The sequence below is a fragment of the Nelumbo lutea genome, chromosome 7 (genome assembly GCF_056320005.1).
Source record: "Nelumbo lutea isolate HS-2025 chromosome 7, American lotus-T2T, whole genome shotgun sequence".
NCBI classification, from domain to species: Eukaryota; Viridiplantae; Streptophyta; class Magnoliopsida; order Proteales; family Nelumbonaceae; genus Nelumbo; species Nelumbo lutea.
The window spans coordinates 25,158,723-25,220,748 of NC_142690.1; the positions used below are offsets into that span (position 1 = coordinate 25,158,723).

General features: G+C 37.5%; 1 protein-coding gene across 3 annotated transcripts; it reads right to left on the reverse strand.

The window, feature by feature from the left end:
• Positions 1 to 1,898: 1,898 nt before the first annotated feature.
• On the reverse strand, positions 1,899 to 37,459 carry LOC148845750 (PQ-loop repeat family protein / transmembrane family protein). 3 transcript variants are annotated; one of them, XM_088953049.1, is made up of 14 exons: positions 36,982 to 37,459; positions 35,321 to 35,583; positions 28,367 to 28,409; positions 26,839 to 26,865; positions 26,647 to 26,739; positions 20,062 to 20,231; positions 19,054 to 19,240; positions 18,860 to 18,985; positions 7,542 to 7,661; positions 7,291 to 7,311; positions 6,862 to 6,920; positions 6,684 to 6,774; positions 6,055 to 6,172; positions 1,899 to 2,307 (listed from the first exon to the last, which is right to left on the reverse strand). In XM_088953049.1, the coding sequence occupies exons 2-13, from the start codon at positions 35,554 to 35,556 to the stop codon at positions 6,089 to 6,091; spliced, it is 1,257 nt and encodes a 418-aa protein (XP_088809175.1). In that variant the 5' UTR covers positions 35,557 to 35,583; positions 36,982 to 37,459; the 3' UTR covers positions 1,899 to 2,307; positions 6,055 to 6,088. The 3 variants fall into 3 exon arrangements, with proteins under 3 accessions (XP_088809175.1, XP_088809177.1, XP_088809176.1); XM_088953051.1 differs by having other exon boundaries at positions 35,321 to 35,540; positions 36,982 to 37,178; XM_088953050.1 differs by lacking the exon at positions 26,647 to 26,739 and having other exon boundaries at positions 36,982 to 37,149.
• Positions 37,460 to 62,026: the final 24,567 nt, after the last annotated feature.

Here is a 62,026-nt window from a genome sequence, read left to right on the forward strand (position 1 = left end):
TACAAGACATTATCTACTACTCTTCCACCTTAGTTCGGACAACATCACCTTCCCTGTTAAAAGGATTCAACTTGACTAAGACCTTCCTATCAGAAGAATTACCACCTTATTTCTAACCAAAAAGTCTAATACCTCCTTCTACTCCAATCAAATCACATAAGACTCTTCGATAATCTTCAACTTGGATCAATAGTAACTGCCACCATTCACATCACAGTTGCATCCCGTCGTCATTGAAGGAACTCCGTGCAAGAATAATAAAATTCTGGCCTTCAAGGAACGAGCTCCAATCCCTCTACAAAAGCAATAAAAATCTGGCCAACATGACCAACGATAGCCATGACTGACGCTCTCATGGTTTTCAAGAATTATTATTATTATTTTTTGGGTAAAAATGGTTTTCAAGAATTAATGTAAGATACTTCGTGAATTGTGAGCAAACCTATTTACATTTCTTTTCAGTAGGACTTATGATGTTGTTGTCTTCTTGTTGGTTTGATCTCATTCCTCTTGGTCAATGATCAGGTTAAAGGCATAGAAGAATTATAGAACTGACAAGTGACAACTATGCCTGAAAACCCACAATCTGTAGCAGAATCGCCACAGAAGACAGAGATAACCGATCTCCTGATCTCCCTAAAGTTTGTTGTATAACCTCGACTTATCAGAAACCTGTTAAAGATTGTTATTCCTCCTCTGGCCGGCGACAGCTAGCCACTGATTCCATTAGTAATCCTGCTGACGTGTCAAGCTACTGCAAAAGAATCAGAGTTAGTTATAGCTTTTTGTTATGATGGACGATCAATCATTTGTAATGATTTGAGCGAATATCATTGTATGGTTCACCAGGATCTTATAAATATTCCCTAGAATTCCTCCAAGGTTAAATCCCTTGTTTTCTTCATCCCTTTGAGCGACAACAGAAGCACTATAACTCGGGACAGCTCTGGCCTAAATCCCCGGCAATGGGGCGAAGTCGCTAACAAAGATCTAGCCATTTTGATCGAGAATGAACCCCCAAATTCTTACTCTTACTCAGGAGCCTGGGAGTCTGGAGTATTAGGAAGAAAAAACATTCAAGAAAAAGAACAGGAGAAAGAAGACACCAAGATATTAACCAAAAACTAAAGAAAGCGTAGAATAAATTTTCCATGGACATCGGCTTTCGCGACTTTCGTCCCTGCAAGAAATTGAGGGTCCGGAGTCTCCCATCTCCCTGTTTGGAATTGAAGGCCGGCACTTTTGTGAAGAGAGCTTCATAACATCTGTTGAGAACTTCATAAATAACATTTTGAGTAAATTTCATTTTCCTATGACCTTTCAAGTTCAATTTCTTGTTTCCTTGCTTGATGTTTATTATAAAGGGTATTCACCGACAAGAGAGGAAATTATCCTATTAATTTTTGGAATAATTCCCACCTTTTCTTTTCTTTTCTTTTCTCTATAATGATAATGGATGATGTTCAAATTCTAGCTTGAACAGCTCTTGCGTATGGGGTTCCAAAGAAGTAGAGCAGAAGAGATAAATCATCCCATGAAAGCGAGGAAAACTGAAAGGATTTCTACCGTTTTCTTAACACACAAGAGGTCGCATGAAATTGGATTTTAACAGATTCCCAACGGAGGGGAGATTTGTGTCTGATAACATCAGACAACAGGGAAGGTATTAGTCCATTTTGAAAAGAGAAGGGAGGTCTTAGTATTTACCATAAAACTCAGGGAAGATCAAGTTTTAACCTAAAAACAATGAGTAGGATATATGCAATTTGATCCGTCAACAACAAGATCTCTTACATTTCAAGTGATGATACCCTATCAGCCCAAAAATTCTGAAATGAAGCAAGTGTTTATGTCAGTCTGACATCTCAAGATTTTAATGTAAGTACCATACTATTGCATTTTAACAAGAAAAAAATTCAAAAATAATAACATTCCATACTTCCCTTTCAATAAATAAAGTCATGTCACTATTGAATGGTAATCAACAAAGACTCAGTATTATCTAAACTCGTTATAGAACTCAATTTTAATTGGAACCTAGATATTATAATTAAACAAATAAAATAGACTTTGAGACTCCCTACTCCTAGAACCGAAAGAAATTGTAATGGTATTTTACTTATCATAATCACATTCCAAAAATGACTCGACACAATGAAGGGACCAAAAATTTTTTCTAGAGAAAAGGATGATTGAGACAACATCGGATGGGTGTAAGAGATGACAGAAATACGCTGTCGTCCACCACTGTCAAAATAATACATCATCCAACTTCATGCCAATCAACTCTTGTCCCATTTTGAATTCCTGAAACATAAAGCAAGAGAGAGAATGTAATTGAGCAATTAACTGATCTAGTTAGCCTACTAACTGAAATGAAGCAAAAAGGGAACTTGGGTACATTAAAGATGGAAGATAAGAATAGAGATGAACCAAGATTTACATTAGTTAGGCCACATATAGAAGTGCCATTGATTAAAGTAATAGACTAAGAAATGGATAAATGCAAATATTGAAGCAACAAAAGGAACTTATGGAGACTTTTTAAGTTTTTGGGTGTTAGGATAATACTATTTTTAAGGTTTTTAAATTTATTTTCTAGTAGTAGGTCTCTTCAGTAAAACCTATGCACTACTAAACCGATAACCCATTTTGGTCTTTTTATTTATACCTAGAGGTTTGAGATATCTATAGGCTTTGTCGTTGAAATAAAGCAAGAACTTGGGTTTTAACCAGGAGGGTGAAAGAGATAGCAGATGTGAAAAGATATAGGCAAAATGACCGAGGAGGAGATGGCTTAAATGAATATAGATCTGGCAAAGATGTTGGCAGAGAAGGCAATGGTAAAAGTAAAGCATCTCAAGATACAGCTGGACCTTTGTGAAGTAGCAGAGAAGGCGATTCAACACTTGTTAAAAGGTTTAACTTTACACATATCCAAGCCCATGTTGAGACAATGGAAAAAAACATGCAACAACAGTTCTAAATGTGGAACATGACCACTTTTCCCATGTTCATTTTTCAAGTTCATGTAGAGCCAACTTGAAAATAGGTATCACATACCCAGGTAAGTGATACCCATCTCCCAGGTGCATAAATAACTTTCCCATCTGAGAATCAAACTAACACAGGTAAGTTCATTCACCTGGGTAAGTGTTTCCCAAGTAACACTTGCCAGGTAAATAGCTTTCCAAAAAACGAACAGGGCCTTAAAAAGTCAATGGGAGAAAATATGGGTCCAAAATGTATGACTTCAACTACATTTTCTTCCACAATATTTAGTGGAATATAGTAAGGCTATATTCTAGTCATGGCTTACTCTTGAGGTGATTGAGGATCAAAAGCCCATCAAACCGTCATCTCATTAGAGGGTTATATGTACGAATTCAAGTGAAAATTGAAATACTTTTTCAATTATTCACTAGAATGTTCATTACTACAAATGGGAAGAGAGTTTCGGGCATCAATGGACAAAATGTAAAAGAGTGGAGACATCTTAGAAGAGGCAAGGGTGACCACAGTTGAAAGAGAGAGAGACATGCCTAGGGAATGGCTCAAGGTGAAATATAAATTTGATAAGAAACACTAACTGAAAATTTACAAGAAATAAGGGATGGGTGTAGAGTACCTCTCATTCGCATGAGCAAGACAAGATTTGACGAGGACTCAAAGGATGAAGGAATCAATGGGAAAGAAAAATGTTAGGAGAATCGATCACCAGCAGGTGTTAGGGCTTCTGAGAAGCACTGCGGGCAGATGATGACTGGTCAACTGAGTCCTCAAATTGGTGAGTTGATCAGTTTCATAGCAAGCGTTCTCATTCAAAAACTGGCACAATTAAAAATACAATCTACAAGCACCCAAATGTGTTTTTACATTAAAACATTGATAGAGTGAATTTTTTGAGTCACGTGTATGACCAAATTGAGTGGATTCAAGATATTTGGATCCCAGGACCAGGTTGCGTAAGAGAGGCCAACCAAGAAAGTCAATCTTTGAACCAAATATAGGTACACAAATTCAAGCTACAAACGATGGCTTTGAGAATTGGCATTATAAAGTAACTGAAGTAAGGATGCTACAAGAAAGAATTGAAGAGAAAGATGGATAAAAAGATGAAGGGAAGTCATCTAAAGCCATACAAGTATGTTAACGAGTGCATTAAACAGGGTGTTGAGAAGCAATGTCCGGTGAAAAACAATGGATAGAACCAAGGCTGCCTTTACAATGAGAATCTCACAATTCAGTCTTTTAACAGCTTTGAAGGACAAGCCTGGGACCAAATGATGTTCTAAAGCCAGTTGAAAACTTTCCCCATATTGAAAAAGCATGGCATATTTGCTCTACACCCAACCTCTTGCTTTTTTTTTTTTTATCTACATGGTTTATGCCTGTGTTTTGAAATTCTATATTTTTAATAGAAATGGAATTTCTCATTTGGAATGGTCAAGGGTTAATAAACCTCACACCATTCATTTTTTAAGGAAACTATGCAAAATACACAAGACAAATCTGTTATTCTTGTATGAGACAAGACTAGGGGATCAAAAACAAGAACAAATTTGTAGACACTTCAATGCAATTGCTTCAATAAGGCAGCCTAGTAGATTGTTTTGCTATTGAGTTATTGACTTTGTAATTACAAAAGCAAGATCTAGATTTGATTGACGAATAGAGAAGCAGAAAAGAAATAGAAAAAGAGTTAACTCAAGAGTGGTTCAACCTTTGGCCTACATTCACAAGAGAGGGGGGAGTAGAAATCTACTAAATCAGTAAAATGGAGTACAAGTTTGAGCAACCTCACACAAACCCAAGAGCCCAGTATACCCCCAAGCTTGATCTGACCCAGCATTCTTAACAAATGCCGGTCAAATCATAAAGCGGGCCATATACAGGAATTTAAGGCACAATTCAACAAATCTCCACGTTGGCTTGAATTCCATCAAGCCACACAAGAATAGTAGACTCTCTCCTATCTCAAGACCCCTCCCATCTGAAGCAGGTAGAAGTACTATGATGAAAACAGTTATTCAAGTCCCCCTACCTATGTTATTAGTACAACTCTAATCCCAAGGACAACTACAAACAAAATGGAGAAGTTGGAGAAGGAATTCTGTTGGGCAGAGCAAGAAGAAAGTAATGCACACAATTGCATGGGAAAGGCAATGTAAGACAAAAAAGGTGGACTTGGTTTTAGGAAAATGCATGAAATGAATAAAGCCATATTTAGTAAGCAAATTTGCAGATTGTTGACAAACCAACTAGCTTTATGGTCTTGAGTGATCAAGAGAATTTTTTTATCAAGGAGAAGTATTTTATTCATAGATCCATATTCAATTGTAGAAAGAGACTACAAGATTCAAAATGGTGGAAGCAGGTTATTGATATTTTTAGTGAAATGAAGAAAGAAGTTTTCTGGCAGGTGAAAACAGTGAACTCCCTTCACATCCTAGAACCATGGATTCCATCTCTGAGAAATGATATCCAGTGCTACAGGCAGGGATCTTTCAGAAAATTCACCAAAAAAAACTGTCAATGAACAAATAGCCTCCCAAGTATGCCAGAGGTGTTGATGCCTCTGAGGCACACATGTCAAACGCCTTTTACATGAGGCGAGTGCCAGAGGCATTAAAAGCTCCTCTCTGCCTCTTTACTCCATTTCCTTAAAACAATCAGTCATGGATGCTGCTATAGTGCTGAAGTCTTTTGTTCTACATCATGATAGTAACTCTTTTGTTCTACATCAATCATTTTGTACATGTCTGTGTGAGAGAGGTAGGAGTAGAGGTAAAGAGACTTACCATCACCGGACAATTATTGCAAACCACTTGGCAGTCAATAAGTAATACTGGTGTCATTATGCTTGTCTTTTGGACCCTTGGGTTTCCAATAATGGAAATGGATAAACTGAATAATTATCTAGAAAGATGTTAACGCTCCAACCACTAATGCAATGAAATATTCTTCACATATGATTACATTCAACAGAAGTTATACAAATTACACAATGAATTTCAGCCAGTAAAATATGATACATTTCAAAAAGAGACTTACCATCACCGGACAATTATTGCAAACCACTTGGCAGTCAATAAGTAAAACTGGTGTCATTATGCTTGTCTATTGGACCCTTGGGTTTCCAATAACGGAAATGGAGAAACTGAATAATTATCTAGAAAGATGTTAAGGCTCCAACCACTAATGCAATGAAATATTCTTCACATATGATTACATTCAACAGAAGTTATACAAATTACACAATAAATTTCAATCAGTAAAATATGATACATTTCAAAAAGATCAAGAAATGACTAAAAGATGAAACTACTCTACCATTTGAGCTTTCACCAAGAAAATAAACACTACAAGCATTTAAACACTACATGAATTTTAATGCTGCATGAAATTGCATCAGAAAGATCCCAAACAGCAATGCTATAGTAACCCATGTTAATACTCGAAATCAAATAATTATTATAAATATACCATCATCAAACTAATAAAGCTAGCACAAGATTTCAACTTCATGCACCAAGAAAATAAAACTACAAGCACTTAACAGATGCATGGAATACCCATGCCAAAATAACTCATATCAATACTCCAGAGATGTAATGACTATTAAATTGAAATTCCATCAAATATCTTATCAAACTGATAGAATAGAACACAAAAGAGGATACAAAACAATCTAGAAGTATACATCCTCCTGCATCAACTAGCCATGGTAAATTTGGTCTGATTTTAGACAAATTCAGACTGCTAACAAGGATACTGAAAAAGAGGAGAAAAAACCATTATGATGCAATTTAATCTTATATCAAAATATAAGAATTATTTAAATTTAAAAGTAACAATCACCTTGCCACGTAAGTTGCATTTCCAACTAATGCAAAAACAAACATTAATGGATTAAGTCCCTACAGTTGATGTGAAAGAAGAGCTTAGTATGTACCCAAAAAAAATCAAAGATTTAACTTTCTAGAACTTGGAGGGGTCCACTCCACTAAATCTGCTGAACAATCTTGAGGTATATTTTGGATAACAACCGCAAGATACCCTTTTCAAGGTAGAAGGAACAATGAAAGTATGTGTTATGAATTAACAAGGATAGATTTTCCATATGCAAACGTCAGTATTAATTTTTGGGGCTAAGATAAAGTATACTAACATTAGGGGGAAAAACTTTAAGCACAAAGACAGGAACTATAAACCTATCCTTTATCTGGAAAATTCATTTCCTCTATAATGCAAATAAAGAACTCCAAGACAAATATAGAATAGACCTACCCCAACATGTCCTCTTCTAATCTGCAAAATTAATTCAAAGCATAAAGTTAGATTCAATAATAGATAACTGATGGATGACAACCAATATGCAAAAGACTAAGCCAAATTAAAATTTGCACAAAGTATGAAACCAAACAAGCAAGTCAAAACAGAAAACATTTGAAAGTCACTGCATTTTGCATTAAATAACAAATAAACATTAGAAGATTGAAACTTTTTTTATAAATCTACTAGCTGTCATAAAACTTCACATTTAACCAAATCTGGGGAAGCCGTCCACCCATGTATATAGCTGCCATTGCCCAACCGAGGAAGGTCCCAATGCTGCTGCTCCCTTCACCATGATTTTCCAATAATGGTCCACTACTTTTCTGAAAAAATTCAATTCAGAAAATGGCAAGACAATAAGTACTCTTACCTTCATGCATTTCTAGACACAAACTAAGAAAATAGCCTAGATAAAGAGGAAAAGTACAGAAATTTCAGAAAAATACGAAGTCCTGAAGTAGATTGCAATCAGTGACAACCAAACACAATTATTAACATAAGATTATTAATCAACTACCACACACACACAACACACTAAAACAAGGATATCTTCCTGAGTATTAATCTTTGTTTTTTTTTTCTTTTTATTTATTTGTTGCATATAAATTGAAAAAATAACTAAAGTAACCAATCACTTTTCAGACTTTCCCATTATCTCCCCTAATCAACTTACCATTATTTTTTTCCTCTGTCTAATTAACTCCTCCAATCATCTCTCCTTATTAATCATTAATCATACCATTAACTCTCTATTCTCCAACAACTCATCCACTAATTCTCTCTCAATTAGTCCATTAAATTGAATAAAATGCATTAGTTCTATCTATTCTATATATAGATTCAATTTAAAAATAATAAAAATTAGTAAATCAAATAAAAACTAAAACAAATTTAACTAACAATTATTAATAAAATTAAATTATTAATAACAATAAATAATTCATTGATTAAAAAATAAAATCCATAGAAGTTTGTATCTATATAACCCACAATAAAATGTTATAGCAAAGAGAAGAATAAACACCTTATAGAGATCATGAGGAGCTTGCTTCTTTAGATGTATATGCTACAGAAGTTTTGGAGGGAAGTTGTTCTACAAGCTACCTTCTTGATTAACCACATACCATCTCAGGGGCTTCAGTTCAAGTCGCCTTTCAAATTAGTTTATGGCCATGAGCCTCCCTTTAATATTCCCTTGTGTGTTTGGATGCACTTTGCTCATATTCTTGGAGCTTGATAAAGCCCATTACCCAATGTTGGTCCTAGATATCTGGGATCTTCAGAGGGCTAAACTAGATTCAATCCTAACCTTTGGCTTTTTTGGCACAAAGTGGCCACTCACAGACTGGAACCTGCATTCTCATATTTTCCAGCTCATGATCTTGTACCATTACTCACCCTGGCATTACATTTACAATAAGTATGATTAGTTATAAAAATGGACCTAGAACCCTCACTTGCAGGCATCTTATCATATATTGAATTACTTGAAAGCTTCCTCATGAATTGTTGTCTGAGATCATAGAAATTTGTTGTTTGAAAATGCTAGTTGAGCAGCCTTACCTTCACATAGGTGAACAACCATAGAATATTGTACTTTTCTAGGAAGTAATCTGGTCACCAGTAAAAGTAATAAGCATAACAGCTTGGAAAGGTCGAAATGCATAAGCAGAACATTGGGTTTTTTCACATACAACGTGTAAACTAATATGGGTCAAAACATTTTTACTAGAATGGGGAATAACTCCCTATGAGATTGCATTGTGATAAACAAGTGACTATCCACATTGCAACTAATCTAGTATTTCAAGAAAGGACCGAACATATTGAAGTTGACAGCCACATATAAGGTTTGTAATAAGATGCTTAGAAGGATATTCTTACTCTTTATGTTAAATTTGAGAATCAGTTAGCTGATCTGTTTATTAAGTCTTTGATTCATCCTCAGGTAGACTTCATTTTTAGTAAGCGGGATTATATGATATGTACCCATCTGCTTCGAGGGGGAGTGTTATGTCATCATCGTCATTCACCCCTTATCGGTGGCTTCACAATATGCCTTTTTAAAGGGGTTTCGGGAACCACTCTTTTTTAATAAAAAATATGCCAAAAAACCAAATTTTGAAAAAAAAAACTAAAAAAATATAAAAAAACGCGTTAATTTAAGTACTAGGGCGTATCGATATTTTGAACCTTGCTTACCCTAACTATATGGGGTTGGCTACATGAATCCTGTTTTGCCAATCCATTCTATTTAATTCTGAGGGGGAGTATACTATTTTATTATCTAGAGGGCAGTTTAGTCAGTTAATATATAGTGTTTACTTAAGAAGGGCAAACTAGTCTTGATATTTATTTTAAAGTGTACTATGTACTCAAGAGTACCATCTTTATCTTTACATATAAAAAGTGGGATGTGTGCAAGTGAGTGATATTTCGACTCTAACATCATCTCTTTTCCTTCTCTCTTCCACTCATTCTTGCTTCAATCTATAGAACAAGTGGTTTTAGATCATAGAGGTTGCTTGGTCCAACAATGGAATCTTTATCTCCCAAAATAAATATCTTACAATCTTCTCAAAGATTCAAAAAGCAAAGTGTCAATCCAGCTCATAATTGCCAAGGCGACGCCTAGGCAACAAGGCGCTCTTGGAGGCTAGCCTCGCCTAATCACCAAGCACCTTCCTATAGTGTGTTAGAAAAAACTTTTATTATCTTAATTCTTTGAGATTATAATTTAAAATAGATTTTAAACTAAAATATTCATTTTGTGTGTTTATGTACTAATTTCTTTTTATTATTTTCTTATTTGTTAGGGTTTAATCAACACAAACATTGCTAAATGCTGTATTGAACCCTGAAAGACTTCAAAACCTGAACCAATAAGTAAGGAAGAACTTAAACTGTTGTCTAATCAACACATTTACTTCTTTTTCTTTACAAAGTTTGTGTTTGTACTGTAAAGAGACTGGGCCGAATGGGTCCTAGTATCTTCTCTTGTAATACTTTTTTTTTCTATTTTCCTGTTAGCTAATGGGCCTATTATTTCTTTTTGTTTGATCTCTTTATGTTACTGCCTAGCTGGCCGCCCACTTAAGGGCATACTTGTAATTATATTAACATTAATTTTTAGTAAAAAGGATTAGAGAAGGGAGGGAAGGATTATTCGAACCATTATTCTTCTTCCTCCTCTTTTCTCCATCTTCTTCTCTTGTACTGCTGCTCTTACTTTTCTTCCTAATTTTTTTTAAGTTTACACTTATTTTGAGGACTGGTTTACATCTTGGTATCAGAGCAGGTTTCTTTCTTCCTTCTTTTCTTCTTCCTCTTTTCCCATACACCCTTTGATTAAGAGAGTGTATGGAGAGATAGGTTCTCTATAGCTTCGAGGATCTCTGGCTTAGTTGGTAGAGGGTTTGGAGAGTTTAGATGTGGTTGGATATTGCCAAGAAGTGGTGTTGTTCTATTGCTGCCCAAAACCCTAGCCGACTAGAGATTTACAAAGGTACAAGTAAAAGTGAAGCTTTGGGTGTGGCACTCTGTGCTTGGGAGGTGTCTTTTGACTCCTAAAGGAGGGTGGTTCAGGTTTGGAAGAGATTGGGAAACTCTGGTAGGAGCGACTGCATCTTCTCTCTTCCCCCCAACAGTTGGACGGAGTAAAACCCTAGTTTTCAAGCATCTGGGTTCTGGTTTGACTTCAAGTAAGTTTATATAGACCAAATTTATGGTTTTTTTATTTTCGTTTGATTAATGGAGCCATACAGAAGTGAGTTCAAGCAAGTGCCGGTTTCCGGCCTTAGATTGGTAGATTCCGTTTTGACTGGTGTGACCACAATCAAGCTAGATGGGACAAATTATCTTGCTTGGGCACAATCCATAAGAATTTATGTCTATAGTAGAGGAAAACTCGGGTATCTCATAGGTAATAAAGTAAAACCCGAAGAGACAGACGCTGAATTTGAGAAATGGATGCAGGAGAACTATACAGTCATTGGGTGGTTGGTCAACTCTATGCAAGCTCATATAAGTCAGCATTATCTCTGGATGTCTTCAACCAAGGAGATATGGGACAGTGTTACTGAGACCTATTCACAGAAGTTGAATATAGCCAGAGTCTACAAGTTGAAAAGTGACATGAAAAACCTAAGACAGGGGGAGAAGAGTGTAGCAATCTACTATTCCATACCCAAAATCCCTATGGCAAGAAATTGGTGTTATGGAGACAGTTGTATGGGAGAGTAAGAATGATGCTGAAATGTATAGGAAGTCGGTGGAAAGAAATAGGGTGTTTGAATTTCTTATTGAACTCAACCATGAGTTTGACATCATTAGGTAAAATATCCTGGCCAAAGATGAGGTTACTCTTTCCCAGGCATATGCTATGATAAGCAGTGAGGAGAGTAAGCGACAGGTTCAGTTACAGAGTCTACCTACAGAACACTCTGCACATGCTAGAATAAAGCCAAAGGGTCCTACTGAGAAAAAGGATAAGATATGTGAATATTACAAGAAACCAAGGCATACAAAGGACACTTGTTGGAAGCTTCATCCTGACAGGTTTAAGAATAACAACAGTTCTAAGAAGGGCAGTCAGGCAGGAAAGCTTAAGACAGCTAATGTTGCTATAGTACCTGAAGGAGGAAATAAGGAGAATGAAAAAAATCAACCATTGAACAGTTGGCAGCAATGAAGGCGGATTTTGAAAATTATGGGAGGCTGTTAAATCACTTGGAAACTATTGTTTCTTCATCTCACTCTTCTAGCAACACATCATTATCATCAGCATTTGCTCACTCAGGTATTCGTGCTTCTACAAATCATGCTTCAGTTTCAGGTAATCATAAAATCCCTTGGATTATTGATTCCAGTGCATCAAACCACATGACCAACCTGTCTAATCTCTTCTACTCATACCACCTTCTCTCTGATAAAGAGAAAATATCCCTTGCTGATGGGTCTCTTGCTCCCATTTCTGGTAAAGGGGATATAAAGACCTCTGGCACCCTTTATTTATCCTTTGTCCTTCATGTCCCTAAACTTAATACAAACCTTTTATCTATTAACAACTTAACTAAATCCATGAATTGTAGCATAACCTTTTTTCCCACTCATTGTGTTTTTCAAGACCTACAATCTCAGAGGATGATTGGGAGTGGCCATGAGGCGAACGAAATATACTTGCTAGACACACCGGATAGAGCTTTTGGACCACCTCATGGAGTTACCTTAGAGTCAATCTTGTCAGAGTCCATTGACAAAGTCTTGTTATGTCACTTTTGGTTTGGTCATTTGTCTTTTTCTGCTTTGAGTCATTTGTTTCCAGATATGTTTAAGAGAGTGTTTTTATCGAGTCTTCATTGTGAGTCGTGTGAACTGGCAAAGCATTGTAGACATTCTTATTCAGTAAGCAATAAAATATCTCTTTCTCCTTTTCATATTGTTCACTCTGATGTGTGGGGTCATATCATTTGCCAACTATGGGGGGTTACAGGTACTTTATCCTTTTTATTTATGACTACTCTCATAACATTTGGATTTATCTCATGAAATCCAGGGATGACTTACCAGCTATTGTGCAAAAATTTCATGAACTCATCCTCACCCAGTTTAACACTCGGATCAAAATATTCCGTTTTGATAATGCTAAGGAGTATTTTGAGAAAACCCTCCCTGCCTATCTTGAAACTTTGGGATTATTCATCAAAGTTCTTGTTCCTACACTCCACAACAGAACAGAGTGGCAGAAGTGGCGGAAAGGAAGAACCGGCATATGGTTGAAGTTGCTAGATCCCTCCTGTTTGCATCCCATGTTCCTATAAAATTTTGGGGAGATGTTGTCCTTACTGCTACCTTTTTGATCAACTGTATGCCCTCCCGGGTTCTTAACTTCAAAACCCCCTTTAGCCTTCTCTTCTCGGATTTGTTTTCTCTTCCTCTCCGTGTTTTTGGGTGCACTTGCTATGTGCATGTTCACAGCCATCAAAGGCACAAATTTGAACCTAAGGCTCATAAATGTGTTTTTTTGGGATATGCCTCAACACAGAAGGGATATTGCTATTTTGATCCAGTTAGTGGCACCCGCTTTGTATATCGAGATGTCATATTTGCTATCTCCTTTCTTTAGTATTTCTCCTAAGGGGGAGAAATCTGAAAAACCCTTTGCTATGTCTCCATTTGTTCCTCTTCCCATTCCTCTTGAGTCCTCTCATGATGTGTCCACTTCTCCCACTGGATCAACCTCCAATATTCCTGTTCCTCCTCCACCTCATTCTCCTGTAATTCCTCCTCATCCTTCCTCTGACCATCTACATCTTTCCCAGACCTTGACCTTCCTATTGCTCTCCGCAAGGGTAAGCAGAAGTGTACAGCCCATTGTATCTCCAAACACCTATCTTACAGCCTTGTATCTCCTTCCTACTACTCTTTTCTTGCTTCTGTTTCTTCCCATGTGATACCCAAGTCTGTACCGGAAGCCTTATCTAAACCTGAATGGAGGGATGCTATGATGACTGAACTGGATGCTTTGCATAAGAACCATACCTAGGATATTATTGACTTGCCTGAAGGGAAGGAACCATTGGGTTGTAAATGGGTGTTTACCATTAAATATCACTCTGATGGATCTATTGAGAGGTTTAAGGCTAGGCTGGTTGCTAAAGGCTACACTCAGATGTATGGTATTGACTATCTTGAGACATTTGCTCCTGTAGCTAAGATGACCTTAGTCCGGGTTTTGTTATCTCTAGCTGCTACTTTTGATTGGCCCCTACACCAGTTTGATGTTAAAAATTCTTTCTTGAATGGAGACCTACATGAAGAGGTCTATATGTCTTTGCCTCCAGGGGTGTATGGGAAGGAAATGCAAGGCAAGGTGTGTAAACTGCAGAAATCTATTTATGGTCTCAAACAGTCTCATCGGGCTTGGTTTGAGAGGTTCAGGGCTGCTCTTGTCTCCTTTGGTTACACAAACTCAATCTGATCATACCCTGTTCTTGAAGAGAAATGGCTCTCTGGTGACCTTTATGATAGTTTATGTTGATGATATTGTGGTCACAGGTAATGACACTCAAGAGGTCAATAACCTCAAGATTTCTTAACGCTGAATTCGAGATCAAGGATTTGGGAGATCTTCGATATTTTTTGGGCATTGAAGTTGCTAGATCTAAGGATGGTATCTTCATTTCTTAGCGTAAATATGTCCTTGATCTCCTTGCTGAGACTGGTAAACTTGGAGCTAAACGAATCTCCACTCCTATTGATCCCAATCATAAGCTTTCAGCTATAGATGGTGACCTTTTATCTGATAAGGGGGTGCTTCAGAGACTGCTTGGGAAGTTATTATATCTTTGCATGACTCGACCGGACATTTCCCATGCAGTAAGTGTTATTAGTCAATTTATGCATTCTCCTAGAGATACTCATTTAGTTGTTGCAGAAAGGGTTTTGTGTTACTTGAAAGGTACTCCAGGGAAAGGTATTCTGTTTGCCAAACATGGACATATGAAGCTGGAAGCTTTCACTGATGCTGATTGGGCAGGATGTATTGATGATAGGAGACACCTCGGGTTATTGTGCTCTGGTCACTGGGAACATTGTGTCATAAAGGAGTAAGAAACAGTCTGTAGTTGCTAGATCCTCAACTGAAGTAGAATACAGGGCAATGGCACATGGTGTGTCAGAATTACTGTGGCTACGATCCCTTTTAGAAGAATTGGGGGTTAACTATGAGAAGCCAATGATGCTCTACTGTGACAACCAAGCAACTATCAATATTGCACATAATCCTGTTCAACATGATAAAACTAAGCACATTGAGGTTGATAGGCATTTTATAAGGGAAAGAGTTTCCTCAGGAGAAGTTTGTTTGCCATTCATCACATTAGAAGAACAATTGGCTGACATCTTGACCAAGGGAGTTCCGAGAGGGAAAATGACACACTATATAAGCAAGCTGGGCATGATTGACATCTATGCTCAACTTGAGGGGGAGTATAAAGAGACTGGGCTGAATGGGTCCTAGTATCTTCTCTTGTAATATTTTTTTTTTCTATTTTCCTTAGCTAATGGGCCTATTATTTCTTTTTGTTTGATCTCTTTATGTTACTGCCTAGCTGGCCGCCCACTTAAGGGCATACTTGTAATTATTTTAACATTAATTTTTAATAAAAAGGATTAGAGAAGGGAGGGAAGGATTATTCGAACCTTTCTTCTTCTTCCTCCTCTTTTCTCCATCTTCTTCTCTTGTACTGCTGTTCTTACTTTTCTTCCTCCTTTTTCTTCCTAATTTTTTTAAGTTTACACTTATTTTGAGGACTGGTTTACATCTTATACTATATATGAATTTTCTTCTTCCACCCTTTCTTTTCTTATTTTCCTATAACAGAAATAGGGGTTCAGCCCTTATATTTTTTGAAATTTCTTTTCTTTCTTCTTTGTTTTTCTCATGAATATGTTGATTTTCTATACTTTAACATGGAGTTTATACTTTTATCATGAAAATTATGGATAATAAGGAAATATGGTTATGGAACCCAGGGAACCCTAGGATACATATTTTTACTTGAAGAAATCCATTGCCTAGGTGACAAGGCGCCGCCCCCCCCCTGCCACCTAGCCTTGCCTTGGCACCTTGAAATCTTTGATCCAGCTGCTATCCTATTGATCCTAATCCTAACACTTACAAAAGAGACTTGTTAGAATACAAGGGCCAATAGCAAAGACAGAATAGTTTGGAGGTTGTTGTACTTCTGCCTTACTTTTCTAGATATTTCATGTTTTATATGGACATTGCCAACCAGTACATGCATTAGCTACAAGTGCCACATGATGAAGCAATCAAAAGGATTCTTGCCTATTTAAATGTCACTCTAGGAAAGAAAATCTCTATACAGATCATGGTCATCTGGAGGCTTTTATCTATGCAGATTGGGTTGATACAGTAGATAATAGGCATTCCACATAAAGCTATTGTGCCTTTGTAGGTGATAATCTAGTATAATTGGATGAGGGCAAGAAGCTTAGGGAAACAAATCTCAAACCCACCAAGAAGCATGAAGACAAGGCTGAGAAGCACAAAGAGATGATTGCATGCAATGTCGGGGCTCAACATCTCCCCAAGCTTGAAGAGAAAAATCTCAAGAAGGCTTTGTAACAAGCCCGACAAGAAGGCCAACTGAGTCTATCCTTGCTCCTAAGACCACTGAGGACAGGCTTCAGAGTCCGAAGACTCGAGTGTCATGAGAACAGGTTTCAGAGTCTTCAACATGGTGAGGAGATCAAGAAGCAGTAGAGTCACACTAGAAAGCTGAGATCCAAAAGTATGATAAGATTGGTTATCAAACTTCTAGTTTTTTTAGTATTATAAAATCTATTATCAAAACAAAAATAAACATTGAATAAGATGCAATCGGCTGTGGCAAGATCTAGTGTCAAAGCCAAGGTTTTAAAAGGCTAAAGGTGGAGGCGAGACAGTTGGGTGCTAAAGAGGTGAGGCGTAAGCCTCAAGGCAGTTTGAAGCGTAAGCCTCAAACTAAAAACTTAAAAATTATGAAAAAATATATAATTGAAATTTTATATAAGTATTTGTGACTTAATGTATAGTTCAACAATGCTGATTGTTCGTATCTTTTCAAGATTACTTGTATGAAGTCTAAGATAACTAGTAAGTAGTAACTAACTACTAACTAGTAATTATATATAAAATTTGAACATGTAATGATGTAAATCAGTTTATGGAAACCATTATTTTTTCCTTCTAAATTTCAGAAGAGAATTAGGTTGAATAGGTTAGGGAAAATGAGCTAAAGTAGTTAAAAAATGAATATTGTAAGTCTAATATAAACGACTAAATCATTTAAAAAAATAACCTAATGAAATCAAGCTGAACATGCCAAAATTTGTATTAAAAATAACCCAAGGATAAATCAACAAAAAAAAGGAAGGAAACATTCAAATGAGAATAACAAATCTATAGTCCAATTAATAAATAACAATATCATGTTCATTGTATGCAACATGTATCATCACAGAACTTATCATGTTCATTGAAATAACAAATTAATAAATAAGTAAACAAAAAATTAATATTGATCCAGATTCAATATATTTCTGGAATGCATTTCAGTTCAGGAAATATTGAAATGCATTTTAATTGAATCTGGATTCGTACAGGAGAAGAAGAAAGGGGAGGCAGTGATGGAGGACCTGTACGCACAACGCAGTATGCACGATTCAAGAAGAAGAAGGAGGAGGACCTGTACCAGTACCACTATACGCACGATTCGATTTGTCTTCCTCCCTCCAACATTCTTGAATCTTGATTCTTGAGTTCGGTTTGTGAGAACACTGAGAAGTCTTCTTGAAATCTTGAGTTAGGTTGAACTGAAAAGAGGGAATAGCAATTTTGGTTGATGGAAACCTACATTTTTTGGAGTTTTCACCTTTTCTTTTATTTTTTTCCAAAATTACCCCTGATGCAATCAATTTTTCCCCACCCAAAACCCTTTTAACTTAAGGCTACCTCCTCATGTAAATTGAGGCGAAAGGCCAAAGGCCTAAACCTCACTAAAACTAAGGCTTATGCCCCTTGATTTGAGACTCAGGCTACCAAAGCCGGCAAAATTTGGGCACCTCGCCTTGAGGCATGCGCCTCTCACCTTGCCTCAGCTGCCTTTTAAAACCAAGGTCAAAGATTTGGGAGTACATGTAAAAGAGCCTATACAGCTAAATTGTGATACTGATAACCAAGCAGCAATTAGCATTGCAAACAATATTTCAGCATATTACAAAATAAAACATATTGAGGTCAATCAACACTTTACCAGGAAAAGGTCAACTCTAGTGAAGAGTGTATAGCTTTTTTGACATCAGATGGAAAAAGGAATTCCTAAGCCAAATTTTAATGGTTTACGTGTCAATTTAGGGATGATAAACATCCATGCTTAGTTTGAGGGGGAGTGCAGAGTTATTTTTATCATTGTATCTATCACTCATTTACTTTTTTTCCGAGGACATCTTAATCGTTATGATATATTAATATAGTGAGTGACTGAGTGGGCTAACTTCCCAACAATTTTCTCTCCAAATTGAACTTCCTTTTCTCCACTTCTGTTTTCTCTTCCTCTTCTTCTTCCTCCCTTTTCTACGCTCAAGTGATTTGTTGATCAATTAATTAAATAAAAGTTGAGAAGGTATTATAAAATAAACATTCCTCATGACATAAATTGTAGGATATTTATTAAACTGATCATTCAAAAAAAGTGCAATGTATTACTGGATGGAAAGGATCTACTAATGCAACAGAAGAGGCTATTGAATTATAGCCATACAAAAAGCACAAGGGGTTTATTGAATTACAGACATCCAAAAAGTATCCCATCAACTAAACAATTATATGTGATAATACTATCAACCAAATGAATCACAAATGACAGTAAACTCATCCATATCTGACTAGAATTTTTGTATGGATAATAGAAATTTGCTAATTATAAATACAGGAAATAAATTACTGCTTTTCTACCTGTAAAAGCCTCCTTCCAATTCGAATAACATGTCCTCCTGGCTGGTTTTCTAAATACATACTAAATCTGCTATTTGCAGAAAGTTGGAGACGAAAGGTGCTGAGAAAGAACGTTAAAGCAGATACCTGTAACCAAAGGAAGTTAAAAGAAAGAACAAAACAGGATGAATGATTGCACAGCTTATGGAACTCACCACACATAGCATATTTTTAGTGTTCATAGGTGGTGTTGATTGCATAGAATCCACCCTTGAAAGCAAGGGCTCTTCAATGGAATGGCAATCATGATCAGAAATAGAATTTGTTCCTTCATAACCACATGGACATGCTAAATGCGATCCTGCAGTTGGTGTATGGCTCCTTGACAGAGACCTTGCTGACCTGACCCAATCAAAAGTCCAGGCTTAAGATATTGGTATTCAAAATGATGAGTGCTACTATTTGGTTAATAGAATAACATGCATATCCAGGGATCAAAACTAATTCATAGACCAACCATAAGTTTGTAGAGGTTGAAAAACAAACTTATCTGCTGATGGAAAACCCTAAATTATAGAATTTAACATAAATAAATCACAGCACTCTTTCCCTACCACCTAAAAGTATATCAAAGAGCCAGAGTAAACCATATGGTTGACTTCCAATAGGGAATTTTCTAACACCATTTACTGACTACCTTGCAGGCATTAAATTAATATTCAATTTATAGAGGATAACTACCACGTCCTATTTGAACCACAGACATAATTCCAGAAGCAAACCAAGATGATACTTCAAGAAGAGTGTAGTCAATGGCTTGAACTTTTCTTGATTGAATACAATGCATGAGAGATCAACGAATCACACATGCATTTTGTTTTCTGAACAGGCATTAAACTAATGGAGTCATAATACTGTGCTAGTGTTGACCATAAAACATTACAACTGTAGGCATAGTGTAGTGGCTGATGCAAAATGTGATCTAGGACAAATTGATGGAACTTAAAAAAAAAAAAAAAAAAAGAGAATTATGAACAAGGCATCAATTGACAGAGAGAAAACATGCCAAACATGCTTTAATAGAAAATATGGACCTAATAGCCTGGGTGACATAGCAAAATTCCTACATGCAACCAGAAATAATTTGGCTGAGGATTAGAGGATGGTAGAAAAAATTTACACAATTTTGTCTGCTTAAAACACCAAGGACAAGAGTCAGTTACATGTAATACAACTCTCTCCCGCAAGAACCATCACGAGAATGACTCGGAACAGAAACAGGAATTGGTGAACTTGGCAAAACTCCTCTATCACCAAGTGCGCTTTGTTTCTTGCCAAAATTGTTAGTATAATGTTCCTTATCAACTGCATCAATTTCAGGGAGTATGGGGCTCTGCATTCACAGACCAAGTAAACAAATCATGTTATGGATACATGAAAGGGAAATTGAGAAAAGATAATTGTTAGATAGATAGATCAAAATGAGCCAAAACAGAACAAAAACAAGAAAGAATGAAAACAAAATAGCTACACTAAGTGAAAGAAACATGAAGAAAACTAGTGTAAAAGAACAAAAGGCATAGAAAGAAATGTAACAATGGGCGCTAACGCACTCCAATATGAAATGGACCAACTAACACTCCTGAAGAATTGTTCTACCTAAGAACAGGTCCTGATGTGGCATGATGATGGTACTTGTGATTTGAGCTGAATTTGACAGAAAAAGGCATTTTTGTCATTTCACAATTTGCCTATGGTCTCCAACCATAGAGTTGGACTTTTCTAGTTAATTAGTTATACTTGTTTTGTCTTTAAAATTTCAGAATCATTGAATAAATAATATAGGAGTTATTAAGTTTTCCATGAATTAAAATCAGACAGTGGCAATTCTTTAATTTTCTTTTCTTGAGTTCCACTTGGATATTATAGATCTATAGTAATAAATATGAATGGTCATTTTTTTTATCAGTGAATTGTAAGATTTATTAATTCAAAGCCAAAGAAGGTAAATTTTAGGGAGAGGCACGAGATGCTACCTCCCCTTTAAGGAGGGGAGATGGAGGAAACCATCAACCTTTTAGTTACTAAACAAATATGGTCATTTTACACATGAATGAATACAAATATGGTCATTTTACACGAATGAATGGAGCTTATTTGATTGCCTACAGATTTGCAACATGTAGCAGGTGACTCCTATGCTCTAAAGTAATTCTAGGAACCAAGTTCAATGTTTCCAAATTCTTAATCTCACCCCTCTCTATCTATCTTCTCTTTATTTTTACAAGAAACATTCACAGCCCTCAACAATTATAAGATCATCAAAAGCCATTCATTCCCAAAAGAGTGGAATTAATCCAGGTGATTTTTTCTTGAAGCATGAAACTTTCCTTGTTCAACCATTTTCATAATTTTGTACTCAGCCATCTCCTTTTTATCTCATATTTGGACATCCCCATCAATCAAAACAACTGTCCTTTTTTCTTCTTTTTTTGATAACTAGATCTTAACAACCTTTCACCATACCAAATTTCATTTAAAAAAACAACCTAATTCCATAGTTTCCAACAATTTGGCATCTTTTCTCACAAGGAGAAACATATGTTCTTTTATGGAAAACCTTTCAGGATGCTGTCATTTTATCAAACTAAATCAACCCATCCCATCCATCATTCTATCTCTACAGAATTTGATTAAATATTTCCACTCCTATGCTTAATTTTTTAATTCTCTATTGTTTCATCATACCACAGAGAACCTATAGATTTCAACAATAAAATTGAGAACATTTTCTAAACCCCTTTTAACCCTTTATTAGTCCTAAAATCACTACGAAACTCTCCCTATCACATAGTTACCTCCTACATTCATCATTGAGTCATTCCAATCCTACATCAATGGGTACCAAAGCTAAAGACATAGGCTGTTAACATGGCTACTCATAATGACATTTATAGAGGTAGACTGGCTGACACAAAGAGATTCATTAATCAACACTTTTTGCAACTTTGCAAGAGCATTGCAATCATTGAAGCACAAGACAAAATTACTTGAAGAGTGAAGAGAGGCTGATATACAACAATAAGAACATTACAGAGAAGACCAATATAAGGAGACCCAAATAGCCCCTTGTTTAGCAAGACAATCAGCCAAGGCATTAGCCAATCTCCCCAACCACTGAAATCTGACTGTAATGTCCCTTAATAGATATTTGACCTTTTTTAAAATATCCTTAAACTCCCAAGTGACAGTACCCAGGTCAGCCAACCATCCTACTACCACCTTCGAATCTCCTTCAATTATTAAGTTCTGCACTCCAAGTTGATAAGCAATCTGTATCCCTTGTGCCGCAGCTAGGAGTTCAGCCCTCACAGAGTGTCCTATTCCCACCAGTTCTGAAAAAAAGGCAATGATATTGCTGTTCTCATTTCTAAGTATACCACCAATCCCAGACAGACCTGGGTTACCCTGACTACTTCCGCCAAAGTTCAGCTTAACAAAACCTTCCATCGGTGGAGTCCAAGTTACTTGAACTCTAGGCTTCCTAGATGAGGTGAGGGCAACTGCAGACCAATTCCTCATTAAATCATCAAAGGAGTAATTATCAAAGAGCATTCATCAAGGGCTGAGGTGTTTGCTGCCATGGAGGGACTGTAAAAGGCAAGGGACATGAATATAAGAAAGCTGATTATAGAAGGTGATTCAAATCTGGTAGTGGAGTGACTGCAGAAGGAAGAAACAGGTTTTTGGATTTTTAACAATGAAAAGAAAAAGGTTAAAATGCTTGACACAAAATATGGAGGTGAAGTTTAATGGGATAAAAAGAACGGCGAATGGATTTGCTGATGTATTAGCAAAGCAAGGGGTGGGAAGGAGTAATCTGTTCTGGGCTCAATTGTAATAGCTAAATTATACTATGGAGAGCTAAGAAAGTTTCTCTCTCCTGTATTATTTCCATATTAATCCTATTGAAATCCTGTTATTGATAAAAAACTGCAAATCATGCACAGGTAACACCCATACAAGCCGAATGAGCTCAAAATGCCCTTCAAATAGCTGATGTTAACTAGGCTGGAATCCTAGATAGCAGATACACAGCAATCTACCACCAGTTGATGTATATTTTTAGGCTACTCTCATCTCCTGGAAATGTAAGAAGCAAAAGGTAGTAAAAAAAATCATTGCTAGAAAGACATTGTTCTGTTCTTCTACATGTGAAAATATGTGGTCTAGCGGACTTCTATACGACTTTGACATCACCTCATCCTCTCCCATCCATCTTCTTTCCGATAATATTAGTTCCATGCATGTAGATTCAAATCCAGTGTTTCATGAGTACACTAAACATATTGAGGTGGACTGTTATTTTATTTGTGATATAGTTTTAACAAAGATCATCACTCTCCTTCATGTGTGGCTTCAAATCATCGGCTATATATTTTTACAAAAGCCATGACATGGACATCCCATTAGTTTCATATTAACTGATATTGTCCCTACAGAAGTTTCAGGAAAGGTATACAAAATAAGAGTCTCATACAATATTACCGTACATCCAGATGCATTGTCACTAACTTTTGTATGTGCTGTACCAGAAGGGTAATATTGTAATTTTCTCCATCTCTTAATATAAAGGATATCTTCTCTCTTGGGATAGTTGACAAGAGTGACTACAATTTCCAATCATGAGCGTCTGACTACAATTTCCAGCCTCTTTTTTTATCAGAAACACAGAAAAGGTTTCATTGATTGAACAAATTATCAAGAAACTTAGTAATGATGATGCAGAAGCAAGGAAAGAATTTGTGGAGAAACAAACCAATTTTCCAATTCCTAAAACTATTTCAGTATTTTTAGGTTATAGGCAAGGGTCAAAATTTTGATACGATATAACTCATATTGGGTGTATTGTACCGTATTGTGTCAGGAGCAGTCCAGTGTTTCGGACTTTGACCATTTTCAGGGGGGTAAGCCGTAGGCATGATTAAAACCAACCCCTGATGCAATTTTGAAAAAAAAAAAAAACTAAAAAGAAAAGTTGATAGGTGCGAAACACACGATACGCCTGTTTGTGCGTATCGGGAGTATCAATACTGTAAACCTTGGTTATAGGATTTTGATATTTGTTTCAATTTTTATTTTCTATCTGTGGGTATCTTAAGAATAGGATTCTTTTTTTTAGATTTTTTTTGCTATTTCAAAATTACTATTGATAGTAACTCTCTGACCTATCTATAGTAATTACAAGGGCAGCCCAATGCATGAGGATCCTGCCAATGTGGGGTCTGGGGAGGGACAAAACTATTTATAGCAATTCTCATAATTAATATTTTTAATAAACTCACAATTTACTATGTTTAGTAATTTCTGGTGTGTCTTTAAAGTCAGTGGTAGTGGGATCAGTAATACGTTATTAGAGTTGTTTAGGAGTTAAGTGTCTTTTCACACTAAATATCCATTTGCATCCCACTAGTTCCTTATCCTAAGGTAGCTTCACAAGTTCCCAGGTCTGATTTTTAATAAGGGCTTGCATCTCATGCCGCATAGCCTTCTTCCAATTAGGATGTAACATAGCCTTGTTAGGGGTTAAAACATAAGATAAAGCAATAAGAAAAGGACAATAGGAAGCAAATAGAGCACTATACGAAACACAATCTAACAAATGGTAAGCAGTACTAGAGGTTGACTGGGTATGATGTCTCTTAAGTCTTACCCTTGTTTAAGGTAATGGGTATGTGAAGTATTTGAATCAACAGATGGGATAGAAACAAGATCAATTGAAGGAATAGAGATAGGATTAGTTTGAGTTTTACCTAAAAAACCCAAATTAGAGTCATCCAATGGTTGTGAAGGTGATATCTTCAAGGAAACCTTCTGGCATTCAGGATATACTCGCAAGTTCTTCTGTTGCACCTTAGGTGTAGTTGAACCAAAAAGAGGAGCCACTAGAAGAGCAATCACAAATAGTTGGTAGAGGATATGAAAAGAACCCACTCTCTTCACCTGTGTTCTCTCCCTGAAGAGAAGGATTAAGAATGAAAGCAGTGGCTTCAAAGGATGAGATCTCTCTAGTAACATACTTCTTACCAAATTGGGGATCCAGCACTTGTAGCCCTTCTGGGCACTTGATTATAAAAAAAAAAAAAAAAAAACAATAAATATATTTAGTATCAGATTTAGGCCGAGACAACTCAAATCATGAAGAAAGTAACACCCAAAGACTCTCAAGGGTAGATGGGTAGAGAACTAACCAAGGTAGTCCAAGTTAAAAGAAGATTGAAAACTAATAACTCTGGATAGCATCCTATTTATTAAATGCATGTTTGCATCTACTCCATGCTCTGTAAAATAAGTCTAGCCCCCCTCCCCTCTTGCTCCAGCACCATTTCCAATAGCAGGATCAACACTGTTACCTCTTACAAACCTTCCAAATTTTCCTCCCCCCGTATGACCAGTTCTCGCCCTCTCCCTTCATGATCTCATGGAGGTCAGGTGATGTGAGATACTGCATCAGCCCTTGCTTCATTGTTTGTCAATGAATATTTTTAACCACTAACCAATTGGTTTTGATACTGCTTCAACCCCCTTGATGTTCTGTTGGAACTGCAATCCCCAAGTGTGTCTCCCTCATTTTCTATGCATCGTATCACTTGCCAGTTTCCTCACTCATTGAAACATCATTCAATATATTTAATAGAGAAATTGCACTTTAGGAAATTATTAGCAATTAAAGAAGTTTTAGTTTTCTACTAATCACAGACTTTTAGAGAGTAATGAAAAGGGGAAAAGAACAGCATACAAAGTCCTTTTTGTATTAATAAAGACTCTTTTTCCATATTTTTTTTAATTCGCTTTCTTTTCTTAGAAACCTTGGACCTTATATGCTTTAATTGGTAAAACCCTTATACAAAATATAAGTGACATACATTAATAATGAGATTCAGCCATGGCAATAATATTACAATAAAGGAAAGTTCCCATGGTAATAACATTGCAACTTCACCAATATCATCATTGAAGGGGATTCAAAAGTGATGTGGGTACAAAATGAAGGAAAGTGTCCATGACAGTATAGACACCTTATGAGAGAAATCAATGAGCTAAAATGAGACAGACCTGTTGCTGTTCATTGAGTTTACAGAGCTGCCAATAGGTTGGCATATGAGTTGGCAAGACAAAGGATAGAAAGAGAGAATCTATTATGGGGGTATGGGATTTCTACTTGATCTACTGTTTTTCTGATTAGAACAGCTCTGGGTTAGGCCATCTCAACCTCTGAGACGGCTGTTTCCTCGTAATTTAATTTTATCTCTTATTAAAAGTTTTCTGTTATTCGTCAAAAAAATAATATTACAATGAAGTGTTTACCCTTTGACTTTTGTCGCCTAGATCAGCACCCTTTTTGTACAAGCATGGTGACCATCTAAGATAGCCTCAAGAAAGCAAGGTATGAAGAACTTTCATCATCTTCTACAATATTATAGTATTATACACCACTTAGAGAATCTATACCTCAACAAAGCCATAAGCCTACAAATTCACAGAAACTAAAAGATGGTACCTTATCCAGAAATGAAAAATTCCTTAATTTTATCAAAGCCATTTAAGAACCCCTTAGCACTTCTATGCTATTCATTTACCACATAGAAAAGGAAAAGAAATTTCATTCTTCTTGTTTCAGTTTCTATAGATGGAGGTCATCATTCTTATTTCAGAAGCATTAGTTATTTGTGAGTGCAGCAATAGACAAAAAACGTGAACAAAATAGATAATACAACCAGGAAAAAGACAACTTATAAGAATCTGACCTTATGACCATGTCTATGGGATTTTAGAAGATGATAAATGCGGCTATAATAGATAGTTTGCAAAGCAAGAATCAGGGTCGTTAATGTGTACAACTGCAGACCACAACAGTAACAATCAACTGCTGGATTTAATGGTTGACATTGCGAATGTGTGGCAATTTGTGATTAATAACTGGCAACAAAAATTCTTACCATTGCCATATAGTATTGTGTTGGAAGCTGCAAATTCAAACAGAAGAAGTTAGCACATGACATTTTATGTCATATAACTGTAAATTATTATAATATAATAGGAAAACAAAACCAGTTTGCACTTCCATATATAATAATCCATGTCAGATTCTAGTCCCAGATCACTATGCACTATATTAAAGAAACGGTGAACTAAAGCACAACTAGAGCCAGAGGCACAAGGCTAGGCATGCACCTGAATGGAGGCACCACTTTTGAAAAGAAAATTGGAAAATTTTAATATACGAAATTATTCAAATTTAAGTTCTAAAAAACTAGAATATCAAAATGCCAATTTGCTCAATTGGTTAGAGAATCATGACATTAATACAAATAATGTAGTCTTGCACATTCAAACCCCACAAACTAAACTGTTTGACTTTAAGTATCATATGTACAACCTACAATATAGCAAATTACTTATTCAAAATCAAATTCAAGACTAGTTTATAGAAACCCGTGTTTAGGAAACCAGACCAGACCGGACGGTCCAACTGGTTGAACTATAACCCATTACTCTTGCCTATTCCCAGTTTGGTTATGCCCTAGAAACCAAAAGAGGCAGGAGCTCTCCAAACCAGCTAACCGACAGATTTAAACATAAAAACTGGTGAACCAGTCCGGATTTCCTAAAACCTGCCTGGGTCTCAAATGTATGGAAATTTCAAAATGCAAATGGCAAAACTTGAAGCTATGACCTTTTTTCCATGCATATTGTCTTGTTACCATTAATCCACTTCATCATTTGTGTTCATTTATGAATCTTTAATGCACAATTGCTTAAATACACGAGTTAGGAGGTTTAAACCGTAGTAAATTGCTTAAAAAATTAAAGAACTAGCCATCTATCCACCATGTTCAAATATGACATTATTTGTATAATATATTATATTATATATATATATATATATGCCAGGTCATCACAGTTCAACCCTCAGTTTGACCACAACTGAACTTCTGACCTCTCCCCTTTCCAGTTCTATGCCCAGTCTGGTTCTCTGAATTGATAAAAACACAACAATGAGCTAGGTAAGAAACTCCACAAAATGATCCTCCTATTTGAACCTAGGTACACCTCAAGCCCACCTTTTCAAGCACTAGCATTATGCCATGGTCCCTAAGCATATATGGATTCCAAAACCAAGGAGGCTGCAAATTTTCCAATAGGAAATGCAACATTTCATGGAATCAAAAGCAGATTATCAATGATGCATTCAGAAAACAACCAAATTTTGTGGCAACATAAACAACAAAGAAAAATTATACTAATCCAGTATGTAGCAAGAACAAAAGTTATTACTTATTCAGCTAGTCACATGAAACATGATTGCATAGCTCACCTCCAATTAAATACCGATTTTTAACTTGTTTGCAACTTTCATGACTCATCAGAACATGTTGCTCTCTCTCTCTCTCTCTCTGACAATTAAGTGCCTAGTCCTGAACCTAAGCATTGTTTCAAACAAGAAAAAGAGAAAAATAAACTCACGGTAGCGGGCTCCAGCAAACAGCCAAAAAGGTTGAAAAGATCTCTGCAACATAGGGTATACAAAATGTCAGGAGACGTAATAATATTTTTTAACAGCACAACAACTTTTATACCATAACCTAATTCACACAACAGACAAAAGCAACCTTAGATACAACAAAATATGAACTTTTTAGTCACTAGAATAAAGGCGAAACTCTTAAACAAAAAATACTCTATTTTAGGGCATGTAAATTCATTTCAACTCTGTAGTTTTGACAATTACATTTTGAGTAGGGTATATAAAAGCTTTCATCAAAAAAGGACCCCACTATGCATATACAAGTAAAATTAATTCAAAAAAAAAACAATGCACAATTTCGAATCAGTCAATCTTGTCTCCTTTCATTTTTAATGTTTATTTTTTTTACTTGTCTACTTCCAATGTCATGCAGAAGCCTATTGTCTTACCAAAACAAAACACTAGGATTTACATTAATAATTTAGATGTTAATGTGGTGCAGTCTGCTTAGTAAAGAAGATATCAAAATTCAAAGTGTGATGGTCTCTTATTTCTTTCCAATTACTTCAGACCACCTTGTTTACATCCAACAAAGAGAATTATGGGTACACAAAGCATGGCCGTTGCAGTCAATGGCTAAAGGGAAACTAACCAGAAAAGTGAACTCACAAAATGGAACAGGCAAAATTGGAGAAGGTACTTTGTTTAGATGTAATAAGAAACAGAGCTTTGTTGGCATAAGAAAATGCTCACTTCCACTGGAATGGCAAAACATTTGTGGTGGAGATAGGTTATCAGATTGAGGCAAGGAAATTGCTCCTAAGACACTGTCTAGTCAAACAGTTCAAAGGAGAAAAGAAGAATGTGAAAAGGGTGGAAGAGTTAACATTAAAAAATTGTGACCAATAGGGACTGTAAAGGTGAAAAAACTAATCCAAGGTCTATTCCAATTCATCCTGACATTGAGAGAGGCATCTAAAAGCCTCTATCAAGCACCTTGGTTGATGTGAAGTGGAAGCACAGGATGAGTAGTCCAATGAAAGAATGAATCAGCAAAGAATGGGAGGGTTGTCTGGATACAAAAGTCATCATACGTTGTTTTTATTTTTTTTCTCTTTTCTTTCTCCTTCCCTCTTCTGGCCATATTTGTCCCAACCTCAAATAAATCCTTAGCAATTACCCTAAGTCTGCATTTGATTTGTGGGAAGAAAAGGGGGAGAAAAGGAATATTCTTCCCTTCCATCTTTTGGCTTTTGAGATGTCATGACTCATGAGATGGGATGTGCAAAGTTGGGATTACAATCCTCAATCTTTTGGGAAGTGGGGTCACACTGTTCTGGTGTGCTTGTGAAAAAATTAAAAAAGAAGGGGAGTTGGACTGCAATCCCCCTCAGAAATCTGAATTGCAGCCCCCTCCTAGTCTACTAGTAGCCCCCTCCCCCCCCCCCAAACTGCATCCTGCCCATGGATCTGGCATCAATCCACGGTTAGGATTCAGTCCACCCCTAGAGAGGAGCACTAAGTTTCTAGGAGTGGACTGAACGGTAAAAACCCCTAAAAATAAAGGCTTTTGAGACATCATGAGATGGGATGTGAAAAGCTGGGATTACAATCCTCGTCTTTCGGGAAGTGGGGTCACATGTTCTTGTGTCAGAAAGTGAAAAAAGAAGGGAAGTTGTCAAGTACTCATCTAACATAAAAATAAAAAAGATATTCTTTGTAATATTATTTAAACCAATCCAAAATAAAAATCACTTTTCCATCCAGGTGACAGGTCAGAAGTTCAATCATTCAAGTCAAATGGGTCAACATAGGAAATCATAATTATAATTAAGTAATAAAAACATAATAAAATAAATAAAAATACATAAAACTACAAAAAATTTATAGAAAAAAATTGGTTGTCTCCAATATGTTACATTCTTTATATTAAACAAAATTAAGTGTAATAAATAAGAATTATTTTTATTAATGATGAAAATGGCTAAAATACAAAAAAAAAAAACAAAACAAAAACAAGATAATTAATATCTGACTCGTGACCAGCTGACCGTGTCAAATGGTTCAATAGTAAAAGAGTCTAGGTCAAATGGGTCAACTCATGATGTCATAATTTAAGTAATAAAAATATACAAATAGATAGCATACAAAAGAACTACAGAAAATTAAAAATTATGTAGAAAAAAGTTGGACATATCTTTAACATTAATATTAATCACATTAAACAGAAGTGTGACAAATAAGAATAATTTTTAATTAATGATTTAAATGGCTAAAAACACAGAAAAAAATAGAGAAAGGAGAATTAATATCTGACCCGTGACATGATGATCAGGTCAAACAGTTCAATAGTTCAATCACACAGGTCAAATGGGCCAACCTATGATGTCATAATTAAGTTATAAGATATAATAAATAGATAAAAATACCAAAAAATAGAAAATACAGAATTTTTGCAGACAAATTGGGCATATCTCAAATATTATGTATTAATCATATAAAAAATAAGTGATAAACAATAATTATTGCTTAATAATAATGGAAATAACACAAAATACAAAAAAATGAAAAAAGAGAATAAATATGTAACTAGTGACTTGCTGCCAGGTCAAATGGTTCAGCAGTTCAACAGGTCGGGTCCCTGGGTTGTTGATCAAGTCAACAGTTTTTTATAGCAGCTCAGTGGTAAAATTAACCCAAAAATTCAGGCCAAGTAACAGGTCACTCAATCCTACCATAGCTTGGAAACACGGTTTCTTTGTTATCGGGGCTGGCATTCCCAATGTTTTCTCTTTAAACAATGAAATATGAAGTTTTTGCACTCAATTTAACTTTCTCATCCCATCCTTTCCCATCCCACCAAAATCTTCCTGTTAGAGAATAAAACCTATTCAAGGACTTCACCTAACAGCTTAAGCTTTTAGGTTGAATGGTTCTCTGAGATGGACATTGATGTCTACCTAATGCTTTTTTATTACACAAGTAGCTTTATTCTACTCTTTCTTTTCCCCTTTTTTGTTTTTTCTTCTTTCTTACCATGTAGCTGTATTTGACCCACCCCAGATGAATCTTAGCAATTATTCTAAATAAATGTCTAAGAACCACCCAAGAGAAAACCAAGTAGAATCTGCAGAAGTAGCAAGTATGAAAGCCAAGAGAGTAGAGAATGGATTTTATTGTCTTTTCTTTTACTCTTTCAGTGTAGATTGCTCTTTTCTATGCATTTATCATTTCCAACATTTTCCATCCTTCATCTCGTTCATTGATAGAATTTTTTTTTTCATTCATTCAAGTTGGTGTCAGTTTTACTTTCTTCTTCTACTTTGTTTTTAGTTTTTTATCTTTTCAACTTTGCCTTTTCCTAATGTAGCCCATCATTAGGGATGGATCAAGGTGTCTAAACAAGTTACCATTGTCTCTAAGGCGGCATTTGTTTGCAACATAAATACAAAATTACACCATGGAGTTTACCAATGATCTGGTTTTTTTGTGTAAAAAGCAAACCGGCTTTTACACCCATTAACACTCCAACATGTTTGGATGATCAATGTAAAATACATGTTGCACTTTTGCTAACGTTTGGAGAATACCCATCAACGGAAAAACAGAGGATCCTTATTCGTCATTCAACCTTCTAATACGCTTCGGAACTACAGAAAATCTTTCAATCTCCATTTCTTGTTGCCCATGCAGAACCATGACAAAGAGTAAGAGGAGGAGGATTTCGAATTCGAGGAAGTGGTGTTGGTGCTTTGCTGTTGTTCTCTTTCCCAAGTAAACTCAGAAACCCTGAATGGCTAGATCAATCTGGTCTCTCTGTGGGAAAATTTTGAAGCAGGGACCTGTAGGTCCTTGACAATGAAGTAGTGCTCTTCCGTGTGGAAGACTCATCAACTCCGTCAGGAACATAACCACAACAGAGATTTTAGGGTTTGGATGATGCCATCATTCAAAAGCTCATCAACGGTGAGAGAGTCCCTCTCTAACTGACCATTGAAATCAAAGGCAAAGTCGTCTTCATTGCTATTGTTGGATTTGGGTTGGGGCTTCTCTTCCCAATCAAATGGGATGATAGTAGTAGTAGTAGTAGAAGAAGAAGAAGAAGAAGAAGACCCATCTCTGTTGTATGTGTCATTGGTCCTAGTCACAAAATGATCATTGATTTCACTGTAGATGGTAGCAACCCTGGTAGAACTCATTGGAGTGCTGAAGTAGAACTCACGGAAATGTTTGGGGCTGGAAGGAGTGCTACTGCAGGGAGAATAGCAGGCGCTGTCAAAGTTGAAATCCATATTCAGCAGTGCCAGTGCCCACATCACCACCTCCATGTTGAGTTTCAGTTTTGCTTGTGAGGGTTTTATCAGAGAGTTTTAGTTTTGTTTGTGAGGGTTTTATCAGAGGAGAAGAGTGGAGAAAGAGAGAGAGACGTTATAATGAGCGGGAGTACTTTTACATCAAATTTTCTATGTATTCTTTACATCGATTATCAATTTAAAAGTCATTCAAGATGGAGTTTTACACCGATTTTCGTTAATCTTTTACACTCCATCCAAACAGTTGCAAAACTGGACCAGAGTGTAATATTATACCAGTCTGGCATTTACACCGCAAACAAATGCAGCCTAATTAACAAGCTTAGGATGCATCCAAAATGAATCATTTTTCAATCTGTATATCCTTTTGCCCCTATCAACAGGTAGCAGATCCTTTACTTTCTTTTTGAGGGATGGATGCCAAATCTTTAAGCATACACCTAAAGCATCAGATTTTGACTGAGTCAAATAACATCCATATCTAAATTGGCATTGCAATGAGGATACATATGGAGGGTCGATGAATTTTAGCAAATTGATATTAGTTCATCACTATGTTCCCACAAAGTGATTGATTCTGCAGACCTGGGGCTTCTTCTAAATAAACGTATGGGTCTAGAATCAATAATGATTTTATTTTGAAGATATTATAGAATCAATAATGATCGGCTTTCCTGAATTGTACCAAGGGTTTCTGGTTGAATTTTTTGACAAGATAGTAGAAGAAACAGATCTAGTAATGTCAATTATAGAAGTAAGGTTTTCAAGAGTGTTAGAATATTTTGTTAAACTGAACTTTGATGGAAATAGCCAAGGTAACCCGGGCCCTTCTGGAATAGGAGGAGTTTTGAGAGATGGAGAAGGTAAATTTATAGCACTCTTTTCTGGCCCTATGGGTATGGGCGTCTCCCTCAATGTGGAACTGCTTTCAGATAATTAGTGAGCTAAACTTGAAAAATGTGGTGATTGAAGGGGATTCGAAAGTGGTGGTAGAATGGCTAAAGAATCCAGAGTCTATGATTTGGTGCTACAGGAGTAAAATGAAAAGATTTACATGGATAACCAGGAATATGAATTTGAGGATACAATGGGTGAGATCAGCAAGGATGATTACATCTGTTAACAAAATTTAAGTTATTTATCGGTGCACAAGTGTAATCTGCTTATTGTATGAGGTAGCAGCTCATGCCTCTCTAAGGGATGCTTGTAAAGGTGTTATATTAAGTCTGTTAATAAAATTTAAGTTATTTATCGAAAAATGAATGTTAGAAGAAGAAAAAGGATGATTAAAAGAAGAATGTTGGAAGAAAAAGGGACAAACCAGAATTCAAGGGAGATAATGATCCACAAGTTTGATTGCTTAGCTGAATTGGAGTATTTTGATTGGCATGATAGTTCCAATAAACAAAGGATTAGATTTGCAAGTTTGAAGCTCACAGGTCATGCCAAAGTATGGTGAAGAACTCTTAAACAATTGACTTGAGAATAGAGGTGAAGATCCTATTACTACATAGGCAGAGGTGGAGGCATTTGCAAGAAATTCATCAAGACTTCGAAGATGATCTATATGAGGAGTTGACTACTCTCAAGCAAGGTATGTGATCTTTGGTTCAATGTATGTGAAAAGTTGATGAATTGTCTTTTAGATTTTATAGACGAATAACCAACTTATGGATACAGAGTCTTTAGAATACACAACCCATGGAAGCCCATAATGAAGGGACTGAAAAGGGATAGTTACAAGAATACATTTTCTTTAAAAATGAAAGCTAAAGATGAATATGAGGAGTAAGTGTATAACAAAACATTTCATAACACAAAAACACTAAATAGGCATTCAAGGTTGGATAAACTCAAATCATCAAAAATAACATTGGAAGAGTTTGGACTGAAATTCATTACACTATAATTTTATAAAATAAAGCATGCCTCTTTTGAAGATAACACAGAAGGGATAAAACTAATGTTTGATGCATGAAGGTGAATGTATATATATTATATAAACCAAAAATCAGTGTCTGAAGAATTTTTTTTCTCATAGTAAAAATGGCTTTCCAGGAAACTCAATGGTATAAGAGACTTGAACAACTAAAGAACAAAATCCCAGACAAGCATGAAAATGTTCAACCATAACTTTCTTTAACAATTTCTACTGAATGATTATTTAGTGGGCATTTCTTCATGTCTCAGTCTCTTAAGAAGCATAGAAGCAACCTAGCTCAATTGAAGCAAAAAAAAAAAAAAAAAAAAAAAAAGAAAAACAAAAACTTATATTTTCTACTTCTGCTATATATTTTCTACTGCTGTAGATAGATAGATAGAGAGAAATTAGCAAAGGAAAACAAGACTCAGACTTTCAACCTTTTTCTAATTCTGAATAATAATAATAATAATAATAATAATAATAATAATAATAATAATAATAATAATAATAATAATAACAATAATAATAATAATAATAATAATAATAACAATAATAATAATAATAATGATAATAATAATAATAATAATAATAATGATAATAATAATAATAATAATAATAATAAACTTCTTCTGTAGGAGTATAATAGACACACAATATCCTTTAGCAAATATGCAAGATAAATGGACTAATGGAGACTATGCTTTTGCTGAGATTACCCGATTATCCATGTTATCAGGAAAGCAATGGAAAGGCCCTCTGTAGACTTTTTCTTGTAGTTTGTGATGATTTGAGGTACCTCAGCAACACCCCAACTGATGACACTAATCAAGCCTAGGGTTAAAGAGGCTCCATCCTTCGCACTGCAAAGACAATACTTCATGTAGGTCCTAGCCCATTCTGAGCAATGTAAATTCCTAGGACACACAGGATAAGAGCCTTTGAAAAGCCCCATGACAAAAGAAGAAATGTCGCTATCAAACTGACAGAGAACAGAAAATAATTAATCAGTTTTGGTTAATACATAAGGCTAATTACAATGGAGGAAAAAGCAATTCAGTCTAAAGATTAAAAAAAAAAACTTCTTAAACTTAAGCTTCAGAGAAAATTAGTACCAAAACAAGAAAAAATAGGTGTGCTTATCAATATGAATGTTTTTTATATTTAAAAACAAAAATAACTGCAATATGCACGAAAACAATATGATTTTGCAGATATGGCAGTTGCTTTTTGTTTAAGAAGAAAAAGTAATACATATTTACGGTAACCCCCTAGAAAAACAAACAAATGTGAACTGATTAAGAAATGGCTTATGCGTTTGTAAACTCATGGTGTCCTGGGATAAATAAAAAGGAAGCTACCAAAAGTAATTAGCTAACCATAGGGAGGAAGTCTGGAAACTTTGATGAAACAATAGGTTTCTATAACAACAAACAGGCAACTTGTAAAGAAAAATAAATCACTGAAAAAAGATTACGATAGGGAGTCTAAAATTCGAAGCATCGGTGTAAAGCCTACAAAATTACAAACGCATGAATACACAAAAACCTGACTAAAAGTATCAAAGAAGAATAATGCAAACTAATAACTCATAGCCAGTAGGTATGCGTTTGAAATTCTTTGATTGATTAAGGTAAATATTAAGCCAAACAAGATGAACAGATTGTTGAATATAAGACCAAAATTAAGTTGCAAAAAAACAGAAAGAAAATCCGAAGAAGCATCCATACACAAACCAATACATCATCCTTTGAAGACTACAAATTCGACCAAAACTAAGAAACCCAAAATCTCAAGATTTCAAAATAAATTCTGCCCATCTGAGCTTAAGAACCAAGCTGAAATCTTGAAGAAACAATTGAGTGCAATCAATAACTGTGACAAACATAAAAGTTTTTTATGGACCTCAGCCAAGCAAAATTTTAAATAGAAGAAAAAACTAAAACCATGACTGCTAAAACACAATTGCGTCTTTTAACCATGTACAAAAAGCTTACTACTGAGGGAACAAGCAAAATCCATAACCCATTGCTTGAAAAGGCCTGAGAATGCCATTAACAAATTATACGTAACTACAATTGAAGGAAAAAAAAAAACCAATATTGCATAAGACACCATGAAACAAAAGAAGAAACGATATGAAAAACCTCGACCTAACTCTGCAAACAAAGGCTCGGCGACATAATATTAGATAAAGTCATAAAACAAGAACGAAAACCCACGAGCCATATTCTATATACAACATATAAAATGCTGTGGTGTCAACTACTACTCATTACTTTCAAGAATAGAAATCAAGATTCATTAGTCTCAGAATTCCACCAGATGAAACTCCTAAGAGTTCTAACGAGTTCCAGCAAAGAACAGATTAAAGACTTACTGTTTAGATAAAAAGCCAATCTCTCAAAGCCCATAGAAAGCACAGTATACTGCGGAGAAGAACTCCAGTGCCTTTTACAAGACTCACGCCTTCTCGCAAAATGCCACGAGAAAGCAGAGAGAGTGAGTATGATGATAAACTTGTGAGATTCAGAGACACATCGACCACAGAAAGGCTCGCCGCCCTGTGCCGTAATGTTGTTTTATTTCTATTTCTTAATTTGATGGAAATGGAGGACTTTCTTTCTCCGACGCTCTTGGCATGGCATAAGAAGGAGGTGCTTGTCATTGCCACGTAGCAAGAACGAGAAGAAGAGGCAGTGCAAGAGGAACGGGATCTGCTGCTCGCACATGGGCGCCTTACAGGCACGAGACGGGATCTGCTCCTCACACTCGGGCGCTTCACATGCACATCCACCGTGCATTAGGATCATCCATGAATAATAACTTAAAAGTAGGAAAGATGTTCCTGGTAAGATGAGATTGTGAGGCACAAATCCAATCTTTACAGGTACATCCACCGTGCATTCGAAACATCTCAAATGAATAATAACTTATAAATATGGGAGATGTTCCTAATGCATGATAGAATGTGAGCGTGAAATCGATTCGGTATCAGTGCATGTGTGGCAAATAAACAATATCAAAGCAAATGCTGACACGTCAATTGTTCAATTCCGGATCTCCTGCCCATGGAAACTATACCCACAACACACTATCCCCGGGAATTTAGAACATTTCCCTTTGCATGATTCTCTCTGTGTGACTGCAATAAACTTGGGTAGAGTTTGTACGGGCAGGAGATCCGGACTTCAATTGTTCCATACATTTATCACTCACTTGTATCGAGTTCATATCTCCACCCCACAAGGGGCCGCCCTACAGCACATCCCCGCCAATCCGGATCTCCTGCCTACGTCTACCCACAACCCAGTCCGGATCTCATTGGAAATATCTCCCCATGTTAATATCATCAAAAGGGTACTATCATCGGGAGATGTTCTCAGTACTGTCCACTTGTATCTTCTCTACGTAGCGAACCGAAGAGTATTATGTGCTGTCGAGTGTCGAGTGTAACCACTGAATGGTTTCCATTGGATATCTAGACTCTTAGTCTAAAGTATTAACTCTCATCGTAGGAGATTGGTGGGAAAGCTGGTGGACCACTGTTGCATAGTTGCTTGGACCCACTATTCCTCACAGAAAATCTCAGCACATGGCAGTGTGTATTAGGAACATCTGTTATCTCTTACATTACTGCCGTGCCGTGCATTGAAAATGTTTCCCATGCAAGTGAGAGGTGGAATCTCCTGCCAGCAAAACACCTTCCAACACCCTATTAACACGATCTAGCACCGCACATCTCACCTCTGCTATCTGTGTGATATGTATGGTATCAAATCATGTTACAAAGGTGTTAAAAGCATTTTGTTGGCAGGTGATTCGAATTCCATGGCTGATGGCTGAAAGGAGGCTGGATCTCTAGTCCACGTTTATTACAATCACACATGGAGAACATCTCATCTTCTGCATAATTTTATGCTGGGGGAGATGTTTCTAATTCATGGGGAGTGGTGTATAGTGGGTAGACATGGACAGAATATCCGGTATCAATTGAGAGTGCTCTGAGATTGGTGTGGGGAGTGCTTCGTGTGGAGCAAATCCAGCTTCCAAAGCCACTTTCAAGTTCAAACCTCAAGGACTGAAGTGGGTGTGCGGGTGTGAGGAAGTATTTTATTCTTTGAGTAAGAAGTCCAGATTGATCAAATTGAGTCAAATTCAGCAGAGTTTCGAATTAAGTTGTGGAGATCAAAGGCTCGATTGGTTTGTGGGAATAGGGGTCTTTGAAATCAGAATTCCAATTCCAACCATTTGAATGGACAGAATTAGAATCTTATTTTCATTGATGGTCATTTGAGGGAATGGCCATTCTTTCCCCCTTTCTTGGAAATGAGATCCCATTCAAATTGATTTAAATTCCATTCTAATTCCCATATAAATCAAATAGGTTATAGGAATAGGTGGTTCCAATTCTAATTTAGAAGGATTTTGATTCGAATTCTAACTGAGAACCAAATTAATCCTAATGTTAAACAGCTTTCCCGTAATTATTTCAATTGAAATTAGTGTTGTCAATGGGTTGGGTCATAAAAGACTCGGCCCCAGCGAGAGAAAGGCATATCAGATCTAACCCAATGAGACCGACTATAATTGTTTTTAGGAAGAATGATCGGTCAGAATTTATAGACTCAAAATATATTTAGGATAGATGCCAGGTCAAAATTGATGTCAATTCATAAACGGGTATGAGTGCATAGAATGTGGATTATGGACCTTCTGAATGTTTATAACTTTGCGGTTGGAATCAGAAATATGCATTAAGCCTCTCCGTACTTTTCGGTTGTTTTTTAAGACGAAAGAAAAAAAATAGGTATTAGATAAAAGGGTTTGGTTGTGCCGACTATATACAAAGTATAATTGTAGATATTTTTCTGCAATACATATGTATGATCCTATCTAGTCAGCTTGGGGTCTTCATTGGAGATTATCGGGCTGGGTCGGGTTTTTATAATGTGCTAATGGCTTTTAAGGCCTGTCTGGGTCCAACCCGGCCTGCCCCCCGGACCTACTTGATAATACATGTCTGGGCCCAGTCTCGGCTGGGCATCGGGTTTACTCCATATGAATGTACGGTATTTGTATTTTAAAATAAATAAAGTTTAACTTTAACTTTATCATCAATATTATAGAAAATAATCTTAAAATTACAATATATATATATATATATATATATATATATTTGAAAATTTATTGTATATACATTAATATATTGTACCATATATATTTGATAAAATATTATATATATCATATATACATATCCCACATACCATAGATACAGATACATATTATGTATGTACATGTTATATATATGTCATATATACTATATTTGATAAAATATTATGCCAATAATATGTAAGATATTATAGAAAATATTAGCCATGTTTTGGAACCAATGCCATTTTTTGGGTTTTTTTTTTTTTGAGAAAACCATGCTACATTAGCATGTTATTTTCTTCCTTTTGTTTGAGACAAATGCCGGTTGGTGTCACATACAAGTCCGGATCTCCTGCCCACGTCTATCACAATCGCACATGGAGAATATCTCATCCTTTGCATAATATTATGCAGGGGTAGTGTGTTGTGGGTAGACATGGGCAGGAGATCTGGGCTCATCACATAGGCCTTTTTTTCAATGCCACATCAGCATATTATTGCTAATAGTAAAACAATGAGAAAACACCAAAACATTTTCCCCTACTACACCTTTTCCTGATTTCAATGAGTGGTTTGAGGAAATGTTTAAAAAAAAAAAACATATAACCAAACATCAAGCATGGTCTGATGTGGTGCCGTTTTTCAAGAAAAGGAAATCAGTTCCAAACAATGACATTATAAATAGACATACAATCTCCAAGTGGGGCCAGGCTGCATTCTGTGCGTACAGGCTTGATACAGGTCTCGGTTGCTTGGGTTGGGAGAAATTTGGCTGCCTAGGCTAAAAAATTTGCAAGCCATGTAGACCGGGCATATCATAAATGATCATCCCTAATTTTCATGCATATTTGGAAGAGTCCAGATCTGTTCCCAATAAAAATGCGTCCACCATGTTTCCAACATGATCAAATGTTAAAAAGGGTTTTGTTGTGAGTAGATCCCAACTCATTCATAGGGTTGTAAATGGTATTTGCTTGTCTGAATTCAAATTCGATCTCAGACCTGAATTCAATCCATTTATAATTGGATCAAATAACATAACCACCCATGTCCATTCCAATAATATCTATTCGATTTGATTTAAACATATATGCTTGTATATACTTAAAATTTATACTGTACCTATTAGTAAGCATGGTTTAAATGCTGTATTACTAGATTGTCATAACTCATAAGTTCAAGTTTCATATAAGTTATTTTTAATTCATCTTGTTAATGAATTATAATTTTAAAATCAATTTATTTAATTTTATTGACAATATATAGCATGATGGTCACTTTTATTTTCATTTATGGGATATTGTCTAAAATTCACCATAACTTTTTCAGATTTCTCTTAAACTCACCATCACTTTTCAAAACCTCCGGAGCCCCTTGCCATGAGTTTATTGTCAAAACTTACCTTCCATTAAGATTTCCATTAGATCACCATTAGTGATAATAAGTAGAAGTTGTTCACATAAGCATTTGAGTATTTTACTTAGCCAAATTGCCCCTGAATGGCCAGTCAATTGGGGGTAATTTTGTGATAAAAATGAAATCTTAATTGAAGGTAAGTTCTGGACAATAAAACTCACTAATAGGGGGCTCTTTTAAGGTTTTGAATAGTCATGATAAGTTCAAGAGAAATGTGAAAGAAGTCACGGTGAGTTTTAGATAATATCTCTTAATTTACTAGTAATTAAGCACATATGTTGCACGTATGAATTTTTTTTCATATTAATTAATTGAATTTTAGACATATCATAGTTAAGATATAAATTGAAAATTAATAAAAGTAACAATATAACTAAAAACAAACTTAAATACTTGTACTAAATATGCATGTGCAAAAATTTTAAATTATTATTATTATTATTATTATTATTATTATTATTATTATTAGTAGTATTATTATTATTATTATTATTATTATTATTATTATTATTATTATTATTATTACTACTACTACTATTACTACTACTACTAGTAATAAATTTTGTGTTTCATTTTTATCTTAAATAAAAGTCATTTTTATTTAATATGATGATTATATAACATTAGAAATGCTCTGAAATGTCTTTTGACAAAACTATGTACATTTTATTTTTGTATTCAATATTTTTTTTAAATATTTATTATTCAATTATGACATCATGAACTTCTTTGAAAAGTTGGATCATTGACCCATTACTTAGATAAGAAAATAGATTTTCTTTCAGATTAGTTTTAAATTATATATTTCATATATATTATATAAAAATTTTTTACTTATCACACTTAATTTTTGTTTGACATAATTAATATATAATTTTTATATATTCTTTTGGGGAAAATCTATGATACGGGAAAGATATGGTACTAGAAGAGTTTTGATCAATCAAAACCCACCCATGAATTTTCATAAATAACACTTGATTGGCTACCACGTTTAGAATTCTAGTTGATTGGTTCGAAGTTTTTGGGATATCATATTTTTCCCATATCATTGTCAAACCCATTCTTTTGATTATTTTATACTTTTTTATTACTTTTTAAATATTTATTATTTAACTATCATATCATCAATTAATCTATTGACCTAAACCACTAACTAACGATCAAAAAAATGTTTGGATTTTAGGTTGACATTAAATTTTATATTAAATTTTTATTATTGATAAAATTACATCATAAGTATAATATTTATTTTTGTTCAATATAATAAATGTATATTATTATAGATGTACCCAATATTTTATTTTTATAAATATATAACATTATAACTTATGTACAAAATTTATTTTTGTGATTCTTTATATTTTTGTTTTTAAAATTTTATTATTTGACTATGGCATCATTTCATTTTTAGGTTGATTTTAATTTTGGAATTCTATTTTCATCATTTATAATGAATATACAATATTAGTGACATGACCAGTTCTTTTTCTTTTGTATTATATATTTTATTTTTTATTATTTAATTATGACATTATTTATTAACACATTTAACCCCAAATAGTTGAATTGCTTACCCACCACTGAAAGGGAAGAAAATGGTTTTGTTTTCAAAATATTTATTTTTATATTATAAAATTAATGTTGTGGATTTAACTAGTAGAATTTAATAATGAGAAAAATATATCTTAAATATAGGATTTAGTAAGAGAATATACCTTAGATATGCGATTTAATGAGGGATAATAGTAAAACAGTTTTACTTCCAGTTGGTTTTAAATTTTACATTCCATTTCCATCATTAATTAAAAATCATTTCTTATTTATCTTCAATGTTTTCAACCTATTGTTGGCCTGGCAGATTGAACCGTTCAAACCGTCACTCGGTCTTGATCCTAGGTTTGGTTCAGTTGAAGCTCCCCCTTTTAGTTAAAACTTGTTTAACCTAGGCGATTCAACCATTGCTCTGTTTTACCCAAAGTCAAGTTGCAGGTTGTGCACTTAATTATGTGCAAACTTTTGGAAGCCATCCATAACTTTGCATTTCAATGTTTGATTGGGGTTATCTTTTTTTTTCTCCATTTTGAGTAATTTTTCAAGATCTATACGTCCCCAAGGGCCTTAGACACCTTGCCTTGCTATTTTCGCAAAAAAAAAACCCTTTTTTTGCCCCAAATTGTAATTTTAATATTTTTCATAAATAAAAAATTAATATATGAAATAAAAAACAAAAATAAATGCTACATAATATATATATTATATGTAATATATGTAAAGCATAATTATACCATTTATTGATAAAATATATATTTTTACACACACGCACACACATATAATGTTGACGTAGAGCAATTTAACTCGTTTGACCTTGATAGCCAAGTCGATGACCTGTGATCCAAAGGCAAAAGTGGCTCAACCTCCGGGTTGGTTTTTAAAACATTGTTTATCATACTTATTATTGTTTGATATGTCAAATATATGATGATAAAAACGTTTCCATTTTTTAAATTTTATATATTTTTTTTGCATTTTATGTATTTTTCAAATTTATTATTTAATTGTGGCAACATGGATTGGCCAATTTGACCCAAATGGTTTAAAAGTATAAGTTATACCACCACCTTGATGAAAACACTATTTTTTTCCAGGTAGATATTAAAAGTATGTTTTTATGTTATTGAAATTATTAATTTGTTATGCATGGATTTAATTATAGAATTTAATTATGAAAAAAAAAGCATTAAATATATGATTTAATGAAGGTGAATGCAAATCAATACCTTAAATGTTGGATTTGTTGAGAGAGAATTGAAAGCATTGGAAATCTTAAAATAACTTATTTTCAACTCATTTAATATCAATAACCAACTACCTTATTTGTCCTCATTTTTTATCAATAAATTTGAATATGGAGGAGTAAGTTTTGTCCACAAAAAATTCAATAAGTATTGGTGTGGCTATTCGTACTTTTTTAAAATCTGAATTAAAAAACATAAATAAATGTTACATAATACATATATTATATGTAATATATCTAAAGCATAATTATAAAATATATGTAAAACATAACTATAATATATGTAAAGCATGATTATACTATATTTTGATAAAATATGTATGTTTACACACACATATAGTGTTGACATAGAGTGGTTTCATTCGTTTGACCTTGATAGCCGAACTGATGACCTATGATCCGAAGGCAAAAGTGGGTTGACCTCTGGGTTAGTTTTAAAACATTATTTATCATACTTATTATTGTTTAATATGTCAAATATATGATGTTAAAAACATTTTCATTTTTTTTAATTTCTATATTTTTTGTATTTAATATTTTTAAATTTTATTATTTAATTGTGGAAACGTGGATTAGCCCATTTGATCCAAATGGTTTAAAAGTATTACCACCACCTAAATGAAAACACTATTTTTTTTTAGATAGATATTAAATGTATAAGTTTTTATACTATTGAAATTAATTTATTATGTATGGATTTAGTTATAGAATTTAATGATGAGAAAAAACAAAAAAAAAGCCTTAAATATATGATTCAGTGAAGGTGAATGCAAATTAATATCTTAAATATTGGATTTAATGAGAGAGAACTGAATGCATTAAATATTTTAAAATTACCTATTTTCAACTCATTTAATATCATTAGCCAACTACCCTATTTACCCTCACTTTTTATCAATAAATTTAAATATAGAGGAGTAAGTTTTGTCCTCAAAAAATATTCTTGAGGCTATTCGTACTTTTTAAAATAGTATAGATATAGATTAATATTATTCAATACTTGATTATGATATAAATTCAATTCGAAGTAAATATGATGGACAAGATCTTATTTGAATTTGAACATAACAAATTTGGATCTGCCTATATCCAATTCGATTCGATTCAATCCGTTTGCAGCCCTGTCCATTCGGAAAAAGCAAAACCAATCCCAACTTGGGATCCTATCCATATATAGTCGAGGTGAACACCAACTTAGCATGTGGATTTTCAATGACCTCAATGGATGGAGAACCACATTGCCGAATGTATAACCATCAAATCAAATGTGGAACCCTGAATCTCTGTCTTGTTGCATCTCCCTGTCCACACGCTGTTAACAATGTTCTTCACTGTGGTCTATGGTGGAGATGCCCACAGGAAGGAGATCAAATCAGCCCCCCACAGCTAGACTTGTTCATGGGTCGGGTGGCTTGACGGGCCGGCCCAGCCCGGCCTGGTCCCCGGACGGGCTTGAACAGGTATATAGGCCCACGGGCTTAACCTCGGGCCAAAAAGCCCAGCCCGTAATAAATTCAAGCCGGGCTCGGGATTTGCCAAAATAGCCTGGCCCGAGCCCGGCCCAACCCGACCTATAAATAAACCTAAAAACCCTAGTTGAATACCCCTCTTTTTTTCACCTCTTTCCCTTCTTTTTCCAACCAAATTCTTCTTCTCCACATCTTCTCTTCCCTTCCTTATATATATTTTTTAATATAAATAAATTTTGAATTTATATATTTTTTAATGTAAATAAATTCTTATTTATATTGATTATTGAATAGGGAAAATTTCTATTTTTTTTATTAGGTCGGACTCCGAGCTCGGGCTCGGGCTTCGGGCTTTTTATTAGGGCCGGGCTCGGGCCCAAGTTGTAGGCCCGTTGGTCGGGCTGGGCTTAGACTCGGGCCTAACATATTTCTGTTAATGAAGAGTAAAAGTCCGGCCCGAGCCCGGCCCGGCCCATGAACAGGTCTACCCACAACACATCCCTGCCATGTATTAAAAACATTTCCCCATAATAATACCAGAAAAATAATAATATCATCATCAAAAGATGTTACTACAGCGGAGCGAAGATGTACTGTGAGAGAGGTTGTAGTGGGGTGATCTGAACTCACAGGGAAGAGACAGAGACAGGGTTTAAGCTCGAAGAAGAGCAATCTAATCATCTACTTGGTCCATAATATCTGTCGGACCGGCTGTTAATCAATCTGACCATCTTACCCCAAAAAGCTGAGTTTACAGCTAAAAAGATTGGGAATCATTTTCGGACATTGGTGGAAGAAATGTGCATGATCGTCTAAACATCACAACAGGCCATTTGCCAATTGTTATTTCTTGTTTGATTCAGAAGGAATTGGAAAGATTCCCACTGGGGTTGTCTGCTTCCATGTACAAACTCCAAATGGACAATTAGAGAAATCCGATCAAATTATTTTCATACATTAATGTAGGCAACTTGATCTGATCGAATCTTGGCGTATCCATTGATTAGTTAATTAGCTTATCACTGCTTCATACCACCCAACAAATACATTGTTTTTCAATATAAAATTAGTTTTAATTTAGAAGAAAAATATATGTTGAGTGGCACTGGACCCACCCCATCAGACAGCTTTTTTTCCTAATTGAAATAAAATATGACTCGATCAGATCCTTTTTTCACAAAACAAATCTAGCCTAGTTTTATAATGCAAATAAAAAACCCAGTCCATAGGCTTCTAAGATTTATCAAGATGGTAGGTTCTGATGACAGAATGCACCACCCCTGTTATGTGGATCCCATTTTTCTAGATAAAGTGTGTTGTTTAATCACAAACCACACCTGATTCAATATCCTAAATAAAAATAAATAAATAAAAGGTCCCCATTATATGCTTCATGGTTTGGGATACTGGAGAGGCTTGAGATATCTGCATTGATGAAGAATTCAGTTGGAGCTAACTAAAGCTGTGTTTGGATTGAGGGAAGATTTTGGTGGAATGGGAAAGAATGGGGTGAGAAAGGGAAAATGGGTGAAAATTTTCAGGTTCTATTGTTTGCTTGTTAAAGGGAAAATAGTGGGAAAATTAATCCCAATAACAATTATTAATATTTTTTATTAATTGTTGTTATAATTAATTAATATTGACTATTAGTTATTTAATTATTAATTAAGAATTAATATTTTAATTTTAGTTAATGCATTGTTTTATTAATATTTATTTTGTATTATTAATTACTTTCAATTAATTAACAGTTATCTATTTATTTATTTATTTTATGTAAATTAATAAGAAATACTTATTTAACTACTCATTAATTACTTATTATTAATTATTAATTAATTAATATTAATAACTAGTTAATTAAGTATTAACATTAATTGATATTTTAATTTTTGTTAGCCTTTACTTATTATTAATATTATATTTTATTAATTCTCATGGCTTAATTAATAATTTCAATATTTTATTTTAATTTATTTATTTATTTATTTTAACTTAATTATTTTATTAATATGTTATTAAATAATTAACAATTTACTAATTAGTCATGGGTCTAATATTAAATCTTAAAAATACTATAAAAAAGGTGTTTTTTTTGCTAAACAAGTTCCCCCCTCCTTTTCCCACTTGTTTCCCACCAAAATGGTGGGATTCCACATCCCAAGAATCAAGATTTGTAATCCCACCTTTTTCCCATCCCATCTCATGACATTCTACAAACCAAACATGGGAAGGGAAGAATATTTGAGAATATTCCATTTTTTCCTTCCCATCCCACAAACCAAATGGAGCCTAAGAGGAAATGCCACTTACTTCTCTTTTGTTTGTCTTGACAAATGCAACAATGAAGCTCGAGTATTAGAATTTAGAGTAAAGCCAACCTACATGAGTGTTCTTTTGTGAATATTGAACACTAAGGCTCAGTTTGGAATGAGTACAAATACAAATATGTAAAGTGCAAAACCTTGTATTTTGGGTAAGAGCATTAAATATCAAAGTTTGCAATGTTTTTTGGCAAGAATGTCCCTATGAATTAGTAAAAAGTAAACAGACAATTTTTGGGTCTCAAGAAAATTGATTTTAATGATATATATATTTATAAGGACAATTATGGGTGATGAGAAAAAAGATTGAAGCATATAGAGACATTCTTGAGAAGGTGCAATATAAAATAGATGCCTAGAAAGCAAAAGCTCTTAGTCAAGAAGAACAAATTTGGTGCAGTCAGTTGCTCAAGCTACGCCAGTTTATTAATTACATTAACACAAACTTATTAACAAAGAAAATTACGAAAAAGGAAATGTAAGGGTCAAAAGAAATTTTGGTGGTCAAGGAAACAAGGGAAGAAACTTAAAATGTCCATAAAGGAAGGAGGGTAAGATCTAAAGAGAATTGAAGAATGAAATCAAGGCTCAATCCTGAAGCATTTTTGAGATTAATTAATGAGGGGGAAGCATTGTGAGTCAAAGCGATTAAGGCCAAATATTTGAAGATCTTTTGGTATGAAGCTAAATTGACATCAAATCATTCTCTCTGGTGGAAACAATTTCCAGAGAAAGTTAAAGACAATTTTATTTGGAGGAAAAAATAAGGTGCAAAACTGCAAACCAAGATTAAGAGTGAGTGATTTAATAAATGAAGGAAGATGGAACGAGAAGAAATAAATAAATTAATAGTTTAAAGGAAAAGGAAAATAAGCCATACTAAATGTTTTACCATGTAGAAGATATGGGAATAATAGATTATTATACAATCTATTGATAGTTTACACCCCAAGGTCCAATGTATGATGTTGACTGTTTTTATTATGAATAAAAATTCAGTTTATTGGTTTATTACATGTGTTATTAGGTGTATTTATGTGTAATAGCCCATATTCTACATTAGAGAATCATGATTAGAAATATTAATAATTGGAATGTAGATTAAATGTTCTTAATCTGTGGATAAACTTGGGCAACTTGTTCTACTTAGATTGACATGACTTATATTGTCTAAGGGTGGAGCAATTTGTCTCAATTGCGAAGGTTAGAATCAAAGTATAAGTATGTCTGTTTATGAAATACTAAACCAAACGATTTCTAATGTGCTCATGGACCTTTCGATAAATGGAGTAGTTGGATTGTTGTTTGTAGGGGTGTCAACTGTTTGGTTAACTGAATAATGGGCAACTTTTGCAAATTGAACGGGTACTACTGGTTTTTTTCATTTCTCCAAACCGAAACAGAATCAGTACCACCAGTTAATCGGTCCATTGGTTTTGATTTTTGACCGATTCAATTCTTCGGTTTTTTATATTTATAATATATATATTATAAATATATGTATAATATTATATTATAAATAATAAATGATATATAATATATTATAAATATAATATATGTATATATTTATATATATATATATATATATATATATATATATATATATAAAATATGTGACATATATTAAATATATATATACCTATTGGCTCAGTTAATTGCCGGTTTTTTGTAGGTTAACCGAAAATTGAATTGATCCTTTAATTTTCCAAAAATACCAAATCAAAACCGAACCGATCAGTTTGGTTCGATTAACTACATTTTCTGATTCGATTTTCTCAGTTCGGTTTGGTTTTTTTGATTTTCGATGGACACCCCTAGTTCCTAGACTTATTAATGATACTATATGCCAAGTATCGAATTTGTTTGCTGTTGGCAGGTCAAGTAGTAAGGTATTTCTTGGGCCAATAACTGGGCATGCTGGAGCAAATTAAGATGGTATTCCGACTGTTGATCATTGTTAATTTGTTGTAGGATTTACTACTTTGACAAACAAAGGAAATATCCTTAGATGCTTTCTTTAATGGAAACTGCAAAAATTAGTGATAGCGGATTTTAAGTAATTTTTTACATCGATTTGCAAAATAAATAATACATAGCCACTATTCAGGGTCCTCACCAAACACCTCGACATCAATAGTGATTCATTCCATTGATGTTGAACTCTCAATGAGAAACTTTTTGAGCTTTTGTTTCTTTTGTGGCAAACTAGGTCATGAAATGGAGGTCTGCAAGTTGAAATTGGATCTTCTTATGCCATTTCCAATACTAATTAAGGATCCAATAGTAAAGGACCAAGTCTAGACTCTCACTCTCCTTCGTGTTCACTACAATTCTCACATCAAGGTCTAAGCCTCAACCAAACCAATGGCTATCAGGAACCATTTTGCAACATATACCAGCTACAACTACTCCTAAAACCCCAGTGGATAGTAAAGGACCAACTCCAAGCTCTCCTTCACATTCACTATAACTCTTGCATCATGGTCCAAACCTCAGCCAAATTAGTCGCTACCAGGAACCATTTGCAATACCAACTGCATCTGGCTAATATTAAAATCCAAGTGGAGTATCTGGTGGGAGTTGTGATTCTCAATCTACACTGAGATTGAATGACACCCTAGAAGCGATCGAGCATACAACTGCACAAGAGTTAGTGGGAAGTTGGCCTTCAGTGAAATGGGGTTCGACGACAACACCTCTGGTCAATCGCACCACCCTAGATTTCTTGCCCACAATGAGAGTAATCTGGAACTCGTGGGTTCTAGAAATTAATTGGGATTAACCAAATGTGATAGCTGTTTAATAGGCTGTTGAACCAATAATAATATTCCACGCTAGTAATAAATTCATGACAAAAGTGTGGATTTCATGTATTTTATTATTGTGCTGAACAGCCAACACGCTCAGCTAACCCTTACCCTCTAGAAATTCCCCTATGCCTGAGATTTCAGCTCTTACATATATGGGGACCCAGGGGAAGCCTATTATCATGCTTACTCCAGCTCAGAAAATGAGACTCCCACTAAAGCTGGATGAAATCCCACAATCTTTATCTTTAGCACCAAGAAAATTGGGGAGCTCCTTGTAAGCCCAAAGCGCAAAAGCATGCAACCACTTCTATTGTTGGCCGAGGTGGGCCCTCTCATGTTCGTAGTCTCAAGACTCTCAACATCAAGCATGTGATAAGGCTAAGATGGTGTTTGGTTTTGTGACCGTTTATTTGAAAAATAATGCCAGGTCCTCGCCATGTGGTCATTGGGGAAACACCATTATTTGGTAATATTATTTATTAAATAAACATTTTCTCAATTTGTGTGAGAGTTAACCGTTAGAGGAAACGCCATTTTTAATGTTGCCCCAACACCATTCATTTATTTACTGTCGAGCTTATATGGTGCCTGGCTCTCAAACAACATTGAACAAGAAATGTTTATCAACCACTCTCTTGTTTTTCAAGATAAAAAGTATAAAATATTTATTAAAATAAAAGGCCACAGTACAAAACAGCCCCTAAGTCTTCTACTAAAAAATCTGCAAAGTTGTTAAATGAATTCTAATGAAGGAAGATTTGGCCCGACCTCACAGTTATGCGACACGTGGCAAAAGCAACAGCTCGGCACAAAAGCAAGCCTAAGGCGCGAACACCAAGGGGAGAAACCAGCGGACTGAACTCCCTACTAGGGGCCCGAACTCACCCTTGGCCCTAAACCAGAGTAATCCAAACAGGCCTGCCTTGCAACAATTCGGGACATACTTCGCCGAACTGGCCTACTTTGTAACAGTTCGGGATATACCTCGCCGAACTGGTCTACCTTGTAACAGTTCGGGATACACCACGCCGAACTGGCCTGCCTTGTAACAGTTCGGGATACACCTTGACGAATTGGCCAGCCTTGTAATGGCTCGGGATACCCCTCGCTGAACTGACTTGCCCTATACATACTTCCGAACTCAAGACTTTGCCTCGCTCACCACTCCACATCACCTTCAGAGCACCAAAACCAAACAAACCGTACTAGGCCTGACACTGAGGAAGTCTGTTCCCGAGGGTGCCGCACCTGACTGACTTGGGATCTGACGCTTGACAGCCGCCCTCTAAACGGCCACCTGCCACCGCCACCTGACACCGCCATCTCCAGTTAGAGAGACGGTTAGGCAGTGACGGTTATGCCCCAGCAGAAAGGACGACGACTGAATTGACAGACGTAAGGGTAATCATACCCGACCTGACAAGGGCCTCGGAGCGAGTGCGCGAAGTGATTATAAGAGCCCCCTGCCCCCAACAAACAAGGTATGTGAACTTTGCGCTATCTGGTCTACACTTTGCCTTTGAGAGATTACTGACTTGAGCTTCAGAGTTATCACACCAGGTTCCCCCCGGAGTTCCCTCATCTTTCCCGTTTCAGGCTCCCTGACACTCTAGCTCAGAGGCGAGTTCGTTGACAGCTAAGATCGGTCGGATCACGCTCCATCAATTGGCGCCGTCTATGGGAAAGCTTCCAAAAGCTTCCCTCTAAATATCTTTTACCTACCCTTCTTTCAAAAACTCCAACACCCACTCCAACACCGAAATGGCCTCCTCCAACAGTGCCGGACGTGGAACCGAAACAGCCACTACCGGAGAACAACTTCATGTTCTGGCGGTGTGCATTGGGCAGTTCACCATCCCCCTTTCAGTGGATGGGATCCCAAGTCTGAATGTGCCACAGGCGGTGGCACCTCTGAACACTCCCTCGCTGAACATTCCCCTTCCACCCCCCATCGAAACGAACTTCGCGGAACCAACTGTTGTCCCACTAGCAGCCCACCAAAACCAGCTAGATGACCTCATGCAATTCATGGGGGCAATGTAGGCCCAAATGCAGTAATTCCAGCAGCACCAACTCCAGCAAGACCAGGTGTTGCACCACCTCTCCCAACACCATTATCAACAACAATTCCCTCAGCTACCCTTGAACCAACCACTGCTTCCACCCCGACACCCCGTTTCAAAGTTGGTCAAGGCCTCCCCTCAAAGTGGACAACCTCACCAAGGAGAGGCTTCTCGACCATGTAACCCCCCTAATAGTCAGGCCTCATCCCCGGGCCAAAAGCAAAGAAAGATCACCCCCACCTCGCAGTCCGCGGGCGGGTCAAGAACCTTGCCAACAAAGTCACCTCGGCCCTCCAAGCCCGAGTTCCCATTCACGGAGAACCGCTTCAGCACCTTAGCAGCAGGCCATCATTCCGGGCCCATCGAGCTCGGCAACATGGAGGCAAGTAGCGCCAGCACCAGGCCCACTCAAAGAAGGCACCGACAAAGTCGCCGAACTGCTACCCATGTGCTACCCGAGCTCAGAGGCAAGGAAGAAACGAGCTCGGGTGAGGTAAAAACCGTCCCCATTCTCTCAGTTCCTTCCCCCCTTTCAGCAGAATTTTTGGCAGTCCCCTTGCCTAGAGATTTCAAACTCCCTTCTTTGGACAAGTATGATGGGTCCGTTGACCCCAATGACCACGTCGACGCATTTCAGTCGCAAATGCACCTCGCTAGGGCAAGCGAGTCATGCATGTGTGTGGCCTTCACCACCACCTTCAGAGGGGTGGTCCGCACCTGGTACCGGAACCTAGCTTCCGGGTCAATAAGAAGTTGGCCCCAGTTCGTGCAGATCTTCACTGCACACTTTGTTACCAGCAAAAGGTGTCCCGGAACTGAGGAAAGTATCTTCGGGGTAATCCAAAGAGAGGGAGAATGCATTCGGAGCTACATCAAACGGTTCAATGAAGCATGTTTACAGATCCCTCGGTTAGACCCCGCGGTACAGCTCGCCGCGACCAAAAGAGGGATGACGCACAAAGAGTTCAAATGGCACATGGTGGCCAGCCAGCCAGCAACCGTGGCCGACTTCCTCAAGCTCGCGGACAAGTTTATGAGAACAGAGGAAGAGATCAACCAAAGAAACGAAGGCGGGGTTGAAAAAAGAAAAAGAGAAGGCGAGCAGCCCTCCAACCCCAGCGCCATAACCGAGAGGCGAAACCAAGCCAGCCGTCCTGAGCTCCCTTAGCAGTTCGGACGGATTACACGCCATTGAACACAAGGCGAACTGAGATCCTGATGACGATCAAGGATGCCCCTTACGTAAAGTGGCCACCTCGCCTGAAGAGCAACCCCAACGAGAGGAACAAAAAATTATATTGTAGTTTTCATAAAGATCACGATCATAGCACCGAGCAATGTAATAATCTCCGCGACGAGATAGAAGGACTCATCCGTCGCAGGTACTTAAGAAATTTTGTACATTATGACAATAGTAATAAAGCAGGTCGGCAAGGGGAACACGGGAAGGATGTCCCCGGGCCGAGCAACAGACTAGCCGAAGCCTTGTAGCGATCTCCCCTAGAAGAAAGGCCAGTCCGGGGAACCATCCATGTGATAGTGGGCAGTTTAGTGGTGGCAGGATGCACTTCGGCGGCAACAAGGACGTTAGTTCGCGAAGCAGCCCGAGAGGAGCAGAACCCTCCCAAGAGGCCGAAGAAGGAAGAACCGATCTTTTTTACAGAAGACGACGCGCGAGGTGTTCACTACCCCCACGACGACGCGCTCGTCATAAAGCTAAGGATCAACGACTTTGAAGTCCGGTGCATACTAGTAGACTCAGGTAGTTCGGCGGACATATTCAAATCGGCATTCGACCAATTGCAGTTGTAGAAAAGCGATTTGAAACCCGCTCACACTCCTCTAGTAGGCTTCAGCGGAGAGGAAGTTAGGCCCTTGGGAAAAATAACAGTACCTGTGGAAGTCGGCACATGGTCGTGTGCAGTAAGACTCAACCACGATTTCTTGGTGGTTGCGACCCCCTCCCCTTACAATGCCATAATAGGGCGACCAATTACGCATATTCTGTGTGCGATGGTCTCCACCTTTTACCTGGCAATGAAGTTCCCCATGGACTTCGGTGTGGGGGTAGCGCGGGGCGACCAACTTGAGTCCCGCAAGTGCTATGTTGCCGCCCTAAAGGGAAAAACCAAGGTAGCTGACGATCTCGAACTAGAGCGACCTGCGAAGCAGGGCAAGGAACGAGCTTCGCCCACTGAGGAAACAGTCTCAGTCCCGGCCTTGGGTACAGACCCGGCGCGAACACTACAGATCGGTGCCTCCGTCAACGAAACTTTGCGAACTGAACTGATGAGTTTCTTACTCCAAAATTTAGATATTTTTGCATGGTCCGTGGTAGATATGCCCGGTATTGAGCCTGGCCTTATAACTCACAAGCTTAACACTGACCCTGTAGTCAGACCCATTAGACAGAAGAAACGCAACTTAGCCCTGGAGCGCTGGAGGGCGGTCGACGAAGAAGTCGAAAAGCTCCTCACAGCGGACTTCATAAGGGAAGTTCATTACCCGAGCTGGGTAGCCAACCCAGTGCTGGTGAAAAAAGCCAACGACAAGTGGTGCATGTGCGTCGACTACACCGACCTGAACCGAGCTTGCCCAAAAGACTACTTCCCCCTGCCCCGAATTGACCGCCTGGTGGATGCGACCTCGGGGCATGAGCTGCTAAGCTTCTTGGACGCCTACTCAGGCTACAACCAGATTAAGATGGACCAGTACGACCAAGAAAAAACCAGCTTCATTACCGAGTTCGGCCTGTATTGTTACAAGGTCATGCCCTTCGGGCTAAAGAATGTTGGTACCACCTTTCAAAGACTTGTAAATAAACTTTTTCGGCCTTTAATTGGCATGAAAATCGAATGTTATGTAGACGACATGGTCGTCAAAACACAGTTTTCGCGAGAATTAATAAAAGACTTGGCTTCTGTCTTCCAAATTCTGCATCAATATAACATGAGACTAAACCCAAACAAGTGTGTCTTCGGTGTCACATCGGGTAAGTTTCTAGGGTACATTGTCAACCGGCGTGGTATTGAGGCCAACCCGAACAAAATAAAGGCCACCATTGACATGAGACCACATCGGAAAGTAAAAGAAGTTCAAAGGCTAAACGATCGCATAGCCGCTCTGAGCCGCTTCATGTCGAAATCGGCAGACCGCTGCCTACCTTTCTTCAAGGCAATCAAAGGCAAAGGGTTCAAATGGACCCGAGATTGCCAGCTCGCGTTCGACGAGCTAAAGACTTACCTCGCCACCGTACCAACCTTAGCCAGACCCGAGGAGGGCGAGGTCTTAGAACTGTACCTCTCGGCGAGCGACGAAGTGGACAGTTCGGTATTAGTAAAACAAGTAGATTGGGTCCAGCGGCCCGTCTATTATGTTAGTAAAATTCTGCAGGGAGCAGAAACAAGGTACCCACAGATAGAAAAAATTGCCTACGCACTAGTGATATCAGCTCGGAAACTTCGCCTATACTTTCAAGCTCACACCGTCGTCGTCTTAACCAACAAACCCCTAAGACAAGTCTTGCTGAAGCCCGAGGTCTCCGGTAGGCTGACGAAGTGGGCCATCAAATTCAACGAGTACGATCTTTAGTACAAACCACAGACCGCAATTAAGGCCCAAGCTTTGGCAGATTTTATCGCTTAGTGCACTTTCAACCACGAAGCTCTACAGGTTGAGCCCGAGGTCCCCAGTTCGGGCAAACCCAGAGCTCCCGAGCCAATAGAGTCTGAACCCCGTGAAGTAGCAGCCAGTGTGGCATCTCTCCTGGTCAGGTGAAACGTGAATTGGGATGAGGAGCCCTGGATCCTTCACGTGGATGGTTCCTCGAACCAGCAAGGCAGCGGGGCTGGAATAGTCTTATGCGGCCCGGGAGGCACAAAATTAGAATACGCACTACGCTTTGAGTTCGCGGCATCCAACAACGGGGCAGAGTACGAAGCACTGATAGCCGGGCTGAACCTAGCGCGAAAGGTAAAGGCAAAACACTTGGTCATCTGTAGCGATTCCCAGCTCGTGGTCAACCAAGTTACGGGCGAGTATGAAGCACGCGAGCTCTCCATGATCGCATATTTGGCGAAAGTAAAAGAGGCCCTGCTCAACTTCCAATCACACTTCATCAGGCAAATCCCGAGGTCAGAGAACATTGAGGCCGACACTCTGTCCAGGTTAGCCAGCACAAGTCATAACAACATGAGAACCGTGTACATAAAGGATTTACCTCGGCCTAGTATCCTCGGGGGGGTAGAGGAGGCCGCTCCCGTCCTCAAAGCAGAGCCGAGCTGGATCGACCCACTCGCGAGCTTCTTGATAGACAGAACCCTCCCTGCAGAACGCAATGCGGCCAAGAGGGTGCAGCGCCAGGCAGCCAAATACGTCATAATAGACGAACGGTTATACCAACGGTCCTACACGCTCCCCTACTTGCATTGCCTGCGACCTGCCGAAGCCGAGTTCGTACTCCGCGACACTCATTAAGGCCTGTGCGGCGTTCACTTGGGGGGCAGAGCACTTGCCCAAAAAGCACTTCGACAAGGATACTACTGGCCAATGATGAAGGCAAAAGCTGTCGAGCTCGTCAAAAAATGCGACAAGTGTCAGAAACACGCCAATATCCACCATCAACCTGTTTCCGACCTCAAATACCTCGTCAGCCCGTGGCCCTTTGCACAATGGGGCATCGACCTCCTGGGGCCATTCCTGCCAGCAACAGGTGGAAGAAAATTCCTAGTTGTTGTAGTAGATTACTTCACGAAGTGGATAGAAGTCGAACCTCTGGCAACTGTTACGGCCCAAAACATACAGAACTTCTTTTGGAAGAACATAATATGTCGTTTCGGGTTACCTCAGGTACTAATTTCCAACAACGGCAAGCAGTTCGAGGATATCAAATTCCAAGAGTGGTGCCAGAACATGGGGATTCGGCAAAACTTCACATCAGTCACGCACCTGCAGGCAAATGGTCAGTCGGAAGTAATGAACAGAGCCATCCTGCGCGGACTGAAAGCACGTCTAGATCGAGCTAAGGAATTGTGGGCCGAAGAGCTACCAAGTGTCTTGTGGGCTCACCGAACTATAGAAAAAACCACCACGAGAGAAACCCCCTTCAACCTCACCTACGGCATTGAAGCAGTGATCCCGGCGAAAATCGAAGTACCAACATTGCGACTAGAAACATACGATGATAGGACAAACGGAGATGAGTTACGTACCAACATTGACCTACTGGATGAGGTAAGGGACCTCGTGCACATCCGGACAGCGGCCTACCAGCAGCAGGTAGCTTGCTACTACAATGCCAGAGTAAAGCAACGAAGCTTCCAAGTCGGTGACCTAGTCCTTCGTAAAATTATGGTGCCCGAACCCGGCGTGGACAAACTTGGACCAAACTGGGAAGGGCCCTACAAAGTAAAGAGAGCGCTCGGGGGGCATACGAGCTCGAAAACTTAGAAGGCAAATAGGTACCTCGAGCGTGGAACATCGTGAATTTAAGGCGATACTACCTATAAACCGCCAAGCGAAGTGGACGAAATCGCTATAAGGTCCTATGGGCCACGATGCAGAGCCAAGAGGAACCTCGGCGTAAACAAGCAAAGAAAAGTCGGGCATATTATCAGCTCGGCAAAAAAAATCAGTTTGCTTCAAAAGCCTTAGCGGCAAAACAGGTCGCGGAAGTATAATAACCCGAACAAGAAACAATGGCATATTATCAGTTCGACAAAGAATCAGTTCGAGAAAAGGTTCGGGCACCATCACAACTGTAGAAACGAGTTCGACATAAAAAAAAATGAGGGAAAAAAGCAAGCAAGAAATCGCAGAACTAGAAACCTACCCAAACTCAGGCCGACCGCAATAAGCTTGGCCTCCGTCAAGTACTCATGACACTTTAAACCTTGCCATGCCCATTGTCGGAGGCCATTCACCATCTCTTTGTTGAGAGTGACACCAGAATCAGGAGCGGCCTCACCCCACCCGGTCTGAAAGGGCTATCCTTGCGCACTTCGCACGCCGAAGTAGTCCCGCTTCCATGTCGGGACCTTATTAGGAAGATCGTGCAGAAGCTTAAAGCCCGGGCAAGGAGAAAGGTAATACGCCCATCTTCCCCAAGGAAGAGAACCCATTTGCCTCTTAAGCATCAAGATGGAGGAGAATATCTCCAAGTCTAAAGGGAAATTATGCTCGCAAAAAAGGGAGACTGTCCCCACCAGGTTCCGAATAGAGTTCGGATGAAGCTGGCCAATGGTGACACCGAAGTGGTTTATGACTTCGACGAGAAGGGGGTGGAAAGGAAGTCACAACCCCGCAGCGAGCTACTCTCGAAAAATCACGATCTCATCAGGACCGTGTTCCCAAGGAAAGCTACCCGAAGGAATGAAATATGTATACCCCCCAGGCAAACTATAAGACATAAGTATAGATTGAAGCCCCTCGGGCGTCATGGTCGAGGGACCAAACCTGTCTAGCATCCGACCTCGGCGAGAGGTAGATGCCAAACTGCCCGAAGCGGCTCGGCCTACGGTTTCATAGTCGTCCTCGAGTTCCACCTCAGGATCACTAAGGCAATCGGGGGATACGGCTCGGTTTGTAGAACCTACGTCAGTCCTACTTGAAGAGTCGTCTAAGCTATCAACGCTAGACATTGAGGAAAAGAGGTGGATTCAGGAAGGTACTCACTGGAATAAAGTTTTGAAGGCTCCGGAGACGGGAACAAGCCAAAAAACCTTGGAGGCTATGTAACCAGCCTAGACGTGAGCTGAAAAAACTTGGACGCGAGCTGAAAAGTTGGGCGCGAGCTCAATAGGCAAACCGCAGAAGTGACAAATCGACTGGGGTCCCCCACTATTTATAGCTACAGTAACCAAAAACCGATCGTGCAGATCAAAAACGATCCAATGGCCCACATTCACGCTGACCGCACGTCCCCTGAGGTCGAGACGTGATTGGCGCACGTCTTTCCAAAAAGAGCGAAATGTCAGCACACGTTTTTCTGAAACTGATCACGCCGCACGTCTTCCTAACAACCGCCAGCGCACGTCCGGCAGTGGCACGCTTGTTTCAAATTTAAATGACCCGTCGTCACGTCCTAGCGGCGCGAATTTTTGAAATTTAAAACGTGCGTTGTCACGACCATCAACATTTATGAGCAGTAGGCACGTTTCCCGCCTTCTCAGAACCGAAGAACCCTGGCAAAAGCAACTCGCACAGTCAAGATTCAGACGGGACAAATCCACTTACCACCTCGCAAAACTCCCCGCACCAAGGCAAGACCCTTGGCGCGAGGAGTGGGGGGCAATTGATGAAGGAAGATTTGGCCCGACCTCACAGTTATGCGACATGTGGCAAAAGCAATAGCTCGGCACAAAAGCAAGCCTAAGGCGCGAACACCAAGGGGAGAAACCAGCGGACCGAACTCCCTACTAGGGGCCCGAACTCACCCTTGGCCCCAAACCAGAGTAATCCAAACTGGCCTGCCTTGCAACAGTTCGGGACATACTTCGCCGAACTGGCCTACTTTGTAACAGTTCGGGATATACCTCGCCGAACTGGCCTACCTTGTAACAGTTCGGGATACACCTCGCCGAACTAGCCTGCCTTGTAATAGTTCAGGATACACCTCGCCGAACTGGCCAGCCTTGTAACGGATCGGGATACCCCTCGCCGAACTGACTTGCCCTATACATACTTTCGAACTCAAGACTTCGCCTCGCTCACCACTCCACATCACCTTCAGGGCACCAAAACCAAACAAACCGTACTAGGCCTGACACTGAGGAAGTCCGTTCCCGAGGGCGCCGCACCTGACTGACTTGGGATCTGATGCTTGATGGCCGCACTCTAAACGGCCACCTGCCACCGCCACCTGACACCGCCATCTCCAGTTAGAGAGACGGTTAGGCAGTGACGATTCTGTCCTAGCAGAAAGGACGATGGCCGAATTGATAGATGTAAGGGTAATCATACCCGACCTGACAAGGGCCTCGGAGCGAGTGCGCGAAGTGATTATAAGAGCCCCCTGCCCCCAACAAACAAGGTATGTGAACTTTGCGCTATCTGGTCTACACTTTGCCTTTGAGAGATTACTGACTTGAGCTTCAGAGTTATCACATCGGGTTCCTCCCAGAGTTCCCTCATCTTTCCCGTTTCAGGCTCCCCGACGCTCTAGCTCAGAGGCGAATTCGTTGACAGCTAAGACCAGCCGGATCACGCTCCATCAAATTCCACAATTATGATTTTATCATATGGTTCCCTGTGCTGCTATTGCTGGTGGTTTATAGTTACTATGGTGTTCTGATATCAATGTGAAAATTCTCGGCATATCTAACAACTTCTTTGTGACTGATATTATTTGCCCTGGCCTAGACAGTCTTGGACTATGGTTGGTTTTTAGGGCTTCCCATTCAAGTCTGCCAAAAACTTAACTTGGAACAATTTATTGTGTGTTACATCATCCTTTTACCTAACCTTATTGTCACACTTATATTTCACAAATTTGATCAAATACTAGGGTGTTGATCGAACTTGGATGAATGTAGGACACCAGCTTATACTTGGTCTAACAAGTGTGATATGCAATTCCTAGTTAGAGAGTGTATTGGTGGAGCTCAGGTGAATCACCTCTCTTGTATTGCAAGTGAGCACTGCCTGATTCTTATCACTCCTAACATGGTCAAGCATTGCACCCACCCTTCTGTTGTTAGATTTGAAGCTTTTCAAAGCAAGCCTGAGAAACTATCAGAGTGGGCATTCCTTTATTGCAAGGGGTTTCCATTGATTCCTTCACCTTACAATTGAAATCAGTGACAGACTATCAAAATACAAGAAATGGTACCTATCATAGATGGGGGTTTGGGAAAATAAAACCAGAAATTCAATAAAAATTTGAGGGTGTCAAACCATAGATTTCCCTAATTGCAAATCTCACCTTAAGAATTGGAATGAAACAGTTATAGGCAGTTCGAAAGTTTGTATGGTTGAAATTTCTCACCAGCTAGAAATTATTCAAGTTCTTACTCCTTCGTAAGCTTCCATCCAGGAAGAGTGGGCCCTCATTTCCAAGTAAGGGAAACCTTGTTGAAATGGACAAAATTTATTGGGCCCATGATTGGCTGGACACCTTAATACTCATTTTCCATGTCAAGAGAAGGAAAGCCCATAACCAGATCATCACCCTTCAATGCCAGGATTCTTCTTGGACCATAGATGCTGATGAGGTATCTTACCAATTTACTTTCAATCTCTCTTCACCTCGGAAGAGGTTGAATATTTGATTAATCATGATAATTTGTTCACCCATGTTGTCAATGTACTCCTCATTATAGGAGATTAAACATGTAGTTTTCTCCATGGGTGCCCTTAAGGCTTTGGGACCTGATGGTTTACGTGTTTTGTTGTAT

Coding starts and splice junctions, on each gene's coding strand:
- LOC148845750 (XM_088953051.1), bottom strand. CDS start 37,015: ATGGGCTTTGAGAGATTGGCTTTTTATCTAAACA. Junction 26,866..28,366: donor GTTTGCTGGAGCCCGCTACC/GTGAGTTTATTT, acceptor TTGAATTTGCAG/CTTCCAACACAATACTATAT. Junction 6,921..7,290: donor TTAGAAGAGGACATGTTGGG/GTAGGTCTATTC, acceptor CATCAACTGTAG/GGACTTAATCCATTAATGTT.